Consider the following 72,089-nt stretch of genomic DNA (forward strand, 5'->3'; position numbering starts at 1 on the left):
TTGAAACTCTTTTAGAACGATTCTATTTATATTAAAACATTTTAACATTAAAATAATTGAGTCTTGCTATTTTTAAACTTCTATCACTTCTAAAATGTCATTTTCTAGGTTATTCTCAATTTTGTTTTTTTTTAAAGCACTTTTTTTTCTTTATTTATGCGGAAATTGTTAAATTGTGTTTATCCATTTTATGCCTTGAAAAATATCAGTTTGTATTACAAATCTGGTCTAAAATATTTTCACAGTAAAAAATAAAGAGTAAGTTTTTTAATTATATATTAATATCAATTTTTATTTTAATAATTACAGATGATAATTATTTAAAAATAAATAAATATTTAATTACTTTAATAACTTATAAAATTCCATATTTTTACTAAGATTATAATTTATTTTATTATACTAAAAATGAAATATATTAATCTATTTTTCTATTTTTTGATACTGAATTATCTTTTCATCTAAATTGCATAGTTTATGGATTAAATAAATTTTACTTGCATATTTTCTGGACTATTCCGAATTTATATCACCAAACTTAATTTAATTATTTTTATTAATTATACATTATTCAATGGATGGAATGAATTCTTATTATACAAATAGATCCTGAGAAATCTCAATATGCTTTTGAAGGTGCTAAGTAACCTACTTGATATGTGGGTTTTGTGGGCCATTTGAAAAAAAAAATGGTTTAAAATATATATTATATAAGCATTTTTTTATAATACGAACTTATGCAAGTATAACATAACGATATTCTGAATTTTTGAACGAAGTTATATTAGTAGTAACCCAAAACCTTAATAGCTTATTACTTGTACAATTAAAATGACTGAAAAGAATATACACAAATTACGTAACTTATAATTTTTTGATCTAATCTATTTACTTGTAATTATTCGGTTTGAGATATTCAATTATTCGGCTTATTATATTTGGGTATCGAAATATTTAGAATAAATCTCAGTGATAGATAAATGAATATCATATATTATTGTTTTCCAAACAGGTTAGAAATATTAATATAATATAATATATTAATAAAGATATTTAGTAATTGAATGTCTTTGATCTTATACTCCAAAAATCTATACATACAATTAACTTTTACACATTCAACTCTCGTACTTAATTCTTAAAACTTTTACTATTTTGAATATTGAAAAGTTTTTACAAATAAATATTTTTGGATTATTAATCACTTCAGAGACACTCGATTAAATTCGATAAAAAAATACTTGGTATTAATTTTAATTTGATTTGCGCGCATAAAAGTGAATGATGTCACACCTTATTATAAATGAGGAGACAGCAATTATCCATTTTATATTAAAAAATGAGAAGCACATGGCCAAGTTGTATCTGCTGCATTCTTCACTTTCAACGCTTTGGTTAACGCGAAATTGAAAGTGTAAGAAAACACTCGCAAGACTAATTCAACGAAACCTATGGCAGAAAAGAAAATGTCAAATATTTGACTTTTAGAACATTCAAGTGCAAATCTTAACTGTAGATTCGACCGAGTAAATTATAAACATTTTCTCACAAAATGTTGGATTTATGAAAATAATATATATCTTAAAAGTTTTACATTAGGATAAATAATGAATCGGGATAATAGCTATATAATAAACTTAAAATTTATGATATTTAATGTTTTAGTTAAAATACTTTAAGTTTGTATCTGATTTTTGTTAATACTTTAGTAGTATAGTGTTGTGAGGTTTGATTTAAATTCTTAATTTGAAAACTGAGTGTATTTGGGATCAAAGAATATAATTAAGTGATATATGTGTTGTAAAAATTTTAGATAGTATTATTTTCTAATTGTTATTAGACAATGATTGTGATTTTTTTTTCGAGTTTGTAGTTTCACTTTATATTCTTGTATTCTTGTGTTAATTGCTTTTCTCTTATTCCTATATTAGTTAAGTAATTCTTCATCACATTTTCTTTATGACAAAATAGATTTAGTAATGTATTGAAATTAGAATTTGGCCTAAAGCTACACTTTTTAACTTTAAGCAAAAACTCTTCTTATTCATGTTCTTATTCTTGTTCTTGCATCATATAGCATGCCTAATAAAGAAGAGAGAGAAAATGACAATAAAAAAAATGAAATATGGATATAATAAAATAACTTTATAACTTTTTTAAAGTGAAATGAAGAATATAAACTTGAAAAAAAGCGGTTGCACTTCTGTTCTTTTTTTCTTTCAGGCCATATTCTCACCCAAGCCCTCATTCCTCAATCTTCTTCTCTCAATTTTTCTCTCCATGCTAATCCATTTTAAAAATTGATAGCACTATTGAGTAACCAAAGGATTAAGGATCATTCTGAACCAATTGAATTTTGAAATAGAATAAATTTAATTTTTACTTTTTTTCTTTGAAGCAATTTATTTTCTCCTTTTCATGTGGCATTTTTCAATTGCATGTGATTTTTTCTATACTCTAGGCAAATCTTTATTTGTTAGTGATCATAAAATCATACTCTGATCATTGATTGGTCTTTTGTTTGTGTAGATAGAGATATTTTTTTAAGCTTTGAAGTTGTGTAGAGAAAGAGCACTATTAGGAATATACCTTAAGGTAAGGGGAACTAATCATTTAAAAGTTTTTCTCTTTATTTGAATGATTTTTCGAAACTTATGAAATTGTTTAGTACTGGTGTTGTTGGAATTAAATTTGGGGGTTTTTCTTTTGTGTTATGGGGTGGGTTTTGATGTGGGTATGAGTGATGTGAGCAACAAGACAAAAAATGAAAAATGTGGAATGTTGGTAATTATGATGTATTTATGTGAATTGTCATTGTCCTATGATGGAAATTTGGGGTAAAGAGATGTTATTATGCATAATTATGAAAGAAATGGTGATGAAAACTAGTGGGTTATTGTGCAAATATGGGTTGAAGTGTTTATCATGCTTAAAGTTGAGTTTATAGAAATTACAAAAAAAAAATGAATTAAAGTTATGTAGTTGAAATCTGAGTGCATGTTAGTTTAATTGATTTGAGTTTTTTTTAGATAAAGGAAGAAAATACATTATTTATGTCTACTGCTATAGATTTTTATGTGTGTTAATTTTGAATGTATTTTCACTTATATGTTGAGTGAAAGGAGTGAATGGTTGAGAATTAGTGCAATAGAACATGTATGAGGATTGCGAATTTTGGGTGAGTGATTGTCTTGGATGCTAAAATTTGTAGATCTACACTTGGTGTTTTTCCACCTAGCGCATATATCGTTGGGCAACAATCATAACTTTGATTTTTTTTTTAAATGAGTAATCTTAGGACCTTGTTTGAAATATTGATGTGTGGTTGTGTGTGGCTGAGTCCTAGTAATTATTTTCATGGGAAAATACTATTACTTACGTTGTCAAAGTGTATTAAAGGGGACTTTGGAGAGTGAGACTATCATGAATCAACTAGTGTCTAAGTCACATAGAGTAGAACATTTAGGTGGTGTGAATCAAAAGAGGCTCCACATGGTAGACAATATGGTATGAAATAGGATCATACTTAGAGAGCTAGTAGGGTTAATCTTGTCATGACTTGGTTTGGGGATATTGGTCTTGTGTGTTGAAACATCAATTGAGGAATAATGAGCAAGCATGACATGCGCAGAGTTTCACGAGTTCATTCAATACATTAGTCTTTTTTGGAAGCAAGAGTCTAGATGTGTTATGATAGTTCTATGTTTGATCCTTGCTCTCCTATTTGATATTTTACATATTTCAAATATTTAATTACACAACCTTTATAAAAAGAAGAAAGAAGAAGATATAATATATTTAGATTGTGATTTATTCTTGTAAAAATTATTTTACCATTGCACTTGGTGTGTCCTTTGTTTTCTTCTCATTTTTTTTGCGATGATTATTTCACACGCACACACACACAGACACACGCATACGCACACATGCACAAAGTATATATATATATATATATATATATATATATATATATATATATATATATATATATATATATGTATGTATGTATGTATGTATGTATGTATATACAACACACTAAACATCCCACCCACACACACATATACGAGATCAGAAATAGGAATTGAAAGCGATAGTAGCATTGAGTAGGCGGTAGCCATTAAAGGAGTAGTATAGTAATATTGATGATGATATGCCTTAGTCTTTTGTGAAACCGTGTTAAGTTCTTAATCATATTTTGGAGTACTTATGAGTTGTGTTAATTACATTTTTGAGATACAATGTACTCTAGTTTGAGAACTGATATGTAATCTAGTGTAATTGTAATTACTAATGTTACTTTTTAGTTATACTAATTTTATTATTACTATTTAAAATGATTAGAAAAATAGGTTTGTTACATTTTGGTATCAGAGTACCTCGAACCTTAGGCGAACTACTGGAGTGGAGTGTTATATTTCTGTTAAGTAGGTTGTGTGCTCCTCTTAGTAATAATTATGTGAGAGTTTGAAGCATTTCAATCATAGGATTGGCCTGAAGGTTGTAGGTTTGTTGTGTTTTGTAGTATGTATAATTGTGCAAGTCCAATTTGTCATATTTGGTTGGTGAAAACAACAATTTTAAGAAAGAAAGAATCTTGAGTTAGTGATGAGGGTGCACACTCATGATTAAATATAAGATTATCTTCTATCTCAAATCTGAATGTTTTAACTTGATAGTGGTTTGATGATAGCATATGTTTTATCTTAGGCAAATTGTTTTGAATAGTTATTATTTAAGGTGTGTAACTTATTGATTGAAATATTTTGGTTTTGGTAGAACTATTTCAATTGTTAAACATTTAGTTGTAGAGTTGGAAGTTGTGTTTCAAGTTTGCAGCTTAGTGCTATGAATGATTTTGGTGAAGCATTGTATATGTGGTAGGCATTTTATTATTGCTAAGGGACACCAATTCTAAGTTATTTAAGGTGTTAACCTTTAAATTATCTAACATAATCTTTGGGATGATTTTAGGAATTATGCAATTATATTATTAGAAGAGTTCAAGAACTTACATGGATCAATTGCAAAGTTCTCTTGATCAATGTTTTTTCTTTTCTTACTTCTCTTCAATGGCTTCTTGATAATATAGAATTACCCATTACAAAGTCTTATCATGTCAAAGTCACTTTTCTTTACATTTTAGAAACGTAAATCTTTTCCACTTTTCCACTTTTATAGAAGCAACTGTCATATCAATTTCTAGTATTTTAAAACTTTAATAAAATACTATAATACCCTATGAAGTGAGAAGTGAGGGAATTAATTTAATAAATCTAAAATACAGTTATATTCTACTAATCATCACATTAAAATCTTTACGTTAAAGTTATTTTTTAAATTACATCATCAGATATTAAATTAATATAATTTAATAGATTTTAATCTATGTGAATTACATTCTTATTCTTAAGGATGAAAATAAGGCAATACCGTCATATAAGAGGATATAGAATGAATATTTGCTTTTTGAGTGTAGGGTGAGTTACATGATTTAGTTGTTTCATGATCTAGTTTCAAATAGAGGATGATCGAAAGCATTAGATAAACAGATAAACAATATATTGATGGTATGTTGGGTTATATGTATTTTTTTTATTAAGTAACCATTGAATCAAATTCATTACAAATCATTTATTAAAGTGGTATTGTTGGGTTATAGTAAATCTTGATATGTTATGCTATATTTAAAAAAACAATTGTTAACATTTAATTATATAAATGTCATTTTAAGTTTTTAATTGATTTTTTATATGTTCAAGCATTTTTTTCTATAATCTATAACAATATATAAAGATAATTCCCTCTTTTGCGTCTACATTTCAAAATATTAATTTTACCATTTAAAATATAATTATTTATAATTTTTTTTAAAATTGACCGTTACTTTTACAAACTTTTTCATAAAATCGTCTATCTTTGCTCTTATAATTTTTTCTCTATTTATCAACAGTTATTTTCTCAATCTTTTTTTATATATTTCACTTTATTTTTAATAAATATAATTTTATTTTATATATTAACTTAATAACATTATATTATCATCACCTACTAATATAATATTATGTATATTTAGAAAATGTATACACACGACAACGCACAAACACACACATATATATATATATATATATATATATATATATATAAATTATAATATTATCGTTTTTCAAAAAATAATATATAAAAATAAATTTTTTAAATTATTTTATATCTTAATTTTTAATTCATAAAACAAGGTTGATGGTCAAAACGAATTAATAGGTTAAAAGTTGAACTCAACTTGCCAAATGCAGACCGACAGGCCGATCTACATAGTAAAACTCATTTTACCACTCGAAAGATATAAAATTTATCGAAGATTATAATTTTAAATAAATTCTGTTTGATACTGACAAATATTTAAAAATTAAGTACATAATTTGTTTGGATGGTTGGGTTTTTCTTTCTGCACTTATTTTGAAATACTTTTTATGCTTCAGATTAATTTTGAAAGACTCATTCAAAATGAACTGATTCAAGAAAATTCTGAGGTGTAACAAGAAATTCTCTTGGTCCAATAAATATTGTTTTGCAACCCAGAATCGCCGAATTTCCACTCCTACGTGTGTTTTGAACTGCCACTCCATTCAAGTGAACAATGTACAATACAAATATGAATGAAGCCACAAGCTAACACATCTTTCGTTCATGAATCAGGGCTATATTTTTATATATATTTACCAAAGAGTCTAACTAGTGTTGATTTAACGCTAATCCACGTAAAAAAATATGATAACATTTCTAAAACGATAGATTTATATAAGTTTAATAATATTTTTCATCCCAATTTTGATGAAACTTATTTAGTTTCTTAATTTTTTTTAGTTTCTTAATTTTTTGGTCTTAATATAATTTTTTTTAAATCAACGTAATCATTTCCTTGCACTGAAAAATTTTAAAACAACTACAAACTAAGAAAATTATTAAATTATTTATTTAACTGCTTAATTTTCTTTCTTTTTTTTTTTTAACGTTAAATTTGAACTCATACTTAACATTAGATTCTAAATTACTTAACATTAGATTCTAAATTATTTTTTAATTAATGATAAAGATTAACAACAATACTAGATCAAATCTTAGTAACTAATATTAGAGATATAAATTTAGATTTTAATTTATAAAGCAATTATAAACTTTTATTAATAATTATTATTATTTTAAATACTATTAATTTTTAACTTATAAAATATTATTTTCTCTTCTTTATGATTTTTCTATGCTCTAGACATATCTTTATGGTCATAAAATCATGCTCTAATTGTTGATTAAACTATTTTTGTGTATATAGAATTATTTTAACATTTGAAGTTGTATAAGGAAAAACAATATTAGAAATCTACTTTAAGATAAGGGACCATTTAGAAGGTGTTAATTTTCTTAAAATATTAAGTTTTGGTTTTGAGATTTAATTTAGTTGGGGTATTCATAATTTTATCTTTTCCGAAATAGGTGAGAGGTGACAAATTTACATTAGAAAAATTATGATAAAAAGTAGAAGAATTGATTCTTTTTTCAAAAGGAATGCTTGTGATGAAGATGAAAAAATGTATCTACATCATCTAAACTTGAGAAACTTCACGATAATCCAAAAAATGAAGAAAATGAAAAACAACTATATAAAGTTCCAAGAGTTATATACAATGAATTTGAAAATGCTTTAGAATGTGATCCAGGAAAACGTCATCAAATTTGGCAATACCCACCAAATCAAATTGATGAGGTACGAAAGACTTATCTAAAATGAGATTCATATTAAATGCATATAGAAAATTATCCGTTGTTTCCTAAAGATGGTTATCCAAAAAGATTTTAATACACATGATTTAACTTATTTCATTCATGGCTAAAGTATTCAGTATTCGCAATTAAAAAATGTTGCATATTACTTAATGTGCTATCTTTTTAGTAAAAAATCAAGCAGATGACTTGACTCAAATGTTTTTATTGTTACATATAATTGAATTGATTTTCATTGAATTCTAGTTGACATTTAGTTGATTATCATCAACATGTTTTAACTTTTTTTAGTGTTTTTTTATAGGTTTTAAAATATTTTATAACAAGCACTATAATAATCCATATTGGAAGGGATATTGCAACAAACTTCAGTTATGATTTCATTATTCAAGATTTTAAGTAATTGAAAGAACATTGAGAAACACTAAAGGTAAATTTTGCTTTTTTTAATATATGATTGTTGATAATAAACTTTATGTTACACTTTCATATATATTATTATCATATTTTTTTGGATTCTATTATCATATATGCTTGTTTTGAATATAGAAAATTATGTGAGGAAATAATTTATTTTAATGTAGAAAAAAATAATTTACATATAAAAAAATAATTTTGGCTCCCCTAAGATTTTGGTCCAAGTTCCACCACTAATGGTGACTATGGTGAATGGTAGATACGCGAAAGCTTGGTGTTGAGAGAAAATGACTCTCAACTTTTGTGATTTAATGGTGAGATGAAGGTTATATGTGGTGATCTAAGAGATGTTAGGTCAACTCTAAAGAAAGGGGTGCTAGAGATACCTCTTAGAATGCTCTAGCAAGTGACTAAGAAAAGAAGTATGACTCAAATTTAAATTTTGCAGTATAAAATTAACATTCTCAAAGTGAGAAATACATTGGGAGACACCTTTATTTATAGAGTAAGGTGTCTCCAAAATGGTCCAAACCCTAAAATGCTAACATGCACCAAAACCCTAAAAATGCTATCTTGGTGAATGAGAGTTTGACATGTAGCAATCCTCACTCTCACAAAATGAATCACTCATATGTTGTCACGTGGAAAGCTACTCTATGAAAAGTCTCTCTTACAGGACAATAACATATGACCCCTACCTTTGTAAGAAAACTTTCCATTAAGGGGTGAAGGAGAGCTTGACATGTGGCAATCCTCACTCTCACAAAACGAACCACTCATGTGTTGCCATGCGGAAAGCTACTTTATGAAAAACCTCTTCTATAAGACAATGACACATGGCCACTACCTTTATAAAAGAACTATCCATTAAGGGCTTGCCATGTGGCATGTGTGGGATGCCCTTCCCAAGCTAGCTAAATTAACATAATTAAACATAAAAGAATTACTTAAGCTAGGCGCATATGATACTCCCTACTTAAGCAAAATTATTTTTAAAACCCTACACTACATGACCTTTATTACAAGGCCTTCAAAGGAAAACCTACACTACACGACCCTTAATATAAGGTCTAAAAAAGCTCCATTATGGCCTAAGTGAAAAGGAGTTTAACTTCACCTTTACTAGATGTTGCTAACTCTTCTTGAATTTGCTTAGCCATGCTTCTTGTGATTGGACCCATCACTTATATATATATATATATATATATATATATATATATATATATATATATATATATATATATATATATATATATATATATATATATATATATATATATTGGCGGATCTTGACCAAAAGTGTTGGAGGGACTAAAGTAATATAATTTTAAGATCATTAGATTCAATCATTAGTATAACGCTTCAAGAAATGACTTCTCTAACTGAACATTTTGATCATTAGTATAATGCTTCAAAATATGTGAAGAAGTAGGATCTATCTTGTTTTCATCAATAATTTTCTTTTCATTGCTTTTAAACAATGAATTTATTATTTTATTCTTTATCAATATACTTTTTTTTATAAATAATATTAAAAAATAATTTATCATAATATAATAAAAAATTGAGATACATAATTATTAAAAGAAAAATATATTGTAGTCAAGTCATAATTAAAAATTGGTTATGAAAAAATACATAATGCATTATTTTTTTTCTATATTCATAAAAAAAATGAATATACAAAAAGCTCATGAGATAAGAAAAAATAATAATGTTTTCATTATCAAGTGAGACTAGAAACAAGGAAGGAAGAGGATAAATGAGAAATATAATGAGTGTGTCTAACCTTTTTTTTCTTTAAAAACAAAAAGAAAACATATGAGAGTGAGAGATTGTTCCAATTTGTGAAAAACTAAAAAGACAACAAAAAGGAAAATAAAAATTATGTTAATAAATATTTGGTTTAATTAATTTTTTATTCATGTTTTTGTTTAAAAATGTTAAGTTGGTCCTCCAGTCTTTTTTTAGTTTCAATTTGGTCCCGATTTTTAAAAAAACTGATCAATGATTTTTTCATTAAAATTGAAACTCTTAATATGGATGATTTGCTTTGTTGGTGTAATTAACATAATCTCAGTGTCAATTTTTGAACAAAAACAAGAACCAAAAGAAAAATTAAACCTAAATATTTTTATTCTTTATTATATTTAACTTTATGTTTTATTATCTATTAACATTAAATGTTGTACTTTATATAAAAGGAATAAAAAGATACATAATTTAATTTTCATCAATTCCTAATATATACTACCTAAAATTTAATAAATTTCAAATATATATATATATAATTAAAAAATCAAAATTATGCACCTTTTATGTTTTATTTCTTCTAATTATTTCACTCGTAATGAAATTCATTCGCATTATCAAAATATTTTTTATCTTATCACAACCTTTGTGCAATTATGTTCAAATGATGTATGTCAATTAAATATTTTTTTATTTATCACATTTGAATATTTCTACTCTTTTTAATATTTTTTATTTATTGTATTTTCTTTTCACATGAGAATGTTTAACATTGTCAATTTAAGTGTTCAATAGTATAAACCTTTCATTTACTAACTAGGAAATTAAAAAAAAACTTATATTCTTTATTCTATTATTATTAATTTTCATTTCATTTGAAGAACTCTTTTATTTTGCTAAAACAATTTTTATTATCTCTTCAACTAAGTTGATATTTGAAAATGGTCCCCATTTTGGAGTCAAAATCTCAAAATGGTACCCAAATTTTTAAAAGTCTCAAATTGGTCCCCTTTTTTGTTAAAACGTCTCAAGTTTGTCATTTCCGTTAAGTCAAGGTTGACGCCGTTAGAGGGAGTGCCAAGTGTCAGTTCCTCGATTTTTTGATTTTTTTTTTAGAATTTTTTTTGAATTTTTTTAAAAAAATAAAAAAATTGTCACATGTCAAGCTGTCATCGCGCCACGTGGCAGTGATAGAGTGATGTGGCAGTGACAGTGACACGTGTCAGTATTATACCAGGTGTTATTTCCTTAGTCTCAATTTGGTCCCCTTATTTTAATTTGTCTCAATTTAGTCCAAATTTTTGTAAAAATTAGCAATTTTGTCCCTCTCCAAATTGAAATCAAATTTAATTTCTATATAAATGTACACAATGTTTCCATCAAAATTGATATATGAAGTAAATATTTTTAACCAAATTAAGTTCATTTAATTAATATTTTACATTGAACTTTATTTAAATTTTTTTTAAAGTTGTTAATAGAAAATAATGTTAATAGAAAAAATTCATAAATTAACTAGTTCATGTAACAATAAAACACATATAAATTTAAAATTTGAAAATAATTTTAAGTAAAGTTGAATGTGAAACACAATTTTAAATAAACTTAGCTATGTTAAAAATATATAATAAAAATATCAATTTGAATAAAAATATAAAATTTAATAAAAATATTTGTATAGCATTTATATAAAATTAATTTTTGTTTCAATCTGGAGAGGAACAAAATTATTCATATTTACAAAAATTGGGACTAAATTGAGACAAATTAAAATAAAGGGACCAAATTGAGACTAAGGAAATAACACCTGGCATAATACTGACACATGTCACTGTCACTACTACATCACTCTAACACTGTCACGTGGCACGATGACAACTTGACACGTGGCAATATTGATTTTTTAAAAAAATTCAAAAATAAAAAAATAAAAAAATTCAAAAAATCGAGGAACTGACACGTGGCACTCTCTCTATCGGCGTCAACCTTGACTTAACGGAAATGGCAAACTTGAGACGTTTTAACAAAAAAAGGGACCAATTTGAAACTTTTAAAAATTTGGGTACCATTTTGAGATTTTGACTCCAAAATGGGGATCAAAGGCATAGTTAAACCTTTTTTTTTTCATCTTGTCATATCCTTAACTATACATTTATTTTCCTTTGTGTGATTTCATTCAATAGTCTATCAAATTGTTTTCGTATGATCATTTTGTTTAATAGTTTTATTTTTTGTTTATTTTTATGATGTATAATATTGTTTTGATATTTTTTATATAATTATTTTTATTTTCTAACTCATTATAATGTGTGTAATTTTATCATTGTAATTTTATAAATAAATTTTATTCACTACAATATAACAATTTAATGTAATTGTCATAAAAATTTTTATGATCATCCAACATATATTGAAGTTCAAAATATGAAAGATCTAACTTAAATTTCAATTATGAATAGTTTAATATTTGTTTTTTGTGTGAATTTGATTATGTGATGTATTATAACTTCTATTACTATACAAATAAATATTTTATTATAATTTAAAAAATTGAATTAAACACACATTTAAATTTTTTTAATTTAAATATTTGTTTTTTTTATATTTTCTTAAATATTTTTAATTTTATCAACTAGGTAACATTAACTATTGCAAATTTAATAAATATTTTGGCTTTCATGAAATTTTATTTGCTATTTTAATTTAAAATGTATATAATTATAAATTCTTTTTAAATATTTGATATTAAAGAAACAATACTATTCTCTTTTAATATTGAATATTTGATAATATTATGTTTCTTTTATCATAATTTTTTATTTCATAAAAATTAATTAATTGATATTGAAATAGGAAGAAGGTGGGTACAGGTACGAGTATATACCCGTTACCCAGTAAAAATGAAGATAAGACAAACATTTGACACATGTTTCGTCTAAGTATGAGGATTATTTTTTTTTTCTGAAAATGAATATAGGATAGAAAAACTCATCTTCATTCTGTCCCATTCTCATCCATATGTTGCGTATGATCCAAATCATTTATACTTCTGCAATAAAAAAGATCCAAATTATTCATATGGCCACAATGAAAAAGGCCATGTATGCATCTTTCTTGAATTATATTATTCTCTTGTATTTTATTTTATTGTGTTAGTTTTAGTTTTGTCATCATAGTTATATACGCAATATTCTTTATGCTTTAGTGAAACACAAATTATTTTACTATATTCATTACATCTATTTTACTCAATAATGAAATGTGAATTGTTATTTTTATTAATAAGTTTTTTATCAAGTTTTTTAATCTTTAAATATGTTCGTTTAAGGTAATTTTTTATGAAAAGAAATATATAAAAAATAACTTGGATAAATAACAAGTCACTTTGTTAAGAGTAAACACGATTTATTCTTGATAAAATGACTAAAGTGAATAGAAACTCTGGACAATTCATTATTGATCAAATGACTAAAGTGAATGAGAAACTTTAGATAATTAATGAACAAACGTTAAATAATTAATGAACAAACAAACCTATGAAGTGTTAGATGAATATTATCTTACGAGACAATGCAAATATTAAATGTGATTCCTAGAAGATCATTTATATTTAACAATTTGATGAAATGCTCATCAAACCCTATAATTTTCAGTAGGTGTTCAATGAAATGCATCAATGAAAATGGAATGTGATTTTTACAATGCAGGTATATGAAACATGTTCTAATCATCTAAAATAACTAAAATATGCAACCAAAACTAATTAAGAACTGCAAAAATTGAAAAACATAACTAAACAAATAATCACAGTGCAGATAGTGTTCGTGAAGTTGTGAATGTGCATGACAAGGGCTGAATTAGCTATGAAATAAATCATTAGATGAATTTGTGATACAAAATGGTTCGTATTAACATCAATTGATCATAGGACTGGAAAAGAAATGAAAAGAACAAGTAGAAATCAAAATCACAATTCCAGAACTTAGCTTCTACGAGAAAAATAACAAACATAATTGTCAATGTACGTTTTTCAGTTTTCTGAGTTTAACTCGAAAATTAGATGCAACTTGTTCAAAACATTCAATCGAACTAAAACAAAAATGTTTACAACTCATAGCACATGGAATTTACTCAAGGAATTGAAAATTATAGTGATACAAAATCACGAACACTTAAACTTATTTCTATCACAACTTTGCTTCCAATAGCTAGGTTTAACACTAAAACCTTGTTTTTTTTGTCTTTTGGACACACTAGGCTAATGGCATGAACCCATACCAAAACCTAGTAAGATATGGAAGAAAAATTGATCAATTCACAAGAATAAAAAGAACTTGAATGAAAACTGAAAATACAACGCGAAAACATGGTAAATGTACACAATGAACAAGGAAAAGAGAAATTAAATGGTGGAAACTGAAGAAAATAATGTATTGAAACATAATACCGAACATAGAACACAATCTTTGGAGTTCTTGAGACTATTTCACTTAGGTCCTTGAGCTCCAAGCCAAAAATGAGAGAAAAATGGATAGAAAAATGAGAGGAAAATGTTTTTTTTTTCTTCTGCAGAATGTGTAGTATGTAAGTGGTAGGTAATGTTTATGCTTCTCCACTCACCTATATACAATGCTTCCACTCTCTACAATTAACTAACTGCTATAGTTAACTATTCTACTTCTATAACTAGAAAACATATCTTAACTACCTAGTGTAGTCACCAAACATGGTAAAGTCAACCTTGATTAAGTGCAACAACCCTTTCATTAGCTCTCCAATCATCTCTTAAGTTTCCAACATGTTCAAACAAGTGATGTTTTTTATTTCCATCAGCCAAAGCTTGATTTAGAGTTTTTACTTGAAAAGTCAACCTTTGGGTCAACTATGCATCTTTAACCCCTCTGAGAGCTGGTTCAAATTTGTACCCTTGTTGGATTTTCTCTTGATCAACCTCTAATCACCTTTAATTCACTATATTAGAGTTGTTGAACTACACAACAAGTTAGTAAATTACTTCTCTAAAAAAAAAAAATACTAAACTATGCTAAACTAACTAAACTAATTAATAAAAAGGTGTAAACTAAGATGCTTGATTAAGTCAACTTCTAGTCCTCTTTCCAAGGTTCTCTAGCTCCCAACAAGTGTATTTCAATGTTTCTTGAAGTCTCCAACAACTTGGTACAAAGTTAGGAGTTGAATAGCAAAAAGTCGACCTAAATTCAACATTTCAATTTTTTGTTTGTTTGCCCAAAGCTAGTCACGCCCGGTTTCCACTGATGATTTTTGCATTTCTTTTCTCTTGATCAGTCCTCGAACAACTCCATTTAACTGTCCTTGGTTTACTTTTGCTGCACCAAATCAAGTTACATAAAATAGCTAGCTAGCTGGTTAACTAGACAACTATGAACTAGAAACATAAGATAACCATAATTTTATTTTAGGTTAAATCATTTCAGAGGTCCCATTTTTGTAACGAAGTCTCAAGTAATTCCCTTTATTTTTATTTGACTCAATTGAATCCCTATTTTGGAAAATTTGTTGTAATTAAGTTTTTTTTGTTAGTAATACTCTAACAATGTTAACTATGTCCCATGTTAACTATGTCCCACGTGTCGGCACGTGGATTTCTTCTAATTTTTTTTAAAATTTTTAATTGTTTTTAATAATTTAATAAAAATTGTCACGTGTCAATCACATGTCAATCTGACATTGTGCCATGTGGCAGAGACAATGTGACGTGATAATGACAGTACCATATGTCATTATTGGATGTGAAAAGTCTTGATGGAGTCTATTTATTTGTTATTTTGTCTCAATTTGGTCCTAATTTTTTTATAATTGAATCAATTTCATACCTATATCAAATTTAATTTTTATATAAATTTTACAATGGTATTTTTATAATAATTGATATTTTTAACAAAATTAAGTTTATTTAAATGTATATTTTGCATTGAACTTTATTTAAATATTATTTCAAATATTTATATATCAATGCTTTATAAACAAATGTGAGAGTTTGTTTAAACATAACAACTTTATAAATTGAATTGTAAACTTTTAAATAAATATATTTATTTTAAATTGTTTTAAAATTTTATATTTTAATTTTTAAAGTTTTTATTTTTAAAGTAACTCTAACATTTATTTATAAATTATAGATATATAAATATTTAAAACAAAATTTAAATAAAATTCAATGCAAAATATATATTTAAATAAACTTAATTTTGTTAAAATATCAATTATAATAAACATACTATTGTAAAATTTATATAAAAATTAAATTTGTTATAGGATGAAATTTATTCAGTTTTAAAAAAATTGATACCAAATTGAGATAAAATAACAAATAGAGAAACTGCATTAAGACTTTTCACATCCAATAGTAACATGTGCACTATCACACCACATCACAGTGTCTCTGTCGCGTGGCACAATGTTAGATTAACAGGTGACAATTTTTATTTTTGTTAAAAAAAGTTATTGAAAAAAATTAAAAATTAAAAAATTAAAAGGAAATAAAAAAATAAAAAAAACAAAAAAAAATTACGCGCTGACATGTGACACATAGTTAACACAGTTAGAGTACTACTAACGGAATAACCTAATTGCAACAAAATTTTCAAAATAAAAACCCAATTGAGTTAAATAAAAATAAGAGAATTTACGAGATTTCGTTACAAAAAGATACTTTTAAAATAATTTAACCTTTATTTTAAGTCATCTAAGCTAACTCTAATTTCTAACTACTAATTTAAATTCTAAAACCCTGAACCTAAAGAAAAACTTATTCTAAGTTCTAAACTCTAAAACTATGTTTAACTTGTACTACCTAGACTAAGATTCACTACCAATTCTATTCACTAGTGCTAGACTAGATTACTAAACTACTAAGCTAAGTTCCAATTTAATTATAGTTCTAACACTTAATTTAAACCAATAAACATTGTACAACCCTAAGTTATTCTAGAGTTTTACAATTCTTGTTCATAAAATATTATTTAGTTCAAATATTAAAAGCATTAGATAATGATAGTTATTTTGACCAATATTGATTGATATATGTATCGTATTTACCTAGTGACCACATTATGTACGCTAAAAATCATTTATGATGTTATTCATTACTTCCGACAAAAAGTAATTATAATTAGGAAAGTTAGTTATTTTAAATTATCCAATAATCATTTTATTATTTTCATTATTATTTCAATTATTATCTTTATTATTTCACTGATATTATTATTTTGTTCTCATCACGGTTAATAGTTTGGGATGGTTTGAAAAAGTAAAATTGATCAGTAAGCCGCTAAAGAAAATGGACTAAGGTTATTTAGAAAACACACAAATGAAAGGAATATAACAGAAACAATTAAGCAAATAAAAACAGTTTAACTTAGTTTGCGTGTTAAAACTAATGTTACACAGGAATTTAATTATAAGTAATTTAGTTGATATAATTGTTTGTGAATAATGAATGATGAGAGAGGATATGGTTAAGGTGAAAATGGTATATTGAATACGAGTAAATAAATAATTAAATAACGTTGGGTTTTTTCAAAGTTTATCGTATTATTATTATTACTATAATTATCTATGACAATATATAATAATATATTCTTTACATTTTATATTTTTTACTTTTATTTTTAATTATTATTTTAAAAATTAATTATTTTATAAATAATTTATGTTATTCTAACAATCTTTTCGTAATTTTTATTTTAAACATATTTTAAAAATCTCTTTTATATATATACTAACGACTGTATTTTTTAAATATAAATAATAGTTAATATATAAAATAAATTTATATTTATTAAAAATAAAATAAAATGAATAGAGAAATTAATTATTAATGAATAAAAAGAAAGATAAATAATTTTATAAAAAATAGATAAAAGTAATTATTAATTTTAAAAAATTTAATAAATAATTATATTATAAAGGATATAATTGATATTATAAAATGTGAAGATGAAAGAAAAAATCTTCTTTATAATATATAGATATTTTATTTTTCTAATTAAATTTAATAATTATTTTAAAATTAATTATATATTTTTATTGGTTTTAATTCAAATTTTTGTAAAAATTAAAAAAATTGAACGATAATTATCTATAACAATATATAAAGGGGATTCCCCTTTTTGTGTCCACTTTTCAAAATACCGATTTTACCCTTTAAATATAACAATTTATTAAATTTTAAAAAATTGACCGTTACTTTTATAAACTTTTTATAAAATCAGATGTCTCTGTTTCTTCTCTTCTTCTTTATTTATCAATGGTTATTCTTTTATCTGTTTTGATATATTTTACTTTATTTTTAATAAATATAATTTTAAAATATATATTAACTTAATAATATTATAATATTATCACCTACTAATATAATATCACGCATTTTAAAAAATATCGCGCCTGTGTTACGCTAGTTATTATTAAATGAAGTTGGTTATTGAAAAGTTGAAATTTCATGGGGGCATGTGGCATGCGGCATGCGTATTGGGCCTGGGCTGAAGTGGGGAAGCCTCGTAAATATGAGCATTGACATGGTCGCTTTTTCATTCTCCTTTTTCTGAATCAATTCCTGTCTTGTTCTTCTCTTCCACCTTCACTCCCTCCATTCCTTCATTCCTTTACACAGACACACACTCTCTCTCTCTCAAACACACTCCCAAATCGGAATCAAATTCAAAATCTCAATAGGTTAGGGTTTCCAACTCCCGTTCAATTCTCCCTGTAATGCACTGCGATTCCCGGGCCCTACAATGGAGCCACCAGCAATGTACGGACACTCCCAGCCACTGAACATGCCTCCGCAGATCTCCGCCGCCGAAAGCGGCGACGGCTCCGGCCCAGACCCCGCCCTCGACGCCCACCACCACATTCACTACGAACCTCACGCGCTCGAAGACGGTGCTGCCGGTGCCATGGTCGTCGTCGAGGATGTCACTTCCGATGCGGTCTACGTCTCCGGCGGTGGAGGGCCCGAAGAGTCTAGTCAGCTTACGCTGTCGTTTCGTGGCCAAGTTTACGTCTTCGATGCTGTTACGCCTGATAAGGTGCAATTTCCCCCTTTCTCGTCCGTATTTATTTTCCCTTTTTTCTTCAGTTCTTCGTTGATTCGGCGTTGCGATTGAATGATTTCCGTTTTATTTTTGTGGTTTTTGGTAATTCATTGAATTGATGAACAGGGCGTGAGTTTCTTTATTTTATTACTTTGATAAATTTAATCTGTATTTGGCTTCACGTGCCAGGTTCAAGCGGTGTTGTTACTGTTGGGTGGATGTGAACTGTCTTCGAGTGGTTCGCCATGTGTGGATGTGGTGCCTCAACAGAATCAGAGGGTATTTTCTGATAATAGAAGAATATTATATGTTATTCACACACACTTGCACTTGCATGGCTTTACAATTTATATATTGGTAATATCACCTGATGGATAGTACTTTGTCCCACCAGATATTGATAAAGTGAGACATTGTGATTTGTATATTCATTAACCAAAGTCAGGTAGTAAATACTAAATAGTAACTTTGATGTTCGGTGGTAATCAACTTAAAGTTATGTAGTGGGCTGACCTATCATTGGTTGACAAAATTTGTTAATATTTCGTCATTGGTGGTAGATGTACTGATATCAGGAGATTATTGTTGCAAGGTTACTTAGTCAATGATAAAGTGATGTGTGGGTAGTCATAATTGAATTTCGTTAATGTTGACGTTGTCATTGCTGGGTAGTATTTTAAACATTTTTTCGTTCTCCTGCAGGGTTCAATGGAATATCCTGCAAGATGTAGTCTACCACAGCGAGCTGCGTCGTTAGATAGGTTCAGGAAGAAGAGGAAAGAGCGATGTTTTGATAAAAAAGTGAGATATGGTGTACGGCAAGAAGTTGCGCTCAGGTTTGATAATTAGCACTCTGTGGTGTGCAATAGAACTTGCGAGTATTAGATTGAACTGTATGAACAAGTACATAATTGTTTAGAACCTGGGTATAAAAGTTGATGCTTTGCGTATGACAAATCCATAGTGAGGATAATTGAGAGAGTATGCTATGTTGCTTCAAATCAAATAATTTACAAGTAGTAAATATAATATAATTGGGAAGTATGCTAAATAATTGATACGATAGCGTACTGGATTTTGGACTTTATTTTACAAAATATTGTGTTGGCTTCTAGCGTCATTTTACATGGACTTGTGTTTAACTCGCTGGGAATTGGTGAAGCTACGGCTAGAGCCCAGCCATATAAACTGTTCTAGTGCAGAAATATGTGCTTTTAAACTGCCATCTAGTTTTGAAGTTTGAACTGACATATAATATTTTGTTACATACATTATATTGAGTGGGTAGTAATATCCAATTGACTCTCTGCCATCATGTGTTGAGGGGAAATTTAACTTGGTAACTTTGAAAACCAACTATACAGAATCCTGTCCTTTCTGATTGTGGCACTGGATTTGAATTTAATGTCTAATCTTGTTAAGCTATGGCTAGTTATTAATGTAAGCTGATGTCTAATAAACTTTTGCAATCTCAGAGTGTAATTTAAACTTTGTTAACTGTAATAATATGATTTTTTTTAAGCCCCCTTTTTTTTTTAATTATAAATGAAGCTTGCTTTATATTTAATGCAAGATTTCCAAAGCTACTCCATGGTATCTTTTGTAAGTGACTGATTTTGATGCCGAGATTTTAAAATTTGGATGATATATTTTCTTCTTAAACTTGTGTTCCTATTGTTATGAGAAAAATATTGACCCATAGACTTATTTCGGTTAACAAGAAACTGCCTTCCTTCTCTACTCGCAAAGTTTTAGTTCACCAAGAATTTTTTAATAGAATGTATAATGTAACAGCATATTAACTTAGTGTGAGCTTTTCTTGGACTTGTTATTGCTTCTGTATGCATGGAAAATGAATCTTTTATAATCTCTGTAATTTTTCAACATTGTACGTTTCCCCTTTTAGTTGTCACTCATCTTTTTTTAACTGTTATATGTTAGTTGTTTCCGTGCCTATTTTATACTTACTTGATGAATAAATGTAGAATGCACCGTAATAAGGGGCAATTCACTTCTTCTAAGAAACAAGATGGAGCTAATAGTTATGGTACAGATCAAGATTCAGGACAGGATGATAGTCAATCAGAAACCTCGTGAGTTTTGTGTTAATTATTTTTTCTTTTAGCCCTACAATTTGTCGCTTTCTGAAATTGTGACTTATTGTTAGTTTGTAGTGTTGCTTGTTTAATTGCTATCTATTCTAGCTTAGGGCTCATTTAACACAATTATATAATTCACATTATTAGAGACTTGTATTAAGAAGTTATTACTAGATGAAGCTAATTTCCCTTAGTGGAACTTTCTAACTAGATTTTTTATCACTTCCTTTTTTGTTGCATGTGTCTACAGATGCACACATTGTGGCACGAGTTCAAAATCCACCCCAATGATGCGGCGAGGGCCGTCTGGTCCAAGGTCACTTTGCAATGCTTGTGGCCTTTTTTGGGCAAATAGGGTAGGTATTTTCATCATACTGCTTTTGTTTTTGGGGGAAAAATTATATACAAGTTTGAATTAATGTCTAGATGTATATATTCTTTTAACTAAAGAAATTTATATGAATGGCTGCCGAGTAATGACCAACATATGCATTCTCAAGCATAGCCTCTTCATTTATTCCATTTTTATTTGGAATTTGGAAGGGGTTGATCTATAAAACCTACAATTTTGTGTTTTTTTTTTTTTTTTTTCTGTATATGCAGTAAGATTTTTAAAATTTATTGCAGCTTTAATGTTCATATTGAAGTGTTTTCAGTTTTATCTGTATGAATATATTTAAGAGCAATGTCTGTTTGTCTGTTATAGATGTTATAGATGTTCTAGTGTGTACTGTAGCTACATATGTAATCCATTAACCAAACTGTATATGACGTGAAATGCATATGGCCTCAAGCTTGTGCCTTTTGGTGCTTGATTCTGTTTCCTCTCCCAGCTGCATTGTCGATTTGACAATGGGGATACAATATCTGGAGTTTCACAATAAAGTGAGGGAATCGTGTATTGTGCGGTCGTTATGTGGTACTGTTTGGAATACTAAATTCTTGGGAAGTCTTGTTGAAGTTTCTTCTGAACTCATTTTGAAAATTTTCTTCTACTAGATTCACAGGGCACGTGATCTTGCAAATATATTGTTGATGAGAGTGAATAGTAATTGGTCAATTCTGAATTTGCAATGATCTCTTAGCTGATTGGTTATAGTTGTTGGTGTTCCAGCTTTTGACGATGGTATTGTGCAGGGTGCTTTGAGAGACCTTTCGAAGAGAAATCATGAACAGTCTCTTGTAGCAGTTGAGCAGGCATGGCATGCATTGATTTATTATCTAATAGTAATAGGAATGGTAATAATATGTACATATCCCCTTACCTTTTTCTTGCATCTGATAACTGATAAGCAGGTCGATGATGGTAACGACTCAGATTGTCGGACTGCCGCCAACCCTGCGCTAAACAATCTGGCTGCTGCATACTCAGAGCATGATAATCCAGCTTTGGTAGCTGATCGTAAAGTTTTCCAGTCCCAGAAAATGCTCCACTAGCTCTATAGTAATTCCTCCCTTCAGATTCACAAATAGAATGAATGTACAGATATAACAAACTCCCATCAATGCAACAACTTTGTTTACATGCTTGGATCGTTGATCCCTGGATTTTAATTTTACCTGTTTATTTTCGGTTCACAGGGTACCTTGGGGTTCACTTTTTGCAACACACAAACAGGGACTCTTTTCTTTTCACCTTGGGAAGAACACTAGTCCCATAATGTATTATTTTTAGTACAGACGGAGGCTATGTTTTAAGGCTCTTCACCACTATCACGCTTAAAAGTTGACTAAGGAATTGTATTTTCTCTCATAATTTATATATATTAATTCCAGAATTTGTAATTCAAACAATATAGAAACGTTTCATAATTAATTTCTTTTTAAGTGTCATCCATACTTATTCTATATTAAATATTGTTAGACCTGTATATCTTTAATTGAAACTTTTTATGTAAATGAGTGTTTGAAATATTTATTTTTACATGAGGCATTTTATATTTATCAAGAAAAAGTTGTTTTCATATCCATATATCGAATATATATAAAAGCTTTATATTTAAATAAATAATTTTTTTTAGAACTCTTACCGAGAAACTTATTTGAACCTAATCATCGATTAGGAACCAATTTATGCATTTTCTTCAATTTTAAACATCCAAACTATACTTTTCAAGATGTATGTAATCCAATTAGTTATTTTAATAAATTTTGCAAGTTTTCACGTTCACATCTTCATCTTCCACATGTAAAATGGCAAAGGGTAAAGTTGGTATTTTAAACGTTTTGGAGGTGGTGCACACGGTGAAAATCTGGAAAAAAATAAAAGCAAAAGCTGAAAAAATAATAAATCCTGCCCAATCCAATGTAATGAAATTTAATTAGTTTGAGTAATTTTATATTAAATTTGAGGCAGATTCTTCATGCACTTTCATATAAAATTTTATACATTTTAACATTTTGCAATCCCAAATGAAATAACTTCTGAATTTCATAATTTAAAAATAAAAAATGACTTTTTTGTATATTTGAAAAATCATTTTTGATTTTCAGATTACACCATCTAAAATTTATGTTTGACTTTTAAATTATAAAAAAACCCATTCTTTTAATTTAATATAGAATTAGACATTTACTTAGAAATATGGAAGTCATTAATATATATTTACTATAAATTATATAATAAAAAAAAACAATATTTTTTTATGTGAAAGTGTAAGAAGAAATATATAGAGATGTAGAATGAAACTGCCTAAATTTGATAATGAGACAACTTGCACACCTGTTTGGAAGGTTCTATGTTTTCTTCAATCTCTTGATCACTTTTCATCTAAATGATTGAGAGAAAATATGCTAGAATTTGATAATTTAGGAAAATTATTCTCACCACAAAAAATAAGTATTTGTCTTACATTTTTCTTATAATTTTAATTTCCAAGTTATTAAACCAAACTGATTTAATTAATGAAAGCTAACTGTTTTCTAAATAAAACGAATAAATAAATTTACATATAATTAAAAATTAAGGGACTAAATTACTGTGAACCAAATTATGATTTTTTTTAAATATAAAAGCTAAATTAAAACTAAACCTATTTTTTTAATGCAATGGCAAATTACTTTTTATAACTACTAAATTAAAAATAAGATTAAGATAAATAAAACTCTCTTATATAGATATTCTTGAAGTTAATACCTCACATATTTATTATATATAGTTTAATCATTGCAAATCAAATAATGTTTGTTTTTAATCTCTTGAAAAATATTTTTCTTTAGTTCCTTAGTTGTGAAAATATGTCACGTGATTTTATTTCTATAATAATCAAGTGGAGATTTCCTTTTATAAAAGACAACGATCACACTCCACTCGGCATATTTTTTAGAATGAGATAATACTTCTTAGAAACTAAACATATTTTAGCAAAATTGTGGACGTAAATAAACACTTTTAAAATTAAATTCTTATCCATCAGAGTTTCTACTGAGTTGTTTTTTAATGACATAATTATAGCCTTCACATCTATTCTACCATTTTTGTTTCCTTGTCCAGATTAAATGTTGAAGCACTAATTTGTATAGCAAAATCTGAGAAAGAAAAGTACATTTATTACAATTTTGAACTATGTTAAGGTATATTAATAATTATACATAATTTAGAAGTTAAGGCAAATGATAGATTAAATATTTTTTTTTTCTCAATTTATCTTTTCAGTTTTATTATGTATCTTTTAAAAATAAAATTGTGATCGAAATTTCTGCCAAAATAAATAATATCTTAAATGCTCAAATGCGATGATTGTTCACAAACTTGGGATCCAAACAATAATAAAATATCTACGTGGAATCACGCCACCTTTAAGCTTTTATTTTCTGAAATATTAAGAGCTGAACATTGCAAATTTACCAGAACTAAGTTGACAAAGAAGAGAAGAAACTCTTCAATAACAATGGCTGAGATTGCCAGGGAATAATACACTGAATAGATGTTTATCTACTGATTTAGTTATTTAAGAATAAGACAAAACGTAGTTGATGATGAACATAAAAACTAAGAATTATTGCTTTACATAATCTGATCTGGTAAACTGTCATCGGATGAAGAGTCACTCGAAGAATCACTGTCAAATGCAATGGCATCTTCTTTTGGAGATATTGGTAGTGCTTCTTCTACTATTTGTTGTAAGGGAGTACCTGTAAAAGAGTGAGTTTCAGACCTTGAACTACCAAGTAAAGAAGAAAAGAATTGATCAATTGCAATGTATAAACTAAGCAAGATAAAGATTTGTCCTTTAATATCATAATGAATAAAGTAGCAAAAAAACAATGACATGAAGTGAGTGATGAACAAACCCTTTTGTCCTTTAGCCGCCAACTTCTTGGTGTGCTTCCTAATAAGCTTTTTGGCTTGTGTGATAGTGAGTTGCCTAGCAAAAGGAGAGGTTTCTGGATCATTTTCATTCAGTTCCCCTTGAACTTCATTCTGTCCTTCATTTTTCGTTGTCTTTTGCACAAATGCCTTTGCCTTGCGACGTTGATGGCTAAATATTCCTTTAATGGATGTTACAAATCCATCACCAGCTCCATCAGTTGGACGCTTAGGAAAAGATGGTGGAAGCTTATCAGATTTTCCTTCACTGTCAACAGAAGGACTGTCCAGTTCTGGACCACTGGAACTAGGGAGCTGAATCTGACCTTTGTCTTTAAATTTCTTAATCTGCATCATCCATAACAACACATTTAAATGAATTAAGCAGAATCAGTTCAAGATTGTCACCAACTTTTCAGTGTAAAGGGTATGGAAAAAACCACATATTGCTTTTGGATACTGAAATTGGACACGGCATTGCAATATATTATAGGCTATAAACTGAATATATCTAAGGTAACTGACCCGACTGTTGAAATTGTTGGGAAATTGAAGTTTGGTAATGATAATTGAATCCGATTTAATATCAAACAGAACTAATAGTTCTATTTGTCCAAAGAAATTGTTTGTTCTTCATATGCCTATAAATTAAAAACTTGCCAAGTGGTATACTCATTCATGCCCGTTAGGAAAATTTCCATGATTCTTTATTTCTGACATGGTAGGAGCTTCTGATTTAGAGGGTTCAGCTTCAGCAACAAAAGCACTCTGAAGAAGGTCTTACTAAGCATATTTAGGAAGATTGCCACTTTATCAAAGAGAAGATTTTATTTGGTGATATCACAGATTTTCTCATTTTCCATGATTAGTTACAGATATCTTCAACAAGTCTTTCTGGTGTCCTTTGTGCATATGATTTACATGCTTCATGTAGACAGGGAGTATTGGATATAGTTATAACCAGCTTGTAAGGTAAGGATTGTACCCACTTATATATTGTGAATTGGTCTTATCTCTAGTTAATGTGGGATTTTCAACACATCCCAATATCGGATGAAACAAAATGTCCAAGAAAGTTCGCTAGGATAGGTTCTAACTTGGCTCTGATACCATATTAGAAGTGGGCTTTAAGCCTAACTCAACCCCACAAAACCGGCTTGTAAGGTGAGGATTGCACCCACTTATATATATTATGAATTGGCCTTATCTCCTTATCTTCTTATCTCTAGTCGACGTGAGACTTCCAACACGTAAAAAATATCTACTTTAGAAATATGTTCAGTATTAAAAACTTCAGTATGACCGTTATATATTAGAATCTGTAGGATGACGGTTATGTGATGAAAATAACTACTGGTAGTTAATTATTAGGAGAATATATCTAATTGTGGGTTGTTTAATTAGGCAGTTTGAAGTTATTTGTAACTTGTATTGAAGGAAGGGAATACTCCAAGTAGGAGCCTTTCGTTTCTTGGACACTAAGTGTATTACTTTCAAAGTGAATGAATTACAAAAACAACAATTTCACCCAAGTTTATTTTAGAATGTCATCATAAATTTGAAGTGGTGGGTAGGTATGAATAGTTGTCAACAAAGATAAACATAGTGAGTATACATTCATTCTTGTTAACACTAAAGTGAAAGGAGAAAAGGAAACTGTAAGTTGTTCATCACCTGCATTCCAGTCACAGACTTAAGAACTCCCCATATGATATGCTTCTTAACTCGTGAGATGAGTCTTTTCCAAGTCCCGGTAAACTCAACTCGATGAAATTGATCCATCAATAATTTCATATCACTCACAACAAATCTTGACCCTTCATATGTAACACACAGTTCCACCTGAAAGAAAGATCACATGCATTTATAAGAAATTGGAACTATTTCAACAATGGTCCAAAACTACTACCAACCTGGCTAATTTTGATGTTGTGAAATTCCATTATCTTTTGTGGTCTAGCTTTCTTCTCTTCTGGTGCCCCAGCTATCTCCTTTCCTCCATCAGCTGCAGATTCTGCTACAGCATCTTCCTTTGTTTTATCAGAAGATGTCCTTTTCAACTCGGGGCTTTGACCAGCAGCAGGATTAGCTTTGGCATTTTGTGCTTTGGATGCCTGCAAGCATGTTAGCAAGCTCATTGCTGCATATCCATCTCACTTCTTAAAACATTATATACTAGGATGGTGAGCATGGCATTAGCCATCCCAGATTCTTTTATTATTAGATTATTTTGAGCTATTAACAAAACAGTTCTTGATACTCTCTTTCCATTTCTTTCTCCACTATTGAGTGAAATCCTATGCTGGCTCCTCCATATAACATGGTTTCAGAAGAAGATAGTGTTTTTGATTATTGTGTTGCTAGCATTTATCTTAATATGGAGAATCATACTAGAAAATAAACTCACTTGGGCTGAATCAGCTTGGGAAGCAAGTGGATTGACTGTGGGAAATAGCATTGCAGAGAAGCCAGTTCTTGCTGGTGGGGCATCAGTGCCTGCAGACGAACCATCAGCTGAACCTTTTCTCATACGCCTTGCACCAGCTGTGGTTGAAACCTTCCAAACCTCCTACATAGGCAATCATGACTTTGACTTAGAACACAAAATATCTATGAATGTGTTTTCATTGTTGTGGAAACAATCCAATTGAAATAATTAATAAAATAAACCTGTCGGCGTTGTGAATCCTTCTTTTCTTCTGGGAAGAAATAGACCCACATCATTCTGTACATTGCTTCTGTCAAATGGATCTTAAGAGGATAAATCTCTACCTATAGAGTAAAATGTGCTCATGTTAGGAAACAAAACACACAAGTATTACTGCACACATTTTCTACTCAAACAGATCCCCAGTTCTTCCTACACAATGGTTTATCTACATTTTTTTACTGGACTTTGTTGCTTGGAGAAAAATAAGCACAAGGAACCACTTACATAGAAAAGTTCAAACGGAGAATTTCCATCCTTTGGAGCTCCCTGTCTCGCATCAAGTTTAACCATCACTTTTCTGGAAAAAAGAAGCAAATATGCAATATCAACGTACCCAGAAGATATAGAAAAACAAAAGCACACTAATCTTTATTGCAATAGAAAAGGTAACACCAGTCTTATAATAAAATGAGTTATTAAGAGGCTCCTTTTTTTTCTTCCCATTCCATCTACATAATTAATTTCAGCAATACAAGCAAATATTTTAATTTTACTTTCTGTATGCCTTTTTACTTAAAGAGAGGGACTAGACTAGCATGAAAACCATAGGGCTGAAATGATGCAGTTGAACTTGAACTTAAAACTAATCATATTTTAACTAGAAATAAGACATTTCCTGGAACAGCAAAGCAAAAAATATCAGAAAATGTACTTGAAAGCACCAGTAAGTGAAGAAAAAGGCCTGAAAAAACAACGTACTTTCCCCAATCAGGAGGGGGATTCCATGCTGAAAGAATTGTATCAGATTTGGCATTAGACAGGCAGTTTCTGAAAACAACAAATTTTGTGGTAAACAGAGAAATGCCGATATCCCTATAATCCCGGTCGAAGTCGTAGATCTAAGAGATTAGAGGAATGAAACTGAATTAGTATATTATTGCAAATTGAAAGAAAAAAAAAAATCTGAGCAAGCTAGAAAACTAAGGGACTAGAAGTGAATCATGATATTCTCAGGTTCATAGGAACAAGGACATAAAAGAACAACTGAATTAGAAAAGATCATTGCAGTTTTTTCCATAATATGCAGGGAGAATAAATTTGCAGATTCAATATTGTGATGTGTCGATGCATTCTCTACAAAGAGCACTATAATACATGTATCAATGCATTTTCCACAAAGTCAATGGAGCAAATTTGAGCCTTAAAGTATAAAATTTATAGAATCTATCTAATATATTTGATGTCAAACTCAGTGCTGAGATTATTACACGCTGAGATGGCAAAGTTCATACTTTGTGAGAAACAAATTTTCAGGGGACTCAATGAGCCTTGGAAGGATAAACCCAGAGAGCAAAAAAAATTCTTACCATGTCATTAATCTCGACTTCAGCAAAGGGTTTACCATCAAGGATCATGCTCCAAACAACTTTGTTAATTTGCATAGATATACGCATAGCATATGAAGGACTTTTGTTCTTCTCCTTCTCCATTAATCTCTGTTGTGCAGCTTTATGCATAGCCACTCTTAATGATGCATATGCTTCCTTCCTAAATTTTTTCGCATTTACAAGTTCTTTCTCCAGTTCTTGGACCTGCCAGTGTTGGACAACGTTGATTACACATGCAAATTTGTCATGTCCTAAAGTCAGCATATAACTTCAAAAGTGTTATACACACTACACATCTCAGAGATTCATTTCTTACCAGCTTGCCTATTCCACCGTCTATCATCCACAAGCTTGCTTCCTCTTCTGGGTGTGAATTTCTTGAAACGTCATGCCAAAGACACAATTTTCTTATATCATCACGAATCAAATTTTGATCCCTCTCTTTCCTTTCAAGGTTGATCTTTTCAAGTTCCACCTCTTCAACACCATCTGGTACTATCTCATCTGCTTCTTCTTCTTTATCTTCATCATCGTCAGCAAAAAGAGTCATGCTACTTTTTCGAGGCCTAAGTTGTACATGATATACTTTGTTAATTTAAAGGATTCTTAATATAGAGCAGAACAACTTGGATTTAAATTTCTTTAAGGGAATAAATAGACTGCATCACTGTACGAATCATGTAATTATATAAATTAAAACCAAATTCATGAATGAGAAACATATCTTCCAGAAAAATAATTTAAGAGTTAACTAATTTTCATTAGAAAACTACTGCAACATCGATGAACATAAGCAGTCATGTTTTATCTTAAAACTAGTAACTGAAGTTGCCCCACATGCCTGCCAGAATAGACTTTATCAGAACATATATGATTCTTATAAGCTCTGGTACCATTTCAGATTTGAACTTAAAACCAATTGGCATCAAGGGATGTGAAACTTTCCAAAACAAACACCGTTTTAGGTCATTATCCACAGAAAACAAGTAACTCAGAAGTTGAAAATATAAAGGTAATGCTAAGTATGTGATTTGAGCATGCCAGATAGCAAAACCAACAAAAAACCCAGCTTGATCCATTTCATAACAGCTAATGAATCTGACATCTGAACCCCCAAATGGAAATTACAGTGATCCTACCAGTGTAATCATTATATACGGAATGACCAAATTTACTAGACACTGTTACACTTATAGGGTACTATAAGGTGTAAACATACAAAAACATCTGACGCAGGTAAAAACAGAAAAAAGTATATTTGTAAGGAGTATAAAGCAAGAATGGCTATCCATACTTGGGAACCCGTGCAAGGAGAAGATTGCACAGCACATCTAGCATGACCTGAAACTGGCGAGAAGTCATTTTTGCTGTTATATTATGAGAATTGAAGGTGAGCTCCTTCAAGGGTTTCACCTGCAGTATTAAAGTATGAATTTGACTAAGATTACTGATCACCATAGACATGACAAAAGAATACAAACTGGTGAAAAACACTCCATACATACAAGCGTTTACTAAGAAAAGGAAAATTCAGATACAGAGATGATCACTAGTTAGGATAATGTTTATAAAAGGTGATTTCATTAAGAAAGGAGATATCTATAGATTGGAGAATAAAATGTCAACAAAAATAAATAGAAGCAGAAAAACAGTAATTAAGTATAACGTGCACATGGTAAACCAAACTCTACATAAATATGAAGTGAAAAAACCACGAGCCTAGCACCAAAGAGAATCCAAAAATATTCTTTGTTAAAGTGTTAGCTATAAAGGAGATTAAATAATAGTAAATACAGAATAAATTGTTAGGGAATAGAGATGAGATAAAAACGAAGAAGAAAAATTTTGTATATTATTATCAGAAGAAAATGTGTCACGTTAATAAAATGAAGTCGCCAGAAAAATGAACCCAAGATTTGCTTACATAGTCACCTAAGGTCACATTACTCTTTGTGTGGAAAGAAATCATTACGGAAGTTCTCCTGTACTAAACAGATAATGTCTCGGTAAAAAAAAAAACAACATAAAAAGAGTATATGTCTTCTTAGACGTTGTCAAAAACTACCCATTTTCATTAAATGGGCAATAAATGATGAAGAGTAAAAACATCATTTGATGAAGAAAAATCCATACACGGAAGCTTCATCAAACAGAAGAAATATTCTCAAATTTTAAGACTCCTCCTTGAGATGCTTCTTCAATACTCAAATCTTGATCTTAAGAATTCATACTTCTCTTCTGGGAGTGCCTTCATCATAATATATGCTAATTGATCTTCAGAATTGCAATACTCCAATCTGATTTCTTCTGATTTGTATTCTACCCTGCTTGCACGATATTTAATCTTGATATGATTTCTTCTTCAAAATCTTGGCATACATGTTTTGGGAGATGAAGATTCCATCAAAATGACTGGGGTATCTCCATCTTAAGAATATAGTTCATCAGACCAAGGTCTTTTATTTCAAATTCTTGCTCCATGTTCATTTTAAATTGGTTTAGAGTATTGGACTCACTCCTAAAAACCAAAAGATCATCAACATCAAGGGAGATCATAAGTTTACCTTGTGATTTTCCCATTTCTCATACAAAGTGGCTTTAGTTTTACTCCTTGCCTTGCTCCTCAAGATGGTCATATATTGTGTTGTACAACCATGCTCTTGGAGCCTATTTCAGACTCTACAAAACTTTATAAAACTTGTACAACTTTTCATCATTGATTTGAAATTCGTCTAACTTTTCAACAAAGTTTTCTTACTTAAGTGGCCCATGTAAAAAGGCTGACTTGACATCAACATGGAAAATTTTTCCAATCTAGCCTTGCAGTTAAGGCTATCAACAACCTTATTTCACGTTCATCCACTGGAGAAAAAATATTAGAATAATCTACTCCATGTTGTTGAAATACCCTTTTAATCACCTATCTAACTCAGTTTATTTAAAGATCTACTAGAGTTTAATTTGGTTTTGCAAACCCATTTTACAACCGTTGGAAGTCCCACATCGACTAGAGATAAGGTCAATTCATAATATATAAGAGGGTGCAAATTTCACCATACAAGCTGATTTTATAGGGTTGAGTTAGGCTTAAACTCCATTTCTTAACATGGTATCAGAGCCATGAGTTACAACTTATCCTAGCGAAATTGGTTATTTATTGGGTCTATTGATCCACCCGCTATTGGACTACCCATTAATGTTTAGTCCCACCCACCCATTAATGTTTAGTCTCACACACGAGATGTAAATACCTTAACGTGAGGGTTGTGTGTTGAAAGTCCTACATCAACTATAAATAAGGTCAATTCACAATATGTAAGTAGTGCAAACCTCACCTTACAAGCCGATTTTGTAGGGTTGAATTAGACTTAAAATCTTTTTCTTAACAACAACCATCACCATTTTGTGTTTAGGTCTATTCATTTGTTGCCATGTATTATTCTCAATCTCCTGTATCTCTCTTGCATGGAAATCTTTCATGCTTCACTTTCAACAACCTCAACATAGTCAACAAGCTCTAACAAAGTTTTGTTGCATCTAATAGGTACATCTTTGAATAACATGAAGCCCATAACAGCTACTCAAGAATTGTCATCTTATACATCTTCATTCGGACCTTTAGCATTTGATGTATTAGTCAGATTATCTGATAGACTTTGGTTTGGTCCCTCTGCTTGCGCCTAATCCAATTCCACTTGCATAGCTCATGAAACTTCACATCTCTACCAATGAGGATCTTGTGTGTACGGAATTTATATAAATGGTATCCTTTGGAGTCTCTACCGTACCCAAAAATAATGCAAATTTCTGACTTGTGGAAACTTATCCCAACATTTTACCGTTGTGCACGTTCCATACTTTCTTCTATCTTCAGAGATTGTCGATCCTTAGTGGCATCTGGAACATTCCCTAGTTTATGTAACAATTATCTTGGAGAAATCCTTGTTTTCTTATATAGGGGTGGTTTTTTATTCAAACCCTTAAGGAAGGCATACTAGGATTTTTCCACCACATGTTGATCACCTTGTTCTTTACCAATCAACCTTATACATCTAACCACCTTTAAAAGACTGTTAGGGAACTCTTTGATGGAGTCACTATCCTTCATTCAGATACCTTCAAACTTTCTTCTCAAATTTAGAGTTTGCATCCTTGTCGTAATATAACTTCCTTGAAACTCCAAGAATTGGTAGTTTCCATAGTAACAACCTTCATGAAAATATCATGTAAAGTTGTTTGTATGATGAAAAGTGTTTTTTCTTCTTTTTTCATTTGTTCCTTGTGACTTTTGAGTTGTGCCACTATAGGGTTTTTGGTTGATGAAGTTTGAATACTATCATTTTCCTTTATATCCCACAAATTTTGAGCTCTCAAGTACTTATTTTTGCAACTTACGTATGAAATTTCTCATTATAAAAAATGGGAGGTAAAGGTAACAAACCACCGGAGGTCCTTTTTGTTTAGAGATTTTCTGTGTGTGGTTTTTCTCACCAACTTGTCTGCTTCTCTTCTCTCTTAGTTTTTTCTTTCACAGTCCCTCAAAGAATATTTAAACTCGTATACCATGTTAAAATGTTAGCTATTGAGGAGATTAAATTAGAGTAAATGCCGAATAAATTGTAAGGAAACAGATATAAGGTAATAATGAAGAAGAAAATTTTCATACATTATCATGAGAGAATACTTCAGTCACAAAAGAACTCTAACAGAAAAATGAATCCCAAAAGTTGCTTACATAAGTGCTCACACTCTTCATTGGGTAAAAGTGCTCTCCTTTCATTAAATGAACAATGGATTATGAAGAAACATAAGCATTGAATGATGACAAAAAACATGAGACAGAAGACTTGACAGACGGAAACCTTGTCAGAATAAAGAAATATTCTAAAATTCTAACATTTTTTTCTCCATAAAATTTATAAATAAATAGAACAACCTAAGAAAAACAATCCTAGCATTCCTTTCCAATCAGATGTAGCACATAATGGACAAAACAACACAGTTCATGACCTCATTTATTTTAACAAACCCTTGAAACCTTATTGTCAAAAATATATAAAAGGATTTAGCACCAAACCAATATTCCCAAAAGAGTAACCAAGAAATTAGCAGTATAAACAATGAGAAAACAGATATATAATTCATGCGAAGTTCTCCACGAACATACATAAACATTATGAAGATGGCTGTTTCTATTATCCAAACCTGCTGCAAATCATTCAGCACAACAGTTCATATAAAAGACATCATCTGACAAGGATCTTTGAATTTTACAATGATACAAAAAATTACCTTCAGTTCTGGAGTGCCTCCTTTGTGCCTTGTGAACTGAAAATACATATCACAAGGCATAAAAACTCTCTCAAGAAGAGCACCTGTACGCATTACTTTTGGCGATCCTCTTTGAATTTTTGGCAGCCACTGCACTCCAGCCCCTAGATCAACATCTGTTGGTGCAACATGGGCCTGCACATGCTCCAACATGACAGATAACTCCCATCTTTTCCATGCAATTTCAGGCTGGTACTCACTACTTTGTGCCTCAGTTTTATTAGCTTCTTGTTCAATCATCTCTAAACCAACTTGAAGAACTGAATGATATGACTGGGCTAAAATTCGGCCACTTGCAGCAGCAAGCAAAAATCTTCCCTGTGAAAGCATGAGTACACACAAAAAACCTTGGCACACTGTTTTTAAAATTTGTAAACTAAGGAGAACTAACACATGAAAAATAAAAGACATAATATAGCAATTGGACGCGATCTAGATTAAGAGACTCTTCTTATCCATACTATAAGGAAATCACAGCATAACTCCCCTATTGATTCAGAGCAGAGAACGAAGAAAGATAAGATGGATTAGGGTGACTGCAATGAAGACATTTTTGAACAATTTTCAATGAGAGATCTCTTACAACTATCTACAACTAGATTTATTATTCTAGCTTACAATTGTCAATGGAATATATGAGTATTGCTCTTTCATAGATAAACAACTAACTATCCCAAACAAACTTACAGGAAACAGAAAACCAAAGCTGTCAGCTGTTTCTCAAAATAAGATCTGTTGAGATATTTGAATAAAAGGAAATTGTTTCAATCTAGGTACAAGTTACCATCTGAAAGGTATGCACAATTATCAAAATGCTTACTGTCTCTTCCCATACGTTCTATTTAAAATGAAAAGGTATTTTATAACTTACATTTGCATCCTCTGAGTGAAGATTAAACTGTGGTTCAACAATATTAACCATGAAGTGACGAGTCCCCTCCTCTGGTTCATCACCATTCTCTTTTTTAGCTGGGAAACAGACAAAAAAGGGAAATGAAAGAGGGTAAACAAAGTTGTTATCAACAATACACAGGAACAAATGAGGCTTAACAAAAAATTCATCAAGGATCTCTGGCAAGCACTGAAAGTACTGCTGTGACACAAGGCGTATTTAGTAATGTATTTGCTTTTCTTGTGTAATATTTAACTACTTGCATACAAATTTTCTGAAGCATATGACACATACTACTAGATGGCACGTTGTCCACATTATCCACTTTCGGTGGGGATGAAGGTAATTCAGGATTTTTGGCAGTCTGAGCAGAGGGAGAATCCGAGATGTTATTGGTGTTAAGGGGCACAGAATCTTCGTCTTGATTGGTTCCAGTTCCTTCATCTTGTTTGGTTTCAGCCACGTTCTCTTGATTGGATTCAGCTTCATCAACTTTACTGATTTCGCCACCATTATCTTGATGAACTTCAGTTCCATCATCTTGACGAGCTTCAGCTCCATCATCTGGATGGACTTCAGCTCCATCATCTTGAGCAGTTTCACCTGCACCATCTTGATTAGTTTCAGCAACTTCTTGTTTTTTCTTCTCCTCACGTAACTTTCTCTGCACATACTGCCGAGAAGGAGAAGGCTTGGTAGGTGCGGCAGCTTTGGAAAGACTAGCAACCCAGAAACAAATAGCATTTCTGTTTTCAATATTCCACAGAAGCTTGAGACCGTAGACAAACACACGCTGACAACTGTCTGCTATTACCACATTGTATCCTTCGTCATCACTTGCATCCGATTGCGCTTGGTCGTCGGTTTCGTTTCGATTTCCACGCTGTGGTCGTACATAGGTATTGTCAGAAGGTATTTTTCCTGCTTCATGCCAGGCTATCAAAGAATCAGGATCAGCCTTTGGGGACTGCTTTCTTATCGTGAAGTAATCACCGGATAAAAAGAATCCATCATCAGGATTTTTCTGTGTCATGCAACCTTTTTTAGAGGGAGTTTTATCCTTGGATGGAGTTTGTGGGCCTTTTGGTGTAATGCTAATCAATTTAGAAATACTGCTGCAGTCTTCTTTGCTAAGGAAAACTTTGGGCATGTGAAGATCAACACCTAGGTAAACAACATCAAGACCGGGACGGAAACATTCGAAAGTAAACTTTTGCTTGCCCCTCCCAAAACATACTTCAACCTTGAGCTTTGTCATAGAGAATGTTAGTCCTTTGGCTGGATCATCATCATGCAGATGCACGTTCTTTATACGAATTGGGGTGCCATCTATGCGCATCATAAACTCAGTTATAACTCTATCAAGTGGAAGGTTGCCTGATCTGATAATTCTTGCACAACCGTAACGAGGGAAACGCGAGAAAAGACGCAGTTTATGTGGGGGAAGAGCCATCAAGGTGCCAAATTTTGTCAGCCATGATAGATCATGAGAACCGAGGTTTATTGTTGGTGAAGTATTCTGAGAAGTGCGAGGAGGTTGATGAACATTAGCATCTCCTTCTGTACTATCTTTTGCAACAGATGATGATGAACTTTGTTTCTCTGATGGAGGAGGAAGGGATCTAAATGATACGCTAAATTTAATCGAAAGAGCAGTGGATCTGAAGGGGTCAAATACGAACTCACGAGGCTTCCCTTCAATTGGAAGTGAAAACAAATAATGATTCAATGGCCTTTCAGAGTCACAACCCCAATCCATTAAAACTTCAAGTATAAAAACTGGGACTTCAAAGAATGCACCAGAAACACCTGGTGGAATTTTGGCACCATGTTTGGTTGCCAAACTCTCCAAACTGGTCAAGTGAATGTTGAAATCTTCCGAAGAAAGAAAAATGCGACCATCTGACTGTTGAATTTCCATATAACCGGTCAAAAGTACAAGTTTATCGTATTTTTCATAAGGATCTGAAGTTCCCAAAAGATTCCAGTATGTTTCAGAAAATATTAAGGTAATGTTTCCATGAATGTAGTTTCTCATATCATCCCACCATGGCAAACTCTTCTCCTTTTTGGGTGGCACAATAAGTGGCCCAGGAGTCTTAAGACTCAGATTAGCCCTCCGTAGCACCACAGTGAAAGCATAACTAATATCAGCAAAAACTGGTTCATATCCCACCCCATATGACACTTCACCTTTCTGGAAACGTAACGTCAAGTCTGTGTATGTCTTCATAGGCGGAGTAGTACCAGTGGCTGATCGAAGCATGCTCACCTTTCTCCATTCTCCAACATAGACATCTTGAACCATTTGAGGTTGAAAGCTAGTTGCCTACTTGAAATAAATGAAAGAAAAATGGTCAAGAAATGTTATCAGCTTAATCATAATCTAGCTAATCCACCAAATACCACAAAAGAAACAAATACGAAGTTCAGTTCAAGTAACATGTAGCTTTTTTCTTGGAAGTGTATAAACTCATGTGGGTTATAGTTTGACAGGTGCTTAAGGATGACACTGGATCGCAATAAAGTAAGCATAAGAAACTAGAATGTTGAAAAAAGATTATATTGCGTCATGTTACCTGCTGAGCCATGACAACACGACCTTCACATTTGCCAGAAGTTCCACCAAAGAGAGGATAAGTGTAATCTCGAATTTGAGCCACAAGAGAACCAGTATTCAAGACAATGTTTGCTCCATACAATCTGGAAAATGGTATCTCTAATTCACGACAAACAGGATCAAGCGTCCTCAGAATTTCAATCATCCCATCTTCTCCACCATCGATTTTTGTTAAGGTTACCTCTAACTCTGTTGCAAATACTGAAAGAACAAAAGATCTTGCAGTACTAAGCTTGAAACCCGATTGAAGTTCATCATTTTTATAAGCACCTGATCCGTCATAGAACTTTTTGTTTTGGCATGACTCGTAATATGATTGGAATGTTCGTCTATAAATGTCTTCTCGCATCGATTCAACAACTGAAGGATCGTTTAGATCAACTTCAATATCATTGATATAAATTTTTTTTTCTTCAAGACAGGTATCATCAGTAGAGTTTGGATCTTTCTTAGCCTTGGATATAAAATCATCTAAGAAGTTTAATCTGACAGCTAAATCGCCAACCTCCTTCTTCAACAGTGGGTAGTGTTCATCAAGCCATCCCTGAAGCGGTTCCTCTTCAATATCAAAAGTTAACTTGCGAAGGAAAAACTTCAGACATCCAAATTTCACTGAACTAGGCTTTTTAGCTTTAGAACTGTCTTTCTTCACCGGAAAAATCATGTTGGTCTTTGCAGCAACAATAAGTTTCAATGCACGCAACATGTCCTCCAGAGCATCATCAATAGCACGCAATTCTAATCTGAATGGAAGACAAATGTGAACATCAAGACCTTGAATCACCCAATCCCATACTGTAACTCCCTTTGCATCAGATATAGCAGCAGCAGATTTACTAGGAATTCGTGAAAGCTGCATCCTGCTACTCTTGACGAGTCTGGCCCCATTAAAATAAAACAAGAGTCCTTCAAGGAGCACTCCTATACGAGCATTCTCAGAGAAAATTGACCGCACCTGAACCATAGCATCAACTCCATCTCCTAGCACAGCAGATATCTTCAACATTTCTACATCAACAGCAAAAACAGAATCTTTCTTCTTTTCAGCATGCCCTGATGGAAGAGGAGGAGTTTCATTTTTCACATTAGAATCTTTTACATCAGAAACTACATCTTCAACTTTTTCATTACTCCGCTCCCGAAGCTTGGAATTGTGTAATGCTAATTTTAGCTGCAAAACCAGTTCAATCAGTGATAGATGTAGATCAGGCTCCCACTTCAAACTAATCTCAGTGGCACTGAACAGAGAGCATGCAGCATTCTCTTTAATGCCACCTAATCGCTGTACAAATTTAATATATCGTATCTCAAACAATGGCACCTTTGATACTGGCCTAGTTTCATTGTAATACTCCTGATAGAGGCATCTGGCCTTCTTAAGTTCTACCTGTTTGGATCTTTTCTCCTTGTTCACACTCAACTTCAAATCTATGATTTGAAGACAAATACAGTACTTTAGCTTCTGGTACTCATCGGAAACAGTGGATATTACATTTGCAGTACGAGGGGTACCATCTGCGGACACACTTATTATAACTCTACCACCCTGTGAACCATAATTAACTCTCTTGGGATCTGGAACAACTGCGTTTTCTATTCCAGTTTCCCCCAATATATACACTGAACACTGTTCGAGATTGAATTTAATCATTTGAGTTCCTTTCCCTGAATTTTTTGATGAATGTGACCGGGTATTTGTGGATTTTTTCTTTGGACCAGCAAGGCTTTTAAATAGAACTTGAAAGGATATTGCAGTAGATATGAATGATTCTATACGCTCAAAACTTAGATAAATTCCCAAGCTAGTCACAACAACTGATAAACATAGCACACACTTTGGAGCATCTTTTTCAGAGGATTTCATGTCCTTTTTGCCCCAATCCACACAAATCTTTGCAATGTGCAAAATGGAGGCAGAGTTTGATTCAGCACCAAAAATGCTTTCTTCCAAGCATTCTTGATTTTCATTAGCCATTTTGAGGCTTAATTCACCAAGTTCAGAATGTACTGCAATTCCCATCTTCGAAGTGTTGTTTGCCGATACATGTGCTGATTTTAAGCAAACCTGGATTTGGAAGCAATAGATGAATGCTTGGTGGTAAATGTCTATACTCAAAAACATTTGAATTAACATGTAAGATAATTTCCTCCAATATAACTAAAAAAGATCAAACAGGTAGATGCAATGACTTGGACAAAAGAAATTTGAAGAGTCAAAGAAACGACACAATCCATCCATTTGGTGAGCCTCCAACAAAACACTCAACCAATATCCAACAATGATCCTTTGAACCTCAAATCTAACATCCAAGTAGGGGTTTCAAATGTGTCTCTCTTAGTAGTGTATTCTAATCAATATGATTTTAGTCCATTGTTAATTTTTGTTTTTATAAAAATTAATACTCTTTAGCTCCTACGTTTATCACATAGATAGATAACTGTAGAGATTGAAAACGTATTAAACATGGTAGGAATTGAAACCAATATTTTGAAACATTTTAAAAGATGGAGATATATTTTTATCCTTTTTAATTTGAATGGTCATTAGGTTGTTGTTTTCATTGACATGTTTTCATTAATAGTTTAAAAAAAGTCACCTTGTTTTCACTTCATTTCCTGTTTTCAAGAATCTGCAAAGGAGAAAAGAAGTGAAAATAAGGCGACATTTTTGTAGTTGTTTATAAAAGTATATTCTAAAAGAAATATAAAGCTAAAACAAACTAAATGCACCCTTTTAGAGAAGACAAAAGACAGAATTATGATCTTTGCAATATTAGACTCACAAGCTTGCAGATCAAATGATCTCCATATTTGGACCTAGTTTTTTATTTTGAGGATGTTTTGATATCAGTTTAACATAAGTAACTTCTGAACTATTTTTTCTGTGATCTCAAATTCATAACATAAGAAAACTGATATGATTTTATCTTTGAGCTTATCCTCTCTTGATCCTAGTGTAACACTTTCTCCTGCTTCATAAATATATCTGCTTACATAGAAAAAATATAGTTTCAACCTCAGATATTTCAGTAAGTTTGTAGTAATATTTTACCATTAGCTTCAATCAGTTACCAAAACAATCATTAGAACAATATGGCTTGCTCAGGCTAAATAGAAATATCTATATATCTATAAAATTATAAACTTTTGGTATTAGTTTCTTTGATATTAGAAGATTTTATTTTTCATGCATGTTATTTTGGAAATATCATACCTATTTTCTGATTTCTCGAGGACTCAAATGTGAAACATGCAACTAGAAAAGTTTTTAATCATGAATCACCACATGCACAACATCACATATAACAAGAGTTATATGTGTGTGTGTGTATTTGACAATACTTACATTATATAGTGGAGAACCAGCCATATTGAAAAGCATTATTATAAACTCCGAAGTTGACAAATTACATGTCCATACGATGGTCAAACTTTCATCTTTAGATTTTGGCTTTACAACAGCAGGTTCTTCTCGGATGACCAGTTTTTTCTGCTTACTAGGTGGCTTTAGGAGCAACCAAGGCTTTATTCTGCTCATTACGATGTTGCATTGTGAACGTCCAATCTTAACTTCTGTTTCAGCTCTAATAAGCATAACTGACTAGAGGAAGCGACCAAAAGATGAAGTTAGTTTGGGCATAAAATACAAGAAAAATAGTTATAACTCAGTGTAATAGTCCATATCAAGCCTTCTTGATCTACGAGGTTAATGTTTTTTATATATAAACTTCTCAAGAAATTCTATTATACAGTATAATGAACAATTGTCCTAAAAGTTTAAGTTGTTAGGGGAATGCTAAATTTGTTCTATATCTCCAAATAAAAAATTATTTGATTGGATGGAGAATTTATAATTTTGTAAAAGTAAAATATATTAAATTTAAATTTCTTTGAATTTAAATTGTTTTAATTTTTAAATGTTTTATTTGGACAAAGTACTTCAAATTTATTGATTTTTTTGTGCTTAGATAGAATATTCCAATTACCATCAAATGTAGATTTTAATTTTAATAGTAATTATATTTATTAACTAAAAAGTATTAGTAGGTATGTTTATAAGTAAATGTCAATTCATGTTAGGTTATTTGTGAATTTAAGTTTGTGAAGAATTTTTGAACTTTTATTGACTTGAATTTTTTTGAATTGATATTGGTCAAAGGTACAATTAATATTGACCAAATTATTTCGATTAATATCAATTAGAATAGTTGGAAGTCCCACATCGACTAAAGATAAGGCAATTTCATAGTATATAAGTGAGGTGCAAACCTCACCTTACAAGCCGGTTTTGTCGGGCTGCTAATGGAACTATTTTCCATTCATTTGTGTTATAGTGATTCATGCATGTTCCTTGTACTTATTATTATGTTAGGAAAATCATAATTTGTTTTTAGATTTCAAAGGTTGATTGAAAAAAAAAAAAAAACTTTGATCACACTGAATTATGAATCAAATTGCTAGAAATAGATTTTGATTCATTATTATCTTTATTCTTATACTTAAAGTTCGATTTTTCTCATATAATTGGTGAGGAATCAATAATTATGAATAGCAACTAATTATAATTTCTTCCTTAAAGGATTGGTAATTAATAATTTTAAACAAATACTATAACAAAAAATAAGAATAATTATGTACATTAAGGAAAAGAGAATGCAAGAATATATGAAGCAAGTGCACGTATATGTGGTTCATAGACTAAAATATATATATGTGATTTTAACAATAAGATTGTTTCTACTAAAATTTCCACACATAAACTACATTTTACCCCTTTATTTCTCTCCTAATATTAGGAAAACTTACCAAATACAAAAACACAAAAGTGTTTCCTATATGGAAAACAAAATAAGTTACCTGTACTACAGGGACATACACAAAAGAAGCCAACTTCACACTCGATATCTCTAAGATGGAAGAACCAACTTCTTTAAAAAGCTGTAATGTCAATAGAACAACAAGAAAAGTTGTTAGTAAGAAGGAAAACAAAAATAAGAAAAGGAAAATCGTAACACAAGTTTCATGAAATAAACAAACAAACTCCATACATTAATTTCACCAAATTCGAGTTGAAAATGAAGACGTCTACTCTCCCCACCATCCTTTGACGGTCGTGATTTGATGCTTTTGAATTGGAGGCCCACGATGCTATTTTCAACAAAAAGATTACGTTCACGATGCGTAAAACTCACATTCACCTTTGACAGATTGAAGTTGACCTAATGTAAAAACATAGTTAAACAGTTGATGTTATAATCATTTGAAAAACCTTTGAACAACTTTTCTTTTTTATTACATTAAATAAAAATATAAAGAAAACTACTGTTATTATCTTAATAGGGCCCAGAATTCTACACTAAATTGGCTCACACACTCCAAAAACTACTATAAACATCACCAAATAGCCACAACCAAAATGTATAATTTTGAAAAATGAAAATGCCTTAGAAGACGAGAATTATCTACAAATGCCTTGTTGATATGCCATGAAAAGTTGGTGAATGTAAAGAGGCATCATTGTCACACAACCTACCAATAAATTGATCATATGATGCACGTAAGTATTAGAATCAAATGAGGTCAAACTCAACCTCAAAATATTGACCAAATCTTATAAGAAGTACATTGTATATTCCAAATCAATGTGGAGGCCTCTTGTTGAGTTATAACTAATATGGTGTCTATTTATTAAAAAATTATTTTTAAAATTGGATTTGTTATGAAACAATTAGCTTGAAGATTAATGATTTAACTGAACAATTTTATAACAAAGAACAGTAAAATAATACATATATATATATATATATATATATATATATATATATATATATATATAAACAAACACAATATGGTAACACTACAATTAAAACATCATTGTATTTGATTCATAGTATTCAAAATAAATATAAAAATCAAAATAAAATATAGCATAATTATGTTAATTTAATAAAATAAAATAAAATGTATATAACAGTGATAAGTTTACATAAAAAAAATATATATGGAATTATACAAAAGTAAGATATAAAAATATAAATTGATGTAAATGACTAAGTTATAACAAAAATATGACAATTTATAAAATAGGATATATTAATTTGTAAACCTTACTAAATATGACTTATTCTGTTCATTATAAAATTATTTTAGATTTAATATTTTTCCTTGGGAAGAGTTAGATGAGAATGTCCTTACTCAAATAAGCCAAAAAAATAATTCAATAATTGTTAAATGCCCTACCGTTTGAGGAAACTTTGAAATATAGCCTGAAACTTTTTCCTGCTTGCTAGAAGGTGGCTTTTTGCTCTTAGGATCATCAACACTTGATTCTATATTTTTCTTAGAGTCAGAAGAAGATTCTGATGAACTCTTTTTTTTCTCAAGCAACCCCTCATTCGAATTCACAATGATATCTCCAATGGAAATGTCTACACTCTTTACAGCTATACTCATTTCCCTAAAATCCAAAACAAGAAGAGATAAAAATTAAGATAAGAAATGAAAGAGATTATCCAAGTCAATGGTAATTTCTACTTCAAAATATCAGGACATATAGTAAAATTGCAAGGGAAAAATCAAATATAATTATAAGAGACCTTTATACGTAAAATAAAGCAACACATGAACAACTACAAATATAAAAACTAAAAACCAAGTTCCATTTGACTTGTCCTTATATTTAAAAGAAATTAGGGAAAAATGATGCACCACCAAAATTGGGCGCCAAACTAAGAAAAAGTTTTAGTTTTTTTAGGAATTATCAAATTTAGGTCCAACAATGCAACATTGGTTAAAAAATGTTTGTTTGTTTCTAATAAATTAATTCACAATAGATAATCCATGTATACATTAGAAACTCCCTTTATAGTTGAAGCTTCTCACTTTAAAATTCCTATTGCCATCAACCATAAGCTTTTCATCACATCACTTACGAACATCTTACATACAAATTAATTTCCTTTTCTCAAACTCAAACGAGTGAAGTGCATGATTAATATTTAAAAAATTTATGCAAGGAAATTAGTACCTATCTTGGCCAAATGTACATGAGACAGAGAATTTTTCACAGACAAAAGTAGCAGAAGTCTTTTCTGTAGAAGCAACAGTTGTTTGGGTAGAAGTATTGCTTCCTCCACCACTAGATTCAGATAATTCATTACTAATTTGAGGCTGAATTAGGTTAAAGACAATGGGTAGTATTTGAACCCTAACTAGCAAATCTGACTCGGTTCCAGCCGCTTTAGATATGTCCACATTCAACTTCCCAATTTCAAGAGTAAATTTAGGTGTCTGCAATATTCAAAAAGACATTCACAATGTCCAAAACAATATTTTCAAATAATATGTCAGTCCTAGTAGAATTAAAAAGCAAAAACATACCATATTAAACTCTGTTTTACTGTTCATTAGCATCATTCTAAATATGGTATTACATGTTATTAAAAAATCAAAGACACCATTAGTGAAACATGGAAGTACTAAAATTAAGGTATGTTTGGTCGAACAAGAAAAATAAAATGATACAAAGATGCATACCTTCAAAACTACATTTGTTACACAAAGTGACAAATATTTTGCAATGTTGCTTATAGTCTTCCACTTTCCCTTTCCCTTTCCCTTTCCCTTGCCAGAAGAACCACTACTGGATTTTTTAGGCTTCTTCTTTTTTACCTCAGTGCTTTTAATTGGAGGTCGTGTAACAACTTCTATGTTGCATATTATTAGTTGCAACTTTGGGTCCCAAGAACGAAAACCCGTACTATGATCAACCAAATAACGACGGAAACTAAGTTTAATTTCACCAACAGATAGAGATTCAACAGCACCCTGCACATGTCATTAATTGAAACAATAGATTGATATGGCTTTAAAGACAAACAAACAGGGCAGTAGCTGGAAGAAAAAAAAAAGAATTTGAACTGGGATTTTCAAAATGGGTTGTATAAAGAAAAACTAGATCAGTTGAGCCAAATAGTGTATTATTTTTTATCACTTGCAGAAGTAAAAATTTGGCAGCTTTCTTTTAGTTGTAGATGCATTTAATATTTTTTTACAACCAATTGCTGTACATCACTATATAAGATTGTAATTCCATAGAGAATGATATCTCTTTTGTTATAAATGTAGTTTCTTATTTATGTAATGCAAAAAACACCAATTTCCGTGATAAAATTCAATGAATAATGAGTGAATTTTATTAGTTCAAGCAATTGGCTGATAATAACATGTCCTGTAAATTTTGTAACTAGAAAATAAGAAGTATGAAAGTGAATAAAAGTAAAGAATAGAACCTTCTTAAACTTCAATTCCACGTCTTTTACACTGTTAAATCCACCAACGCAAAATCCAACAGATGCACCAAGTACCCGACTCAAAATCCAAGACAATAAAGCAAAAGATGATCTGATATAAAATTTGTAATCAGAAGCACGTAATAAAAAAGTTAAAAGCACACAAAATTTCAATAACACTAACTATAATGAACATAAAGTGAATGCAACATAACATTCAACTTGAAAACACAAAGCACAATATGTTTTTCTACATTAATGAGGCATAAAATAGTTTCATCTTTTGTACTTGCACAAACAACAAAATGACAATGTCTTCAATGAGACATAAGTTGACAACAAAGTTTTGGAGATTCCTCCAAACGTCTTACCACTGATTATAACTATATCATTGATCATTATTAAAAAGTTTTTTCCTGCACCCTATCAAATTTCTTATATACACATTGTTTTTGGCATACATTTGAAGTGTTTCATCGAGTATTTAAACATAAAAACTAATAAGCTTTTCATTAAAGAGAGTTGGAAACACTTATGACTAAAGTCAAAGTATCATTAACATAGAAGCATCTTTTTCTTTACACAAGCAAATAACACATGATGATAAAAAAAAGAAGAAGAAAAACATTGCATATAACGGAAACTACTAACGCATTCAATAGTTTAATATAAAAATATCAATTTATAACTAATAATTTTTCTTCTTACATGTAGTTCCCCACAGCTTCTCATGCATCATAGTAGCATAGAAGTTTACCCATATACTAATAAAAGATATTTCTAAACTAAATCTGAAAAAATAAAAATGCATTTTAATGACAACTGTCTTAACTAAAAAATTTTGAAACTAAAGATTATTCCTAAATGACCCGATAGTGTAACAAAAATATGTAACTATATATATATATATATATATATATATATATATATATATATAGTAATTCTAATTTGTTTTAATTAAGGAATTAAGAGGAAATAAAATTTATATTGCAATAAATTTTGTACTAATGGAAATTAAAAAAGTAAAATTGTACTAAAATAAAATAAAATTTAAATAAATTTTGGATTCTCATTGTATTTGAGTTTTTTCTTGTAAGTATTCAATAAGAATTTTCTAACTAAAAAATAAATACTTTTAAAGAAATCCTTATCATGGTATGTGTTTATTATCTTTCAAAATTGTACAAATGGCTATGCAACACAACTGTATGCAGTGCTTCACCATTATCTGTTATATCAGTGATAATCATTCTCAACCCACCAGCAAGCTTCACTGCACTCCCCTTCCCAACTCCAGCAATCTCACACCATAGCATACAATAATTTTCCCATGTACTTTAGAAGATTCCGGAAACCCCATGCAAGAATACGCATTCTCACAATCTACAGCATAAACCAATGGAAGCTTAAAACCAGGCAAACTATCGCCAACGACAGATTAAAGTGAAATCACGTGAACTCTGTTGGCCACAACCACATCCATGGCGACGAGGATGTTGAAACAGTAGCAATCATATTTCCAACAGATCATGTACGAGTACGCATCAAATTCTAACTTCTATACGTTCACCCTCTTGGGTCATTAAGGGGATAGAATCTATCTTCCACAAATCTATTTTCTTAAGCTATTGGATTGAAGGTAATGTAATAGTCCCTTGTAGGTTTATAATGACTCATTTGATAACGAATCTCCCTATTGAATCCCCTGAATGATCCAATAGTGATATTAGAATTACTTATTCATCTTATGACTGACAGAAGAATTCATATGTATAGAAGATTGTAGTATGACGTGGATGAAGAATTCATATGTATAAAAAGTCTCCTGACGAAAATTTTAGATAAGTGTATCTCGTTATAATTAACAATGATACAAGTAAGGGTTATCATTAGTACTTATGATTACAAATACTTCCACTTGAGGAAGTGCGTACCAAAGAGACTTACACTTGAAACAGGAACTTTTTAATCCTTTCTAACTTAAGATTTCAATAAATAGGGAAATTCAAGTAATTAGGTCCCAATGATCAACATATAATTAATCTTTGATCATACTGGAAAGATATTATGTCTACAGGGATTGAGTTTGACAGACAAAATCTTCAGAATATTATTTTCTCTATCTGGTGTTGGTTTGAAGGACTCTGTTGGGTGATGCAAGCAAATCTGTTGGGTGATGCTGCTGAATTTGAAGATTCAGAACAAAGGCATTTTTCTTAATGAAGGCAATAAGGTAATATGCATTGAGGAAATTGGGCGATGCATTACCTATTTAATATGAGAAATGCAATAAGTTAATGCCTTGAGGAAATTGGGTATAGTAGCGAGAATTGGGTACCAATACACTTTAGCAAACCTCTTTTAAGAGATTATGAGGTGATTCCTAATTATACCGTCTTCACCATAATGAGACTTATTTGTTTAAAAAACTTTTGTTATAAGGAATCCATATATTTATGATTCTTTGCCTATTTAATATGATATACTCATTCAACTTGGTTACTAAAATAAACTAACGATCACTAAAAATTGTGTCTTTTTCTTTATATATTATGATACAATACAACTTATTTACTTCTAAATGACTTTTAACTTTTAATTCCTATCTGGTGTTCCTACATGAATGCTTATTAACCAATAGCAAATCAGTGAGAGAAATTTAGAATGCAGGGTCTGCATAATGTATTACAGTTTAAATAAAAGTAATCTACGCAGAGGATAATCCAACAATGCATAACTGCATTTTTTGTTCTCTGCATTTGAAATAGAGAATCGTTCTTTGCTTAACAAAAAAAATAACTATCTCTGAATTTCTGTATTTCATGTTGTACATATTACAAATACAATATGTGCAGATTGATTAATCAAACAAATTCATTCAAATTTTATATGGTTTTGGTAAGGCACCCATCTCACTAACTAATGGCACTCTACAAATAACCATCCTGTTTTAGGTACCTACCTACACAACCTTCTCTAGTTACTAGCAACCACGGCCAAACCTTTCACCATTCATACTGATTTCAACCTAAAATGCTTAACAAGTATTCAAAATTCAATCTCACCCACAAATATTTGTCTACACATTCTAATAAAAAAAATACATAAAAGACAATAATAATTGAAAGGCATGATTGAATATAACAAAATTAAGTAGGAGAATCACATTACGAACAAAACAGACAATGATTGAAGGCTTACATGAATAGAACCACCAACGTGACACAAAATACAGTGAATCCATGGAGGAAATTGATCGGAGAAATTTCCATTTTCACTGAACGTTCTCAAAATGCCATAAGATGAAAGAGAAAGGTGTTTCTTCAATGATGTAGTAACATGGCATAGTGTACCAAAGAAAGCATCGTGAAATGAAGAGAACTCTAAATTAATTTTTGCTTGAAAAAAAGTGTAAAATGCAGACTCATCCTTTAAAAGCATGTAGTGAGTGTTTTAGAATTAAGATCCGTTCCGTGAGGTACTCGATGATCAAAGGCGCGCCACTAATGTATTGCTAATTTATATATTTTTTTAAAATATTTTCAAAAATAATAGAATAAAAAAAAAACTCCACCTCTAATTTAAATTTAAATTACACTAGTGAAAACACAGGTCAATATACATGCGTCCACTCTTGTGTTATAATAATAAAAAAATAATAATTAATTCTTATTAAGAGTAAAATTTGTATACTAAAAATAATTATAACAAATAATTTCTTTATTAATAGTCATAAATAATGATATTAATATACGGATAATTTTGAGAGTAATATAGTTCTATATATTTTCTTACAAATATTAAAATCAATAAAGAGGAATATATGCTTAATCTACGGTATATATAATGATTATGATATGTATGGGAGATCATTATTTTCTTAAATCAACTTTCATTTCAAAAAAATAGTTTATATTAACATATTTAATTAAAAAATTAAATTGTATTAATAACATAGTCTAAATTTGTTTTGAGTATGATTTTGTTTACTAGTGTTACAATAATTGAGTCCATAAAATAAATTAGCAACATAAAAAATTTTATTTTAAAGCAATGAAGGTCGATAAGGTTGTTTGTTTCTACCCTTATGGGGTTTGACTTTTACAAACTCATTTAAAAATTATTGAAAGTTGACTTTGATTGGCTCATTAGATGTTGAAATCAAACAAGACACCTATAGGATTCATGATCAATAGGAGAAACTTAAAATATTTAATTCCGTGTCCTTATAAGAAAAATTGATGGATAAAAAAATAAAGGATTAAAGATATTTTTATTCCGATAACTAAATATTAAAATCAATTCATTTCCGAAACTTTGACACTAAGTCCCTCAACTTTTAGATATGGTGGATTTAATTTTTTTTAATTAACTTTTTGTTAAGTTTATTTAAAGCACATTTTATGATAGTATTTGACTAATATTGAAGCAAAAATGTGTCAAATAGATAAACAATTCAAATATTGTCATGAAATACGTTTGAAATGTCAAATAAACTTAATAAAATTTGATTCAAATGATTAAGTCCACACATTTCTAAAGATGAAAGACTAAATTAGTCTAAAATTTCAAAAAGAAACTAATTCTAATTTTCACTGAAAGGGATAAAAACATATTTAACAAAAAAATGTATAATAGTATAGAACAATAATAAACTATAGGTTATTTTTTACTATTAGACAAGTAATACTAATAATTTTAATATGCTAGATGTTCGTGTATGAGTTAAAACACATTGATAGAACAATTTCTTTTGCTAGTAGATTAAGAAAAAGTGTTTGGTTTTTAAGAATAGTTATTATTATGCAAAATGTATTTTTTTTTTATAAGCTTGATTATAGGATATTAATGTTTCAATTGTAATCAAAATAATTTTTTCGAATATATCTATTTAAAGAAACGTATAAACAAGTTGAACAAAAAGGTAAACAAATTTATAAGAGAATTATAAACAAGGTGATATTAAAAGCGTCAAAACAAATGACACTAAAAGCAATAGATAAAAAGAAAAATATATTGATCAAAATTTAAAAATGAAAAAAGAAAGTGAAAGATTAAATTACAATGACCGTAGATGGCAAAGAAGTCAATTACAAGAACCTAAATGAAAAGAAACCTATTTTAGGCATCTTTCCTTTAGTACATTTAGATTTAGTTCTTTAATTCAAAATGGGTTTGAAAATGATGTAATATGTGTTCAACTCATTTAAAATTCGATCACACCATTATTCAATAACTTTAGTCAATATCTTAAACTTATTACTATTTTAATCAACGTTCATTCAACTTAACTACTTGAATTCATCTTGTATCGGTTTTGTCACCTAATTAACTTATTTTATCACTCTAAGTAGCATAATTAAACTCTTATTAGAACTCATTTAAAATTGATTTATTGTTATCCTATGTAACAAGGAAGCATGTTGTGCAATCGCACTTAAAATCATTATTTTTCTTTTCTTTCCTATTCTTTTCTAATTAAATCCACCATCTACACACACATACTAATCCAAGAATTAATTTAGTTATAAGCTCAAACCTGGAAAGAAATTAGAACCAATCTCCAAATTAGAAAAATATTATAAAAAATTATTTAATTATTAACAAAATTTTATCAACAAAAATAAATTTTTCGGTAAAATAAATTTTCCATATAGAAATAAATTCGTCGACAAAATTTGTCAATAAATTAAAATTTTCTATATCGACAATTTCGGTCATTAGTAAATATTTGTATATAAATTTCATTAGTAAAATTCATCAATTTTATTATCGATGAATTTTTCTGTTCATATATTCTTTAGGTAAAAAGGTACAAATTTTTTTTATTTGAGCTTTGACTATTTCATGACAAAAATCGTTGGTAAAATCGTCGATAACTGGGTTTCTTAAAATTTAGTAAAATATAATTTTGGTGTTCTTGTTGGTAAATTCATTGGTAAAATAGGCGCCAAATTTAACAAAATATATTTATAAATTAACTAGAGATTTTTGGGAAAAGGAAGAAAATGAGTAGAAGAAGGATGATGAGAAGAGAGTTGAGAAGGAAGAGGAGGATAAGGAGAAAGAGAAAGAGAGTAGCCAGAAAGGTGCACGACAACAAAGGAGCTAGCAACAACAATGACACCTTTGCTAGAAAAGGAGGAGGAAATGAGAAAGAAGAAGAAAATAATAATAATAATAATAATAATAATAATAATAATAATAATAATAATAATAATAAAACTAAAAATAAAGAAAAATAAGAAAAAAATAATAGGATGAAGAGGACAAAGAGCCAAATCACGATATTTACTAATTGATTTTACTTACGAAAAATATTTGTTAGTAATTACTAACAAAAAGTTTTTGTCATTGGTAACTATTGACAAATTTTTTGATCGGTCAATAAAATTTATCAACAAGCATTTTACTAACAAATTTTTTATCGTCAATAATTTTGATTTACTAACGAGTTTTAAGCATTACTGACTGATTTTATTCGTTGGTAATATCAGTTTTTCATGTAATGAAAGCTCTGGCCTCACCTTATAAACAAAATATGGTTTAATAGGTCTTATGTTCTCTATATTTGGAAGTTTATTCCATGTGATTATTCAATTTTTTTTTTCAATTCACTAACACAAAAAAGCCTTTTAACGTTTGATATTTTCGACCTTTGACGTCTGTCCAAACACCGACGTCGTACTAGGTGACGTTAAAATAACGTCGAAAAATAGAGCAGATGTCACTTAACGTCGGGGCAATAGGGGTCTGACGTTATCCAACATCGGGGCCAAAAGCAGCAAACGTCAATTTTCGCGCTAAATTGAGCTAAAAAATAGAGCAGTTTGACTTCTGTTGGGCTCTGACTGACATTAAATAACGTCGACCATGGTAAGCTCAAACGTTAAATAACGTCTGTCAGAGCACCACCAGATGTCAAACTACTCTTGTTTTTTTTTTTTAATTTGGTTGTTTTTACAACATTCCCACACCTGAAAATCAGCAAATTCCCAGAACAGTTTCATAATAATTTCAACACAATTCTGGAGTTACAGTTATATCTAATAACACTTAAGTTTCAACATATATTCTAAACTAATATAAATAACACCAAACTAAAAGTTTCAACATGATATTATTATACAACAAAGTTTTTGAAAGGAGTTCTAATTCATGTGGTATCAACTCCATCTTTCCAATAGATATATTGCTCACTCCTATCTTAGTGTGTGGATAATGTCATATGGTAGAGGTGATGGATTCTTTAAAGTTTGATATGATTTATAACATGTGAAAGATATATATATATATATATATATATATATATATATATATATATATATATATATATATATATATATATATATATATATATATATATATATATTATTACCTCTATCCATTCATCTTTAATTGCAACTCGAATGATTGTTCTTATCTAAGACATGACATAATATCCACATTCCCATGAATCTTCTTGCTTGTTACACTAAACATTACAAATAAAATAAACACATATCAAAGTCATAAGTTGACATACAGAAATTAATAACTTTAAATTGAATGAGTTCTAACCTTTGGATATAATACTTTAAGTTGTTGGCCTCTAGGCTTACCCACAATTCTAATGAAATTTTGGAAACATAAAACATATGTTAGTTTTTATAACTAAGTAGATACATAGGTTAGGATTGAAAAAAAGTAATACTTACTCTTGTAACATGTTTTTCAAAGCAAGTGGAATCTTCCTATGACATAAATAAAACCATACAACTGTGCATTGTCTTGGATTGATGACACATAGTTGCCAATGATACCTACCATCAATCACAAGTACTTTGCAGAAATAATTAATAATACTTCATAAAATATTACTAGCAAAAACACCTACGCGTCAATGTATGGCGCAAAGTAGATCTCTCTACTTGACTCAACCATCCATGTTTGCAAATAAAGTTTGATGTGGTCATGTGAGTTTCTCGAAGGTTAAATGGTTTGAGGTTCAATGAATCCATAGACGGAAGATCGACCTTGATCCACAATGAATCCATAATAAATCTACATACATAAAATAAAAATTAATGCAACAATAATATTAAAAACTCAAATACAATTAGTCCAATTTTACAAATAACAATAAATATAATTTTATTTCGTAATTTTACAAATATTATTATAAAAATTCAATTAAAAAAAGAAATAGGCCCAAAAAACTATAAAAAAAATAGTCCAAGATAAAAATTATAATTGCAAATAAAAAAATACAAGCAATTATGTACATACAATGAAAAAGAGATAACAAGCAAAATAATCTCAAAACGATTTAAATGGGGATGAAAACACATAATATTCAGTTGAAAACGCCTACAATCAATCCACAATCAAATCCCAACCAGTTTGGTGGTGAAAAATGTTCGAAACTCACCTAAAGGAGGTCGAAATAATGGTCGCCGACGAGAAGGATTGCAAAATATTGCAAATAGGGATGAAAACGGAAAATATTCGGTTCAAAATGCCTAAAATCAATCCACAATCAAATTCCAACAAGTTTGGTGGTGAAAAACGTTTGAAAATTACCTGGAGGAGCTCGGAATGGTGGTCGCCGGCGGAGAAGCTTCGTGAAAAATTGGTGGCGCGATGAAACAATTAGGGTTTCTGCGTTTCGCAAGAGAAAACCAAAAAATTGACGTTGAGGCTGCATGGTCAGACGTTACATAACGTCGGTGCAGAGGGGGTCAGACATTAAATTAAGTCAGGGCAGAGTGGGTTAGACGTTAAATTAAGTCGGGGTAGAGATCTTAGACGTTAATTTTTACATAACATATGTGTACTGTGGGTCAGACGTTAAATTACGTTTGTGTTGGAATGGGCAGATGTTAAAAAAGTCAAATAATTTACAAAAATGCCACTGGTGATTTTTAACGTGAAACTTTTTCTGGGAAGACGTTATATGGGTTACGTTATAGGGCTTTTTTGTGTTAGTGATTCGATCCTCAATTCATTTAAAAGGAATCAATGTGGTCCTTCCATTAAATTGATGTTGACATCGTTTGAAAAGTAATCACGTGTCAATGACTTTAAATTTCTCCAACCCTTCACTACCTTTGTTTATACTCACCTTAACTCCACGACCACCTCTGAAGATAGTAGAAACAAGTGTAGTGAGTAAAAACAGATATATTGAAGGGTTGAAGAAACTTATAATCGCTAACATGTGATTAGCTTCTAAATAGTATCAACACTAATTTAATATAAAAACCACATTAATTCCTTAAAAAAATGATAACTGAATTGAAGACAAAAAGTGTTCCACCAAATAAGAAAATCAATTTTTATCCCCTTTCTTTCTAACCAAATTATTAATTTATTAGAAATTTCTTCCATTAGTAACACTTGGTTCTCTCCACACTCTTGGAGAAAGTTGAAAAAATGTATTCTTTGTCCTAAATATTTGTACATCTTTACTTTGGCACATTTAGATTTAGTTAAGTATTTAACTCAAAGTGGATTTGAAAATGATGTGACGTGTGTTCAACTCTTTTAAAATTCAACCAAAATATCTTAGGATGTATTCACTTGCGAAGAATGATTTGGGAGGAAGGAAAATGATGAATTTTAATGGATTAGAGGGTGAAGTTTGAGTTGTTCACTTTAAGGGATTTAAAGGTGAAAATGAGTGAATTTAGATGTAAAGTCGGTGAAAGTTTATGAGTGATTTGATTGATTTGATAGATTAAAAATTACATTTAATTGAAAGAAAATCAAAATTACAATTTTGTCCTTGATATTGAAAGTAATCTACAATTATAGTTAGATGAGTTAGATTTCTTTTATAGAAAATATTTAAATAAACAAATTAATAAATTAATAAAAAAAATTTAAAATTAATAATTACTTCTTCAACTTTTTTTATCAATTTAGAAATTTTAGGTATTAATTATTTTAAAAGTCCATTTTTGCATCATTATCATAATTATACAACATTAAGAAAACAAAAAATAATTGAGGACGTAATTGTAATCTCACTAATATCACCTTCAAATCATCCCACATGAGAAAGGATGGAAAGATAATGGAATATTACTCTTCCTTCCTTTCACCCTCTCTCATATCCATACAAGTGAACAAATATATCACCTTAAAATAATTTTTGTTTCTTCCCTCTCAAAAGTAAATACACTCAAGTAAACACAACATTAAACTTGTTACTCTTTAATCAACATTCATTCAACTTAACTACTCAAATTCATCTTATATTGAGTTTGTCACCTAATTAACTTATTTTATCACTATAACTAAAGTAGTATAATTAAACTCTTATTAAAATTATCAATTTAGATAATTTAATTTTCATGGTCACCTCCTTCAATTGTTTGTGCACTTATTCGGTGTGACTTAACATAACTCATTTAAAAATGATTGATATTATCCTATATATCAAGGAATCATGTTGTGCACTCACATCTAAAATCATTACTTTCCTTATTTTTCCTACTTTCTTTTCTAATTCAATCCACCACTCTACACACACATTCTAATTCAAGAATTAATTTAGTTATAAGCTCAATATTAGAAATAAATTATCAGCAATCTCCAAAATAGGAAAATACTACAAGAAATTCTTTAATTACTAACGAAATTTTATCCACAGAAATAAATTCATCAATAAAACATAATTTGCAGATATAAATACATTTGTCAACAAATTTAATTTTTGTTACTAACAAATTTTAGTCATAAATAAATATTTATCGATAAATTTTAGTCATAATTGAAAGCACATGTTAAGTAGAGCTAAAAAAAGGTTCTATCAAATAATAAAATCAATTTTTATCCCTTTTCTTTCTAACCAAATTTTTAAGGTATTAGAAATTTATTCCATTAGTAACACTTGGTGTTCTCTTGAGAAAAAAATGGTTAAATATGTTTTTTGTCCTTCAATTTTTAGTGAAAATTGGAATTAGTCCCTATTGAAAACCCTGAACCAATTTAGTCCATCATCTTTATAAATGTGTGGATTTAGTCCTTTAAACCAACTTTTTTTAAGTTTATTTGATATTTCAAACGCGTTTCTCAACTAATATTGAAACGAACATGTGCAAGACGATGTAAAAAAATTAAAATATTATAATAAAATGTGTTTGAAACATTAAATAAACTTAATAAAATTTGGTTAAAAGAACTAAATTCATACATTTACAGAGTTGAAAGACTAAATTAGTTTAAGATTTTCAAGAAAAACGAATTCCAATTTTACTAAAAGTTAAAAGACCATAAACATATTTAACAAAAAAAACTTTGTTCTAAATATATGTCAATATTTCCCTTGGTACATTTAGATTTAATTAAGTTTTAACTCAAAATGAACAACTCATTTAAACTCCCATCACACCATTATCCAATAACTATAGTCAAAATGTAACACCCCATTTAATTAAGTACGTGAAATTAAAGGAATGTCACGAAAAAGATACATAAAAGCGCGGTCTGGGAGTTTTAAACTCAACTCCATACAACCCATGGCACACCACGATGCCCAAAAGAATCTATAGGAAAAGTTAACCAGAGTGCATAAATCTAAGGACGAACAGTTACATGGGTTGCAACCCTAAATAAACTCATACAGAAATATAAACTAGTCCACGCGGACTATGCAGCGGAATCTCCATTTCCTTGCTGACCTCTGGAACCTCGCCCATCTGCTCCCATCAATTAAATTGATGATCATCGCAAGAAAGAAGAACCACATACAAGAATACCATACAATAAATCGGGTAAGCTAGTGCCAACAACATATATCATACAGTCAAAATATAGTTCTCACCATTCAATATCCATACATCATCCAAGCATGTTATGACTCTTAATCAATACACTACGACTCGACTCGACTCATCCGGATACGTATAACTTGGTCGGATTCAGCGGATGCCCGCACTTGTGGTGGATACCTCTGCTCACCCCCGAGCAATGTGTTACAAGTGTTACGATGGATCAATTTTCCCTCACCACAAGGTTAGCCCTTAATGAATTTCAGGCCTCCTGCTACTCTCACCACAGGAGTCAGTCCGCTCTAAGTGAGACTAATTAACTCCTTAGAGTGTCAGGATGCAACCTTAACTTGAATCCTTACCTAGTTATACAGATGGGGCACCACCATGGACACCCACTAACAGGGCCATGAAATTACGTCCCGACCACTGAAGCGCAGCCCTGGAGGTCTCACCTAGAGACCCCAAGGAATTACACGCTGACATAGACCAACAATCATAAATCAACAAGGAAATAATCACATACACCATGCATGGAAGATTCATACCAACATCCATAAACAACCCCCATATATCACATGTCAATCAGTACCAGCTCGTATTACCAACCTTGAGGAACATTTCCCCTCATGTCAATATGATGCCACAAAATTACCAACCACCAAGGTTCATCGTTGTTCATACCCGATTTGTGATCACATACGTATCTAACCCCTTATGTAATATTCACGTAAGATCATGCCACTCTCACCCGTCATCACATATGAGCCCCCCTCATCATATATATATATATATATATATATATATATATATATATATATATATATATATATATATATATATATATATATATATATATATACACATTCAACCCATCATGCCATCATGCAATAATCTTATTAATCACATGCCAACCATCCAAAACAGAAAGGAATACCAAATTAGACAGCACCCTCGCTCAGCCCCTCGCTCAGCCCCTCGCTCAGGAAGAGAAGTCTCGCTCAGGCGAGAGAGTCTCTCGCTCAGGCGAGACCTCATCGCCTAGGCGAGAGCTCGAAATCCTGGAACAATGGCCTCTGTACTATCTCGCTTAGGCGAGACCCTCCTCGCTTGGGCGAGATTCTCACTCAAATAAATGGAGCTGGTCGCATGGGCGACCCCTCGCGCGAGAATTACTGGGCAAGCCTCAGCTCACCTCGCCTGGGCGAGATAGCTCGCTTGGGCGAGAGTATCCGTCCTCGCCCACTGTTCAGGCGCGTAACAGACCAGAAACACAACCAAATAGTTCAATAGCACATTCCACACACTCAAGACAGCGTACAGATCGTCAAATCACACATACATTTCAAAAGAAAAACATGAACATCAATTATTTCGCAAAACCCTAACTTCCCGTACTTGAAAAGGGGTTACGCGGGGCTTTGACTCTGGGTCGCGGAGCACTGCAGCTCGAGAGATGGACTGGACACTGGCGGAACAGTAGCAGAATAGTATTATTACGGGACCTTAAGTGAGGGAATACAGAAAAGAGCTCTTACATGGAACAGGCATGGGATTGGGGATCACTTACATGGAGCAGTAGACCAAAACCTGAGCTTAAGCGGACTTGTTCGAGATGAGGAGGCGAACCCTAGCAGAGCTCTTTTGGCAGCGGAGGGAGACGACTACGTTTCTGTGAAGGAGTGAAAGTGAGTGGATTAGGGCGAATTAGGGTTGGGTTTTATCACTTGGGCCACCCTAGGCCCATTAACAAGGGCAGCCCCTTTACTTTAGGGCAGAAAGTATTAAGCCAATTTTAATGGGCCTTACATTCTCCCTAACAAGAAAATTTTCGACCTCGAAAATAAAGACTCACCAGGTAAACAGATGTGGATGTGATTTTCTCATGCCCTCCTCTAACTCCCAAGTCGAGTCACCCGTCCTCCGATCCCAGATGACTTTAACAAGACTAACGGTCTTTCCACGGCGTTCCTCAACCTTGCTATCCTCAAGAGCGATAGGTGGTACTTTCACGGTGAGGTCTTCCCTGATCTGTATATCTTCGGCTTCTAACACATGAGCTGGGTCAAACACGTACTTCCTCAGTTGTGAGACGTGGAACACTGGGTGAAGGTTTGCCAACTTCGGGGGTAAAGTTATCTCATAAGCCACTGGCCCAATCCTCCTCGTGATCTGATATGGACCAAGGAATTTAAGAGAAATTTTTCTTGAGCGGAGAGCCCTTCCCACGCCAGTGGATCGGGTTACCCTCAAGAACACATGATCGCCGGTTGCAAACTCCAAGGGCCTCCTCCTACGGTCTGCATAGGCCTTCTGCCTACTCTGAGAAGCCTGCATTCTGTTCCTCACCATCCTCACTTTCTCAGTGGTCTGCTCTAACAGTTCGGGTCCAACCAATACTGCCTCTCCATCCTGATACCAACAAAGAGGAGTCCTACACCTTCTACCATAAAGTGCTTCGTATGGTGCCATGCCAATGTTCGCATGAAAACTGTTGTTGTAGGTAAACTCTATCAAAGGCAATACCTCATCCCAAGCTCCCAGGTGATCCAATATACACGTCCGTAGTAAGTCCTCAAGTGACTGGATGGTCCTCTCCGACTGGCCATCCGTTTGGAGGTGATAGGCTGAGCTCGTAGTCAACTTTGTCCCCAAGGCCTCCTATAAGGTTTGCCAGAACTGGGATGTAAAACGTGAGTCTCGGTCGGAAACTTTGCTCGAAGGTACTTCATGTAACCTCACAATCTCTTTAACGTACAGCTGGGCCAACTTGGCCATGGACATCCTCAAGTTCATCGCTAAGAAGTGTGCACTCCTGGTCAATCGATCCACTATCACCCAGATGGTGTCATGTCCCCTAAAAGTTCGCGGCAGATGGGTCACAAAGTCCATGGAGATGTTGTTCCATTTTCACACGGGTATCTCTAAAGGCTGTAGAATTCCCCCGAGTCTCTGGTGCTCCACCTTCGCCTTCTGACAAGTCAGACAGGCTGATACAAACTGTGCCACATCCTTCTTCATTCCCTGCCACCAGAAGTTTTCCTTGGGATCCTGGTACATCTTAGTCATGCCAGGATGCAGACTAAGACGACTCTTATGCCCTTCCTCAAGGATCAATCGTTTTACCTCGACGTCATCAGGTATACACACCCTGCCTTGGAACCTCAGGATGCCATCATCACCCAAAGCAAAGTCTCTGGCTTCATCCGATCCAAGTTGTTCCCTAACCTTGTTCAAACTGGCATCCAATAACTGCCTCTCTCTAATCAAGGTCAAGAAGTCACTAGATATAGTCAAGGTACTACACCTAATGAACTCGGACCCCAACTCCACCTGTAGCTTCATGTCTCTAAACCTTTCTAGCAGTTCCACCTCCTTAATCATAAGGTGTGCCGTATGTACAGTCTTCCTACTCAGGGCATCTGTTACCACTTTTGCCTTTCCTGGATGATATAGGAGCTCGAAGTCATAGTCCTTCAGGAATTCCATCCATCTTCTCTGTCTCCTGTTCAACTCCTTCTGGTCAAACAGATACTTGAGGCTCTTATGATCACTAAACACACAAAACTGTGTACCATAAAGATAGTGCCTCCAGATCTTCAAGGCAAATACTATCGTTGCCAACTTTAGGTCATGAGTGGGGTAGTTACGCTCATGCACCTTAAGCTGTCGTGAAGCATACGCCACTACCTTTTTTTCTTGCATCAAGACACAACCAAGCCCGAGATGAGACGCGTCGCAGAAGACTTCAAACGGTTTCCCCACGTCTGGAATTACCAATATCGGAGCACTCGTCAACCTTCTCTTTAGTTCCTGAAAGCTCTCCTCACACTTATCCGTCCAAGTGAAAGGTTGGTCCTTCCGGGTAAGTAAAGTCAGAGGTGCCACTATCTTGGAGAATCCCTCTATGAACCTTCTATAGTAGCCTGCCAACCCTACAAAGCTCCTGATCTCAGTGGCCAACTTAGGACTCTCCCACTTTACCACTGCTTCAACCTTTGCTGGGTCCACAGCAATTCCCTGGGCGGATATCACATGCCCCAAAAACTAAACCTCATCCATCCAGAACTCACACTTAGACAACTTGGCATATAGTTGCTTCTCTCTCAAAACACCAAGCACCAACCTCAGGTGTTCTGCATGTTCCTCTTGAGTCCGAGAATAGATAAGGATGTCGTCTATGAAGACTACGACAAACTTATCTAGGAAAGGTCGGAAGATCCTGTTCATGTAGTCCATGAACACCGTTGGAGCGTTGGTCACACCAAACGGCATAACCACATACTCATAGTGGCCATATCTGGACCTGAAGGCCGTCTTTTGTACGTCATCTTCCTTCACCAATATCTGTTGATATCCTGACCGCATATCAATCTTCGAGAATACTGCTGACCCATGTAGTTGATCCATCAAGTCGTCGATTCTCGGAAGAAGGTACTTATTCTTGATTGTCATTTTGTTCAACTGTCTGTAGTCTACACACAGACGCGAACTCCCATCCTTCTTCTTCACTAACAGCACTGGCGCTCCCCAAGGCGAAAGGCGAAGTGCTGGGTCGAATAAACTGTTTCGCCATCAGTTCCTCTATCTGTTTCTTAAGTTCAACCAACTCTGCCGGTGCCATGCGGTAGGGAGCCATCGATACTGGACCTGTCCCTGGCACTAGATCGATAGAGAACTCTACCTCTCTGCGGGGTGGTAACCTTGACACTTCTTCTGGGAACATATCCTCAAAATCCTGCACAACCGGTATCACTGACGTCGCCTCTCCTCTCTCCACCTCCAGATGTGTGAAGATCATGTAACACTGCGCACCGTCATGGAGTTCCTTCATAACACCTTGAGAAGATACCAACTCAGGCTCCTCTGCGTTGGGAAAGAGCAGTTTCTTCTCTCGACGGTCTACTAAAACGCGATTGGCAGAGAGCCAATCCATCCCTAAGATCACCTCCAACTCTTGTAGAGGCAAACAGATTAAGTTCACCCTGTACATGCGTCCCTCTACCTCCACTGGGCACCTAGCACATAAGGACGATGTCCTGACCAAACCCGACGCCGGAGTAGACCTCGCAAGCTCACACTACAGCTCGCGCACCGGCAAACCCAACCATTCCACACAAGCATTTGACACAAAAGAGTGTGTCACTCCAGAATCATACAACACACATCAAGAAGTACCAACTATTATGCAACTACCCATAACCAAGTTACCTGAGCCTGATGCCTCAGCTCCTGACATAGCATACACTCTACCGGTAGCCTGAGGCCTGTTGCCTCTGTCCCTCCTCTGATGCTGATGGGGAGTCTGAACTGGAGGGCGTGCCGCTGCCCTGGCAAGGTTGGGACAATCCTTCCCAAAGTGGCCTTCCTTGCCACAGTTGTTGCACCTACGGTAACCCTCTATACGTGGACAAGCACTCCTCAGGTGAGGGCCTCCACAAATGTAGCACTGAACTCGGCCCTACTGAGGAGAAAAGCTCCTAGACCCCTGAGGCTGATGGTGGGGTCTATCATACGGTCTCCTCCGCTCCTCATGCCTGGGCTTGGACCCAGACGGTCCATCGATCCTTTGAGGCGGCTGTGGCTGCTATGGGCGCTGACCTTCCACCTAACACTTCATCTTCTCCATCACCCTGACCTTCTCCACCAGAGCGGCAAAGTCCTTGATGGACAAGGGAGCCACCATCAAGCGGATGTCACCGCGAAGCCCATTCTTGAACTTCCTGCATCGCCACTCCTCATCGAGTGGCAGGGTGTAGAAACGGCTGAGGTGTTTGAACCTCTCAGCATACTCTGTTACTGTCTTCCCTCCCTGGGTCAACTGGAGGAACTCCACCTCCTTGGCGTACCGGATGCTGTCTGGGAAGTACTCTGAGAGGAATCTCTCTCTGAAAGTTTCCCACATCACTGGCTCATCCCTCTCCTCCATGATGGATTTGGTGTTGATCCACCAATGCTCTGCCTCCCCTGTGAGCATGTACACATAGAACGCCAACCTGTTCTCCGCAGGGCACATCTTCGCATCATAAATGCGCTCCAGGTCCTTCAGCCATTGGTCTGCGACGTCAGGATTGGTCTTCCCATCAAACTTCGCTGTGTGGTGCTTCAGAAAATCCTCTAAGCTCCACTCCCTGACTGCAGGTCATGGTTCAGGACTAAACACAGGGGCAACCGCCCTGTTCTCCTCCAGCTGGCGGAGGGCCTCCATGTGCTGCTGATGAGCATCCTCAGCAGCTACCCTCGCAGCCTCCATTTGCTGTATCATCGCCTACTGCTGCTCAAGCGACGTCGCTTGTCGTTGCATGGATGCCTCATGCTGTTGCATCATCGCAGCACTCTGCTGCGCCATAGCCGCTACCATCGCCTCTATGGCTCTGGCTATATCAGGTACGTCTCCCTGGGATGATTGCGAAGTCCTACGAGGAGGTGCCATAGTCCACTGACACACAGAAAATCACTTGGTTAGGCTCGATAAAGACAAGAATTTAACTAAGAACACTCAGAAGACACAGAGAAAGCTAAGCGGATATCCAAGTCCACAGACCTAAGGAATTACCGCTCTGATACCATAAATGTAACATCCCATTTAATTAAGTACGTGAAATTAAAGGAATGTCACGAGAAAGATACATAAAAGCGCAGTCTGGGAGTTTTAAACTCAACTCCATACAACCCATGGCACACCACGATGCCCAAAAGAATCTACAGGAAAAGTTAACCAAAGTGTATAAATCTAAGGACGAACAGTTACATGGGTCGCAACCCTAAATAAACTCATACAGAAACATAAACTAGTCCACGCGGACTATGCAGCGGAATCTCCATTTCCTTGCTGACCTCTGGAACCTCGTCCATCTGCTCCCATCAATTAAATTGATGATCATCGTAAGAAAGAAGAACCACATACAAGAATACCATACAATAAACCGGGTAAGCTAGTGCCATCAACATATATCATACAGTCAAAATATAGTTCTCACCATTCAATATCCATACATCATCCAAGCATGTTATGACTCTCAATCAATACACTACGACTCGACTCGACTCATCCGGATACGTATAACTTGGTCGGATTCAGCGGATGCCCGCACTTGTGGTGGATACCTCTGCTCACCCCCGAGCAATGTGTTACAAGTGTTACGATGGATCAATTTTCCCTCACCACAAGATTAGCCCTTAATGAATTTCAGGCCTCCTGCTACTCTCACCACAGGAGTCAGTCCGCTCTAAGTGAGACTAACTGACTCCTTAGAGTGTCAGGATGCAACCTTAACTTGAATCCTTACCTAGTTATACAGATGGGGCACCACCATGGACACCCACTAACAGGACCATGGAATTACGTCCCGACCACTGAAGCGCAGCCCTGGAGGTCTCACCTAGAGACCCCAAGGAATTACACGCTGACACAGACCAACAATCATAAATCAACAAGGAAATAATCACATACACCATGCATGGAAGATTCATACCAACATCCATAAACAACCCCCATATATCACATGTCAATCAGTACCAGCTCGTATTACCAACCTTGAGGAACATCTCCCCTCATGTCAATATCATGCCACAAAATTACCAACCACCAAGGTTCATCGTTGTTCATACCCGATTTGTGATCACATACGTATCTAACCCCTCATGTAATATTCACGTAAGATCATGCCACTCTTACCCGTCATCACATATGAGCCCCCCTCGTCATATATATATATATATATATATATATATATATATATATATATATATATATATATATATATATACATTCAATCCATCATGCCATCATGCAATAATCTTATTAATCACATGCCAACCATCAAAAACAGAAAGGAACACCAAATTAGACAGCACCCTCGCTCAGGCAGAGAAGTCTCGCTCAGGCGAGAGAGTCTCTCGCTCAGGCGAGACCCTCCTCGCGTGGGCGAGATGCTCACTCAAATAAATGGAGCTGGTCGCCTGGGCGACCCTTCACGCGAGAATTACTGGGCGAGCCTCAGCTCACCTCGCCTGGGCGAGATAGCTCGCTTGGGCGAGATTATCAGTCCTCGCCCACTGTTCAGGCACGTAACAGACCAGAAACACAGCCAAATAGTTCAATAGCACATTCCACACACTCAAGACAGCGTACAGATCGTCAAATCACACATACATTTCAAAAGAAAAACATGAACATCAATTATTTCGCAAAACCCTAACTTCCCGTACCTGGAAAGGGGTTACGCGGGGCTTTGACTCTGGGCCGCGGAGCACTGCAGCTCGAGAGATGGACTGGACACTGGCGGAACAGTAGCAGAATAGCATTATTACGGGACCTTAAGTGAGGGAATACAGAAAAGAGCTCTTACATGGAACAAGCATGGGATTGGGGATCACTTACATGGAGCAGAAGACCAAAAACTGAGCTTGAGCGAACTTGTTCGAGATGAGGAAGCGAACCCTAGCAGAGCTCTTTTGGCAGCGGAGGGAGACGGCTACGTTTCTGTGAAGGAGTGAAAGTGAGTGAGTTAGGGCGAATTAGGGTTGGGTTTTATCACTTGGGCCACCCTAGGCCCATTTATAAGGACAACCCCTTTACTTTAGAGCAGAAAGTATTAAGCCAATTTTAATGGGCCTTACACAAAATATCTTAAACTTGTTACTCTTTAATTAACATTCATTTACATTAATTACTTAAATTCATTTGTCTGGACACTCAAAATCACTAACATGTGATTATCTCCTAAATAGTATTAACACCAATTAATTCATTTAAAAAAAATAAAAAGTAAATTGAAGACAGAAAAAAATAAAAAGTTACATTAAATAAATCACTTAAAAATAACCTATTGAACCAAAAGAAATGTTTAACCTTAAAGTTTAAGTGCCAAGAATGTATGAAGACGAAATACAAACACAAAATACATGAGCATGTTACAACACATATGAAGAATATATTGATATAGTGTAACTCCTTCTTTATTTCTCTTATATATATATATATATATATATATATATATATATATATATATATATATATATATATATATATATATATATAAAACTAATTAAATAAAGTAAAGAAGACTTTATACTTTTATAAAAAAATAAATTATTGATATTATTTTTTATTGTATTATTTATTAATAATTTTGATAATTAAGTATTACTTTAATTTTTTTAAGGTATAAATACTGATTTGGTACCCCAATTTTTTGGAAAAGTTCAATTTGGTACCCAAACTTTAGGAATGTCTAATTTGATACCCAAATTTTTTAAACGGGTTTATTTTAGTACCTTCCATTAAACACTACATAACGACGTTTGGCTTCTGTTGAGGTGGCACTGTGCTAGGGATACGTGGCAGAAACAATGGTTCAAATAAAATGAGTTGGAATCCCCCTTTATTTGTGAACTTTAAGTGCCCTATTTTTTGGAGAGTGCCCTATTTTGTGGAGAGTGCCCTAATAGGTGGTTTTCTCTTCTTCTGATTTCTCTAAACATTGAAGAAACGTCAAGGGCTCAATCATCTTCCTCTTGCTCTCACAATTCATGGTTGATGTGAAATCAAAACTTATCCTGTAATGGTGGTTGTAGAGGGTTGGGTGAAGCACCCACATGCAATTACGGAGTGGAAGCTGTGCTGAGAACGGCTAGAACTATCAAGAATGATGGGAGACAATTTTGGAGAACGGCTGAAGCTTCTTCTTCCTAGCTTCGCCCTCTCCAACAAACGGAAGGAAATCTTCGTCCTTCTTCTCCGATCACCGAACGCAAATCAACCACCGAACCCTAATTCCCAAATTTAGCTTCTGTCCTAATTTTCCGTTCTGCAAATTTTTCGATTTCACATCCCTAATTTTTGTCTCAAATCGACAACAACGCTTTTGTAAAAATTTTTACTTCACAAATTTTTTACTTCAATTTTTTTTACACCATAAAAACCACGTGCCCAACCATGTTTTTACCACGTATGACCTGCACAGTGCCACCTCAATAGAAGCCAAACGACATTATATAGTGTTTAACGGAAGGTACCAAAATAAACTCGTTTAAAAACTTTGGATACCAAATTGAACCTTCCTAAAGTTCGGGTACTAAATTGAACTTTCCCAAAAAGTTGGGGTACCAAATCAATATTTATACCTTTTTTTAATATCAAGTAGCATAATTTGTTTTACTTTACAACTTATGATTGAATTAATTAAAAATATAAAATTGAATAATAATTTATTATATGCTTTTGTTTCTTCTTATTATGCTATGTGTTTCCCCGTTTATCATTATACCCTTTTCCTGTTATGATTTTATGTATATATTACTTTTTTATTTTATATAATTTCATTTATTTATGAAAATAAAATAATAAAATATATTGTTTATTATACATTGTATTAAAGTTATATAGTAATAAAACAATTAGTAGTGCTTAAGATTGCGGTATATTCTGTTTTTAAGTTGATGTGAGCGGTTATAATAATAATAATAATTTATATTTATTTATATAAAAAATTCTCTGGTGTTTATATTTGTTTTTCAATTTTAATTTTTAAATTAAAATATTTATTTTATTAATTTTATCTTTAAGTGATTTTTTTTAATGAATACAATTTTTATTTGATATTTTTTTAAAGTTTAATTATTTTTAACTAAAATATTAATTATAAAATAAATAAAAATGATTTACAACAAAATTATAAAAATATCTATATTTAGTTTTGATTATAATGATAATAATAATAGTTTATTATTTTTTATTATCGTAAAAATATGAACACGTATGCAAGTGTAATACATATATTTCAATAATAATAATACAATAAATAATATTTTTGTACAAATATTTAGTTTTCCAAAAAAAGAAATAATAATGTTTATCATTTAATATTTTAATCTTAAATATTTTGTTGATATATATATATATATATACCCTATAGTAGTAACATGAATGGTACATTAGTACTTAATCTAAGATTTATCTTTTTAATTAGTCTCTTTGAATATATTTCAAGAAAGATATTATACCTATATTCTTAAATTTAAAATGATTTATAATTAAGAATATAATTTATTTATATATTTATTAAAATATATTCATGAAAAGTATGCGATAATCAGGCTTAAGAACATTTTATGTACATAATTTAATCTTAAATTTATGAGAGAATATCTAATCGGCTCTACCAGATTTATATTCTCATAAATTTTACATGTTTTAATTCCCCCTCTTTCATGTAATTTAATCTTAAATTTATGAGAGAATATCTAACCGGCTCTGCCAGATTTATATTCTCATAAATTTTACATGTTTTATTTCCTCCTCTTTCATGGTATCAGAGCGAGAAATCCTTAGGTACCTTTTGAATGTTTGTGTAATTGAAGTGGCTTGTATTTGCTAGGATACCCTTTGTAGATTGGGCAGGTTATGGCCAGAAGAGCCAACAGAGCCATAAGTCCCATCTGATCTGCCTCTGAGGGTTGAGGAATACTTTGCATATTGCGACACTCTTTACATATATATTTTCTTGTTTAGAAATCTGATAAAAAAAAAAGAGTTTTTGAGCCTTATGATTATTTATATTCTTTTATAAGTATTACTCTACAGTGTATTCCGTAGATTCCTGCCTTTTATCTCCTACTACTGCTTTTCCGCTTTGCCTACTTACTATTGTTTTTCTGCCACTACACTGCTTTCTTGTTTTTCTGTTTAAAATTTTCTTTAATGGATAACATACAACCATTTCTAGGCTCCGACTACAAATCAGCCCTAACTGCTGTTGAAAAAATTACAAACTCTCCTCCTGTAGGTTATAAAAAACCTACTTCAGAAGTAGACCCTGTACACACAGTCATTATAGGACAAAATAACACTATAATAGCTCTTCTAGAAGAAGTTTCTAGAAAATTGAATCATATGATTGATTCTACTAAAGGGACGAACTTGTCCAAAGACATAGATGGTCTTATAAAGCAAGTATCAAAACTATCTTTAGGGACACATACACATATAAAAACAACTTCTAAAAATTCACAGAAATTTATCAAAGTTACAACTAAAAAAGATTCAAAAGCTGCAAGTACCAATGCAGCGCATTCTTCAAACAATGATAATAGTTTGTAATGATAACACAAACCAATACGTCTACACAAACACAAGCTGATAATATTAATATGAATAGTACAACAGAACCTAGTAGCACACAAAGATTCCCTGGAACCCGCAGAAGATTAAGGGAACATCAGACTAGAAGCCAAAATCTTATACAACATCCAGGAATCTTAGATAGATTCTTAAATAGACAAAGAACTACTAACATTAGAAGATTAGAAGATTTAGTAGATATACAACAAAATACAGATATAAGATCTAACTCAAGGATATATTCTCTAAATCCTAGACAATTATACAACATAGGGTGGCTAAGTTCTGAACGAACAAGCCTTTATCGATATAGGAGAATAGAAGATTTTCATCTCCCTGACAACACTTATGAGATAATCCCTCTAATATCTCCACAAACAGGAAGACAATTACAAAATCAACAAGGAAGATATGTTCACATGGGGTTAATTACCATTGGAGTCAGATCCTTAGCCAGACATATGATTGGAGCTAGAGCTTTGATAGTTCTACACGATTCAAGATTTCAGAATAATGATTCACAAAGTGTAATAGGGATTTTAGAAGTAGATTTAAATCAACCCTTTTCCCTTATTTATCTTGCTCCAAATTTCACATTAACTTTACAAGATTTTATAAATCATATAAACCTAGAAGTACAAACGATAGGTTTTGGACCCAATTGGATGGGTGAAAATCTACATTTAGACATAACCTTCATAGGAAGAATAAGTAACCATATTTGTTCTATGTATAGAATAAACACTAGACCATTAGAAGAAGCCATTAGCTCTTATGGTACACAATTCTTACCAGCTCAAGCCTTCACAAGAAGAAATGAAGGACATTTATGGCAAACACATTTACCCAGAGAAGAAAATAACCCAATTACAGCCCCTTCATCTGCCATTTTACATAACAGGTTTAGAGGACTTAGTCTAAGTTTTGTAGATTACACAAATATACCAAGACTTGACTTAGAACAAGATAGGTTAGCTGAAAATAGGCATAGCACTTCAGCCATTCCTGATAACGAACACATTTCCATGATGAATATCATACAATACGAAAAAGATGAAAATGATGAAATGACTGATGAAGAATGGAATCATCATCAAGCAATTATAGCCATGTATAGACAAGGATCTTTGGATCTCTCTACAAACACAAATATTGAAGATATTTACGATGAAACAGATAATATCATAAATAATTTCCTTGATAGCCTGTACTTAGACAAAGAAGACAACTCTTCAATAATATTAGAACCTTTATCTACAATAGGTTTCGTCAATACAAGTGTAGGATCAGTAAACCCCAACAGTTATCAGTTAGAACATGTTGGTACACAAAGCTATTCTACTGGATTCATACCCAGAGAATCCCCAACAAATGTTACTTTTACAGATAATCAATATACAACACAGGGAAAGAGGCTCCCAATAGAACCAAATTTCCCATTGCCAAATCTTTTATTAAACATAGGAGGAATTGACCCTCAATTATTACCAACATACATTGAACAATGGACTGCTACTGTAATCCGTGATTATGGTATCCATTACGAAAAAGAAGTTCAGTCTTCACAAGACATGATTGCCAAAGGAGAAACCTACTTAGGTGATATA

General features: G+C 32.0%; 3 protein-coding genes across 5 annotated transcripts; 1 reads left to right on the top strand and 2 right to left on the bottom strand.

The window, feature by feature from the left end:
- Nucleotides 1-18,513: 18,513 nt before the first annotated feature.
- On the top strand, nt 18,514-22,954 carry LOC114193082 (GATA transcription factor 25). 3 transcript variants are annotated; one of them, XM_028082779.1, is made up of 8 exons: nt 18,514-19,016; nt 19,212-19,301; nt 19,725-19,858; nt 21,008-21,115; nt 21,372-21,477; nt 22,259-22,318; nt 22,418-22,601; nt 22,703-22,954. In XM_028082779.1, the coding sequence occupies exons 1-7, from the start codon at nt 18,723-18,725 to the stop codon at nt 22,556-22,558; spliced, it is 933 nt and encodes a 310-aa protein (XP_027938580.1). In that variant the 5' UTR covers nt 18,514-18,722; the 3' UTR covers nt 22,559-22,601; nt 22,703-22,954. The 3 variants fall into 3 exon arrangements, 2 of the variants coding, with proteins under 2 accessions (XP_027938580.1, XP_027938579.1); XR_003606222.1 differs by lacking the exon at nt 22,703-22,954 and having other exon boundaries at nt 22,236-22,318; nt 22,418-22,695; XM_028082778.1 differs by having other exon boundaries at nt 22,418-22,834.
- A 2,000-nt stretch (nt 22,955-24,954) lies between these two features.
- Nucleotides 24,955-49,874, bottom strand: LOC114195052 (protein SABRE-like). Its single transcript, XM_028085448.1, has 25 exons — nt 49,804-49,874; nt 46,603-46,714; nt 45,848-46,138; nt 45,339-45,601; nt 44,552-44,768; nt 43,360-43,530; nt 43,169-43,249; nt 41,658-41,912; nt 38,271-40,376; nt 36,238-38,020; nt 36,202-36,207; nt 35,986-36,135; nt 35,671-35,768; nt 34,761-35,117; nt 30,763-30,881; nt 29,785-30,034; nt 29,448-29,672; nt 28,840-28,979; nt 28,366-28,438; nt 28,101-28,202; nt 27,838-27,999; nt 27,344-27,544; nt 27,105-27,272; nt 25,415-25,778; nt 24,955-25,255 (listed from the first exon to the last, which is right to left on the bottom strand). Exons 1-25 carry the CDS (start codon nt 49,872-49,874, stop codon nt 25,128-25,130), a joined length of 7,893 nt encoding a protein of 2,630 aa, XP_027941249.1. The 3' UTR covers nt 24,955-25,127.
- Nucleotides 49,875-62,796: 12,922 nt separating this feature from the next.
- LOC114195054 lies at nt 62,797-63,294 on the bottom strand. The gene has a single exon (XM_028085449.1). It carries the CDS (start codon nt 63,292-63,294, stop codon nt 62,797-62,799), a length of 498 nt encoding a protein of 165 aa, XP_027941250.1.
- Between the last annotated feature and the right edge of the window lie 8,795 nt (nt 63,295-72,089).

The sequence above is a fragment of the Vigna unguiculata genome, chromosome 8 (assembly GCF_004118075.2).
Source record: "Vigna unguiculata cultivar IT97K-499-35 chromosome 8, ASM411807v1, whole genome shotgun sequence".
In the NCBI taxonomy this organism is placed as follows: domain Eukaryota; kingdom Viridiplantae; phylum Streptophyta; class Magnoliopsida; order Fabales; family Fabaceae; genus Vigna; species Vigna unguiculata.

Excerpts from the sequence above, each read along its gene's own strand:
- LOC114193082 (XM_028082779.1), top strand. The coding sequence starts at position 18,723 with ATGGAGCCACCAGCAATGTACGGACACTCCCAGCCACTGAACATGCCT. Across the intron at positions 19,859-21,007 it reads CGGCAAGAAGTTGCGCTCAG|AATGCACCGTAATAAGGGGC; the intron begins GTTTGATAATTA and ends GAATAAATGTAG. Across the intron at positions 22,319-22,417 it reads CTCTTGTAGCAGTTGAGCAG|GTCGATGATGGTAACGACTC; the intron begins GCATGGCATGCA and ends ACTGATAAGCAG.
- LOC114195052 (XM_028085448.1), bottom strand. The coding sequence starts at position 49,874 with ATGGAAATTTCTCCGATCAATTTCCTCCATGGATTCACTGTATTTTGT. Across the intron at positions 43,531-44,551 it reads TTTCAAAGTTTCCTCAAACG|GTCAACTTCAATCTGTCAAA; the intron begins GTAGGGCATTTA and ends TTTTTACATTAG. Across the intron at positions 38,021-38,270 it reads GTGTTGTCATGGCTCAGCAG|GCAACTAGCTTTCAACCTCA; the intron begins GTAACATGACGC and ends TATTTCAAGTAG.
- LOC114195054 (XM_028085449.1), bottom strand. The coding sequence starts at position 63,294 with ATGGATTGGCTCTCTGCCAATCGCGTTTTAGTAGACCGTCGAGAGAAG.